Source organism: Tachypleus tridentatus, chromosome 8, assembly GCF_004210375.1.
Source record: "Tachypleus tridentatus isolate NWPU-2018 chromosome 8, ASM421037v1, whole genome shotgun sequence".
Taxonomy (NCBI): domain Eukaryota; kingdom Metazoa; phylum Arthropoda; class Merostomata; order Xiphosura; family Limulidae; genus Tachypleus; species Tachypleus tridentatus.
Genome location: NC_134832.1, coordinates 48588248 through 48660336, shown reverse-complemented (window position 1 = coordinate 48660336; position 72089 = coordinate 48588248). Strand labels below are relative to the sequence as shown.

General features: G+C 32.7%; 2 protein-coding genes across 4 annotated transcripts; one reads left to right on the top strand and one right to left on the bottom strand.

Moving 5' to 3' along the window:
- Positions 1-5103: 5103 nt before the first annotated feature.
- Positions 5104-14884, top strand: LOC143222353 (chitinase-3-like protein 1). 2 transcript variants are annotated; one of them, XM_076448786.1, is made up of 9 exons: positions 5104-5324; positions 5652-5775; positions 6794-7045; positions 7200-7456; positions 9280-9383; positions 12173-12296; positions 12932-13117; positions 13405-13527; positions 13650-13832. In XM_076448786.1, exons 2-9 carry the CDS (start codon positions 5670-5672, stop codon positions 13692-13694), a joined length of 1197 nt encoding a protein of 398 aa, XP_076304901.1. In that variant the 5' UTR covers positions 5104-5324; positions 5652-5669; the 3' UTR covers positions 13695-13832. The 2 variants fall into 2 exon arrangements, with proteins under 2 accessions (XP_076304901.1, XP_076304900.1); XM_076448785.1 differs by lacking the exon at positions 13650-13832 and adding an exon at positions 13839-14884 and having other exon boundaries at positions 5121-5324.
- Positions 14885-19777: 4893 nt separating this feature from the next.
- Positions 19778-71735, bottom strand: LOC143222354 (E3 ubiquitin-protein ligase Nedd-4-like). 2 transcript variants are annotated; one of them, XR_013012197.1, is made up of 23 exons: positions 71603-71735; positions 71056-71133; positions 67727-67806; positions 66715-66823; positions 63613-63651; positions 60382-60435; positions 57547-57653; positions 51535-51631; positions 50689-50882; positions 48580-48712; positions 46691-46741; positions 45349-45486; positions 44728-44826; positions 44179-44233; positions 40975-41033; positions 36150-36215; positions 35289-35518; positions 29721-29842; positions 29189-29259; positions 27189-27358; positions 25576-25829; positions 23871-24040; positions 19778-21587 (listed from the first exon to the last, which is right to left on the bottom strand). XR_013012197.1 is itself a non-coding variant. In XM_076448787.1 (23 exons), exons 2-23 carry the CDS (start codon positions 71122-71124, stop codon positions 21485-21487), a joined length of 2445 nt encoding a protein of 814 aa, XP_076304902.1. In that variant the 5' UTR covers positions 71125-71133; positions 71603-71735; the 3' UTR covers positions 19778-21484. The 2 variants fall into 2 exon arrangements, 1 of the variants encoding a protein (XP_076304902.1); XM_076448787.1 differs by having other exon boundaries at positions 25601-25829.
- Between the last annotated feature and the right edge of the window lie 354 nt (positions 71736-72089).

Here is a 72089-nt window from a genome sequence, read left to right as displayed (position 1 = left end):
ACCAAACATTATTTACCCTGAGGTTGTTATAATATTACAATCAATCTAATTATTCATTAGTAATAGAGTGGTCTAAAAGTTGGCTGGGGGTGGTGATGATTAACTGTCTGTTTTCCCTCTGAAAAACAATTTTTAATGTTTTGTTTATTAATTTCCTATAGACTGTCGCTGTTAAACTAAAAAGGACCCCCTTAATTTAGGAGTGATAATCTAGAAGAAAGGTGGTTAGTCACTACCAACCCGCGACCCACCCTCAATCCTGAAAGTTTGGTAATTGAACCCCGGATTATAGTGTTGTAAGTCCGTAAACTTTTTCCGTTTCTGAGAACTTATTTTTGCTAATAGATATGATATTAAAATTTCCCAAACGTTCTATAGTTTTTAACAATTATTATTTTACTTTTTCATTATAGCTAGTAGCATATTCTTTTTTTTTTATTGAAAAATATATGTCGCAGTATCAGTCGACATTTTGGTAGTATTCGAAAAATAATTTAAGCTTGTAAAAAAAAAATAATATTTTAAATATTAAACTTTTTTTCCCGAAATATAATTGTGCTTGTTCCACCCAGTCATACTTCTTCGAAATAGCTTCATATCTGTTGTCTTTCTATTTACAATGAATAGCCTAATATATGATAAGTTAAATTCCAGCGAAGTCAACAGAAAGAACGATAAAAAATAATAATTGCCTTAAAACCAACGTGAGTGACCTCTGTAGGCGTGGCTAAAAAACAAGAACGTGCACTGAGTTTTAAATAAAATAAAAAAATAAAACAAGTATTCAAAGAGTAATTGTATATTTCACATTTCTTATTTTAATTTTCTAACTGAGACGTGTTCACATATTTAGAAATTTAAATTGCAATCAAGTTTTCTGGCGTTGTAAAATAGTTGTTTTACGAAATTCATTTAAAAATATTCGAAGATTAATCTCATTCTATAATGAAATAATATCCTCCATTAAAGTATAGTTATAATTTTTATGTTTTTAGTTTCTATTTGTTATATACAATAATAATGTTAATTAATGAAAACTAGAGGGCACTCAGTAGAATGTATATTCTCAGCTACTTCGCAGTGATTGTACTCGCCTCTCAAAAAATACAAAAATGGGACCGTTTGTTTGTTGTTATCATCGAACATGGATAATTTGCAGAAGAAAACAACGAATAGTATCTTACATATATTTCTACTAAGTTTCAACAAAATCCGATTATTTTTGACTGAGTTATATGACAAGAAATAGTCACAATAATCCGTCTTCGCGTTAACAGATAAATATTTTTGGTATCTCCATGAAATTCTTGTAGCCTAGGCCTTTGATTTTGACTCTTCATAACATAATCATTTCTAAGTTTGTTCATAAGCCAAATTTATACCAACCTCCATCGAAATTCATTCAACCATTTTTGAGAAATATTTCTGACAAACTCACACACTTCTTAAAGTCTCGTTCACTTTCATTAGACGAAATATTTTCAACAATAGTAGTCAGTATACGGTTTTCTTCAGCAGTGTACAACGTTCTACGGTTACATTAGAATTGTTTTGGTTTTGATGTTTGCGAATATACTGAGTTGCGTACGAACGTTATTATTGCAAGTTTCAAATAAGATCTCACACTGGTGGGTTGAAAAAGTTAAGTTGTGTTGGTTCTAAATGGTTTCTTATGAATACTTGTTTGTTTGTTTGTTTTAAATTTCGCGCAAAGCTACTCGAGGGCTATCTGCGCTAGCCGTCCCTAATTTAGTAGTGTAAGACTAGAGGGAAGGCAGCTAGTCATCACCACCCACCGCCAACTCTTGGGCTACTCTTTTACCAACGAATAGTGGGATTGACCGTCACATTATATCGCCCCCACGGCTGGGAGGGCGAGAATGTTTGGCACGACGCGAACCCGCGACCCTCGGGTTTCGAGTCGCACGCCTTACGCCCTTGGCCATGCCAGGCCCCCTTATGAATACAATAATTAAATGAATTTATGTTAATTTTACCTGTGTTATTTTTTCCTTCAAAATTAGTCAACTTTTAAAGGTTTAACTCAAATCAGAATATTTCAGTATTTTACCAGTGACTAAATGTACCCTCGATAAGCATTTTTATGCAATATCTCAATAATACAAGCTTTCTTAAAAATCCTATTAATAACAGAAATTATTTAAAATAAATTTAGTATTCCGAAAATTGTTTAATTTCGAAGTCTAAATTCAAGGGAGATTAGGTTCAATCTACACTTCGATCAACGTGTGTTATATCAGCGAAGGGGTTTCGTCATAGCAAATGCAAAGCACATTCACACCGACAGTAAGTTCGAGCCGAAATTATTGTTAAATTGTACCCCTTAAAATAACCAATCTTTATCATGTACATATTGCCTCTGTCTACATAATAAGAATGCGTTTAGATATCACTCTAATGTAATGTGGAGGTTACTGATTTTACAGGTGAAACAAATGGCAACTATTAAGTAATTTTATTTGTATATCGTAAAGCATTTCAAAACCCTTAGTGAGGCCCAGCATGGCCAGGTGGTTAAGGCACTCGACTCGTAATCCGAGTGTCGTGGGTTCGAATCCCTGTCATACCAAACATGTTTTTTTGTTCTTCCTTTCAGGCGTGGGGGCGATTATCATGTACGGTCAATCCCCCTATTCGTTGGTAAAAGAGTAACCCAAGAGTTGGCCAGGGTCAATCTGAGTGTCGCGGGTTCGAATCCCTGTCACACCAAACATGTTCGCACTATCAACGGTGGAGGTGTTATCATATGACGATCAATCCCACTATTCGTTGTTAAAAGAGTATCCCAAGAGTTGGTGGTGGGTGGTGATAACTAGCTGCTTCTCTCTAGCCTTACACTGCTAAATTAGGGACGCTAGCGCAGATATCCCTCGTGTAGCTTTGCGCGAATTTCAAAACCAAACCCTTAGTAAGATTCATGCTACTATAAATCAACTTATTTCTAAGCATAAAATTGGAAGATAGTCGAGTTAATTGTTATTCATAAGAATTTTAAAGGCAGATGTGGACAATGACTTCCAAAACAACTTTCTATTTGTTATTTCATGTTAGCAAGAGCCAATGACTTTAAAGAATTTACTTTTAACTTGATAATCTCGTGTTTCGTTCTAAGCCTACGATCCTTATATACCAATTCGAGCGCTTTAACCAGTATGTCATATTTCAACGAGAAAGTTTACGAACCTGTGAAAAGAAAATAACAACAACAAAAAACCAACAAGGCCCCCTCTTAGCACAGCGGTATGTCTGTGAACTCACACCACAAAAACCCGGGTTTCGATACCCGTGGTTGGCAGAGCACAGATATCCCATTGTGTAGCTTTTTGATCAATTCTAAACAATCAAAACAAAACCATAACATTTGTAGCGTCATCTATTATGTGATGCAGAACTAAGTAAAAATTAAATCCAACAAAGTTCAACGATATAGATGATAAAATATCCATCATGATATGAGAGCTGTCTTTGAATGATTTGTTTTGAATTTTGTGTAAAGCTACACGAGGGCTATCTGCGCTAGTCGCCCCTAAATTAAAAGTATAAGACTAGAGGGAAGACAGTTGATCAAACACCACTCATTTGCAACTCTTTGACTACACCTTTACCAAGGAATAGTGGGATTCATCGCACATGATAACGCCTCAACTGAGCATGTTCAGTGTCCTAGTGGAGTGTCCTAACCACTAGAACAACAGGCATCGACAGAGTAGAATAAGTTGCTATGAAAGATGGTAGCATATTGTACAGATGGCACCTGCACGTTTCCAGTTGTATAGATTAGTTTAACCATAGTCACGGTAGTTATTTTGTTAAAGGACATTAACGGCAGTGTTGTATAGATTAGATAATCCATAGTCACGGTAGTTATTTTGTTAAAAATCATCAAAAGTAGTATTGACACATCATATCAGGTTGGACAGCTTCCTCATGATGGTGAACCACTTTTTTTACCTTAACTGTAGCCTGGGGGCCGACACTACATGACGGATGAAGCGAGTTCACAATATTTGCTTTCAAGGATATGTAAGTTGTAGAGACCTTTAGTTTGTTTGTTAAAGGAAGCGAAGTGCGAAGTTGTTAAAATTAAAAGATACTTGTTGACGGTTACTGTTTAAAGGTTTGTTTTGTTTGTGTTTGTTCACGTAAAGCTGCACAAGGAATAACTGTCCTCAATTTAGCAGTGTAAGACTGGAGAGAAGTCATCACCGTCCACTGCCAACACTTGGGCCACTGTTTCACCAACGACAAACGCGGTTGGCAGTAATTTACAATGTCCTCCTCTCTAAACGGGCGAGCATGTTTGGTGCGACGGGAATTCGAACCCGCGACCCTCAGATTACGAGTCGAACGCCTTAACCACCTGGCCATCACGAAAAATGAGAATGCTCATTAAGAAATGATAAAAACAAAGTGTCTGTCTACAAATAGTCTACAAGCTAATGGTGAAATAAAAAACGATTTGTTCTTGAACAATACTGAGTGAACTAGAAATTCATGTTACCTTTATTTTTAGCCCAATCTTGTTTGATGAGCCTCAAGATAAATTGTCTTTCCAACAGGGAATCAAATACATTTGCACACGTGAGAGTGACGGTGTAGTAGGCCAGTATTGTCTGTGTTCGTCAATAGTTTGGTGTAGTAGGCCAGTATTGTCTGTGTTCGTCAATAGTTTGATGTAGTAGGCCAGTATTGTCTGTGTTCGTCAATAGTTTGGTGTAGTAGGCCAGTATTGTCTGTGTTCGTCAATAGTTTGGTGTAGTAGGCCAGTATTGTCTGTGTTCGTCAATAGTTTGATGTAGTAGGCCAGTATTGTCTGTGTTCGTCAATAGTTTCGTTTCTCTTCGTTGTACCTTATTGCGACCCCTGGAGCTTTTGTTTCTACGAAAGAGATGTGTTACCTTTTATTATGTATCGACAAGAATCGAGCATGTGACAAATGACTAATAAAAAACAGGGTATGAACTGTAGGCCTAAAGCAACAGTAAAATGATTGGATTAGCTTACCGATTGGCTTAAAATCCATGAGTACTGAGTACATTCCCCCTTCTTAACCAGATTCTCTAAACTTTATACGTAGACAACTCGTATCAACCTGTAACCATCTAAAAGTTGAACAGACCCGTGCCTATGGATAAAAGGTGTGTCCCGTTCTCACGTCGTTATTGACGGAGGTGACTTGGAGTACAAGTGTGTTGAGTTGAAGGTTGTAGTTCTCTCTCGTGCACTTCAATAAACTCGATCTTTGCTCCTTGTTATAAAACGTTAGATAATCGAGGAAAGAAATATACCTTCCATTAATATTGGTATGTAAAGTTCCAAGTATTTTTAATCCTGAAAAATTTGGTTTTGGATACTAACTATATAGTAGATATGGTGTACTTTAAATTCGAGAGTTTGAAATGTAATTTTATAAAACGTTATGTAAATTGTCCATGTGTAATTACACGAAGTACTATTGTAATCCTTCTTAAGTTTGAATTTCCAGAAACTGATTAGAAATATTAAATCACATTATAAAGAAGTGACTCTCTCCAGATTATGAATTTTCTGGTTATGGAGTATCTGGCTCTCATCTCTCACACTCCTAGATTTAGAACAAAATTTTTGATCGAAACGATTTCTTTTTACAGAAGGTAAACGAAGCTCCAATGTCCACAATGAAGTTGCTTGGAACATTGCTACTTATAGCATGTTGCTTTTCACCAAGAACTGAAGGAACCCCAATCATGACCTATAAGTACAGAGATTCATTTCGTGAGTTGACTGGTTTTACTTTTAAATTGTTTGTAGTTGCACACAAAGCTACAAAATGGGCTAGGCCATCACGAGTGTCGAAACCCAATTTTTCGCATTATATGACTTCGGTTTTACCAATAAATCACTTGGGGACTTCTAAATTGATAATTGATATATCTAATCAAATGTGACGAGTTAAAACTGATGTAATCTCTTGTTTCAACGTTTTCTTATCCGAGTAGACTGTTTCATACCTTCAAATTCAAAAGATGATATCTGTTATGCCCAACAAATTTGTTTCCCTAAGAACTAACAACTTTTAATATATAAAAACTTATTGTTATTATGATTTCTTTATAACATCCAACCTCTATTTATTTATACAGATTAGATGTTCACAGATAGCTAAGCATTATAGCAAGTAATCTAAATTATTTGTTCTGAGTTGTTTGTACCAAAGTAACATGTATTGTCTAAAGAACTCTTTATCTTTGAGATGATGCAAATACTGCAATAAGTAAACCGTCTTATCGTGAAGAATTGGAAGTGAGTTCCAAGTCACAGAACTGTTAACGTATTGCAAGTTTTTATCATAATATTGTTAGCGTGCTTTAAGATTTAATCATATATTTTTAACATGTTAAAGACTACAACTAGTTAGTTGTTAGCATATTAAAAGCTTCATATATTGATGTATTAAAGTGTTACAGATTTCAGTTATGGAGTTTGTGTTATAATTTTCACTTAAAGAGTTCCTTATGTGCTTCAGATACTAAGGTATTAAGATTTGAGCTACAGAGTTGTGTTTTGTAAGAGTTAGAGTTTATGAGGTTATAAAATGTTACAGGCTTCAGTTATAGAGTTGTTAAAAATAACTGAATGAAGATAATATCACTTTATTATTCTCAGTTCAAAGGTCAAAGAGACGTTTCTTTAAGATGAATACACGAATTCTGTAACATAGAATTCACTGGTTTCGTTAATTCACCAAATATTACTATGTAGATATAATTGCACTTTTCGTTTCTGAAAACAGCTCCATTGAATGATGAACACCATGATACGTACCCAGTGATCTCCTATTTCGAAGGTCAAAAACATAATTACAAAGTGGTGTGTTACTTCGGTAGTTGGGCAGTTTATAGACCTGGAGACGGGAAGTTTGAGATTTCATATATTGACCCTTTCATCTGCACGCACTTGATATATGGTTTCACAGGCCTGGGTCCTGATAACAAAATTCGTATACTTGACCCCTTTAACGACGTGGAGGACAACTATGGAAAAGGTGACTAGTTTTTGTTTATTGTCTTTCTTTTAGAAGACTGATCTTTGATTTAGAAATATAAATCAGTCTATTACGATACTAGTATTTGGACACTTCGATTTTCTGTGTTCTTTCAATGCCATTTTCTCACACGACATTGCATTTTTTTCAAAAGGATCTTATTATCATTTCAACGCCCTCAAACAGATCAACACGAACCTGAAAACATTGATAGCAATTGGGGGATGGAATGAAGGGTCTGTGAAGTATTCCAATATGGCCGCCAATCCAGCATCCAGAAAAGTCTTCATTGAAAGTGTGGTGCAGTTCTTAAAGGACTACAACTTCGATGGTTTGGACCTAGACTGGGAGTACCCTGCTGCTCGAGGTGGAAAACCAGAGGACAAACAAAACTTTGTGACTCTGCTTCAGGTAAGGGTACAGGAGTTTGGATGTTGGTTAAAAATATCGGGACCCCCCTGCTGGTACAGCGATACGTCTACGGATTTACCATGCTAAAATTAGGGATTCGATTACCCTTTGTGGGGTCAGCACATAGCCCGATGTGGCTTTGCTGTAAGAAAAACACACAAATACAAGACATCAGGATATTCAGTTGTAATGGCAACAAACGTACAACTTCTGTAGTTCAATGTTTTTATCGATATTTGTTCATTTAGTTTTAATTACTACACAACTGGTTGTCAATCTTCGACCAAGCGTAGTCAGATGGTTAGTGTCGGGTGGTTCCTAGTCTGAGGGTCGCGGGTTCGAATCCCCGTCACACAAACATGCTCGTTCTTTCAACCGGGAGACGTTATAACGTGTCGGGTCAATCACACTATTCGTTGGTAAAAGAGTAGCCCAAGAGTTGGCCAGGTGGTTTAAGGCACTCGATTGGTAATTCGCGGGTTCGAATCCTCGTCACACCAACCATGCTCGCCCTTTAAGCCGTGGGGGCGTTATAATGTGACGGTCAGTCCCCCTATTCGTTGGTAAAAGAGTAGCCCAAGAGTTGATGGTGGGGGGTGATGACTAGCTGCCTTCCTTCTAGTCTTACACTGCTAAATTAGGGACGGCTAGCAAAATTCAAAACGAACCAAAACCCGCCACACTATTTATACCATCAATGCCGTCGTAAGGTAAAAGTGGCCCAAACTTCTAATCTAATACATTGAAATCAAAAAGAAAATATGAAAAATCAGTTTTATAAGGCTCAGTTTGTAACTACAAAACTAAATAAAGGTAATAACCTAAGTCGTATAATATAAAACGTTTTGAAAAAAATGTGAATTATTTTTCGAACTATCCATTACTGCGTTGCACAGAAGACATCTGTGGATTAATAAAATCATTGTAATGATTGTTTTAGAATATTTTGTTAGACTTATAGCCTTATGTTAAAATAAATATATTTAATCCGGTATTTTTTTCAATTGAACCTAACATTAGCGCTTAGGTGACTAGAATAAATTCACAAATCGGTAACGTAATTACATCATTTAGAAAAAAAAACGTACAAATGAAGCATCTGGCTTTAGTTAAAATATGTAAATTACTTATAACTCATATAACAGATCAGTGTGACGTACATTTCTTTGTTTATTGTTAAGTACAAAGCAGGTTACCAGTTAGGTGCCACCAGATGGCGGTACGTACTTCAGGCGAATAACGATTGTGACCGTGTGTGTGTTTTCCATCTGCTGAGTCCACCGAGGAGAATCGAACCCTTGATTTTAGCGTTGTAATGTGACTAACTTTGAACATATTAGTGCATTACAATATCAAAAATGTTGTTGCTTTCAGTTAAACTGTGATATTGAAACAAGTAAGTTTATTGTTGGAAAATAATAGAATAGTGGTTTTCATAGGGTTCGAAAAATTTCACTTTTGTTTGTAATCCAAAAGCACAGACACCCAATAAATATTTCAGAAACATTTTGTTTTAATATATCTGCGTTACTGTGTCTATTCGTTTCGAAAATAAAAAAAGCACTTTTATCTGTCTATTCGCTAGCCTAAACTAGTTTTGAAGACACGTAATTTCATCGCATGCACAAAAGTTAGTCATAGAGGGCGCTGCGATCAAATTCGAACTTGCGGCTTTGAAGTGAAAGATCATTCTTTAGAATAACAGTTCTTTATAATGTTTTTATAAAAGGTTAATAAATACTTCGACTAATGTCTCTACTTTTTCACAAGACTTCCGTCTGTTATTAAAATGTATTAATTTTCTGCATAAACGTTTTAAATAGGAAATCAAGACCGAGTTCACCAAGTACGGGTTTCTGTTAACTGCAGCAGTTTCAGCAGGGAAGCATTTTATCGACCCCGGATATGACGTCCCTCAAATTTCAAAGTAAGTAATCTTTATGGTTATGTCTCAGAACGGCTGGTGTGAATGTTAACACTTTTACTGATAAGGAGAGAACAATGTTTCGATCTTTCATCTTCAGGTTAGCAAAGAGAGAGTTTGAATGTGACCGTTAACGAACACACGTCTTAGGGACGAGGATATAAACGGGTACCGGACTGTAGGGGCGTTTCAGTTAGATATTAAGATATTAATTAGTATAGGTATAAAGGTGTTCCTTTATATTGGTTTAATTTTGGTTTTAGTTGCTGTATAAGTTGCTTCTTTAATTTTCTATTTGTTTCCCTACTTAATATCTGGGTGTTTTCTATGGTTATGTTGTGTTTATTTGATTTGCAGTGTTCTAAAACGTGTGAAGGTGTTTTTGTGTTCTTTGAATCTAGTTTCCATTTTTCTGTGTGTTTCTCCAATATAGAAGTCGTGGCAGTTATCACATTGTATTTTATAAATTATGTTGGTGTGGTGTTTGTCAGTGTAGTCTTTACATAGTATGGACTTTAGTTTTGAACCTGGTTTTTGAATAAATTTGGTGTTTGTCAGTGTAGTCTTTACATAGTATGGACTTTAGTTTTGAACCTGGTTTTTGAATAAATTTGGTGTTTACTGGAATGTTGTGTTTTGTTATAAGTTTTTTCTAAATGGTTATTTGTTTGCTGATCTCAGGAACATATGGTATGCAGCAGTGTAAGGTTCTGTAGTTTGTTGTATCTTGGGATTTATTGTTGTTTGTCTAGGTTTGTGTGTATAATTTTTTCCACGGTTTGTTGAGGAAATTTGTTGATGTTGATGAAGTGTTGCTTTTTTTTTGTTAATTTTATCAGGTGAACAAAATTGTGTGGTTGTATTTATTTGGTTTCTTAATATGTTGAGTTTTTGTTTTGTTTCATGTGCTGGAATGTATAATCCAGTATGGGTGATTTTTCTGTGGATTTCTGTTTTGAATTGTGTATCAGTTCTAGTAATCTTGATGTTAAGAAATGCTATTTGGTTAGTTTTGTCCTGTTTACAGGTGAACTTAATGTTGGGGTGTATCGAGTTAACGTGATTGAAAAACTAAGTTTGTGTTCTGTAGATGTGAATCTAACAATTGTATCATCAACATACCTGTACCAGTATAGTGTTGGGTGTAAGGATGAATTGATCGCTTGTGATTCAGTCTGTGTCATAAAAATGTTGGCTAAAACTGGTGACACGGGATTCCCCATACTTAGGCCATTTATTTGTAGGTGATTTTGGTTATTGAACATAAAATTAGTTTTGGTAGTAGTGAATTCTATAAAGGTTGCTAATTGGTTGCTGGGGATGTGTACCAATGGGTTGGGGTCTTGGATATAAAGTTCTAAAGCTATCTTGCAGACTTCAGTTGTTGGGACTTCTGTGAAGACGGAGATTACATCAAAACTGACCATTAAGGCTTTATGATTTAGTTGATTAAGAATAGATTTAAAGTTAAAAGAGTATTTGAAAAAGGGCTCGGCTGATGTTACATATTTAGAAAATGGCCACGTTATATATTTACCGAGGTTGTAGTTAAATTTAAATATACTGTTAATTCTTTTTTTAATTTCGCGCAAAGCCACACGAGGGCTATCTGCGCTAGCCGTCCCTAATTTAGCAGCGTAAAACCAGAAGGAAGGCAGCTAGTCATCACCACCCACCATCAACTTTTGAGCTACTTTTTATTAACGAATAGTATGACCGTCACATTATAACGCCCTACACGGCTGAAATTGGCGTGCATATTTCGAATGACGGGGACGAGTCCAGCGCCCCCTATCCACCTGGCCATGCCAGACCAACGGTTTATGAAGAATTCCCATGATAATCCGAAACTATTCTTATTTTAAGTTTATTGATGACAACAACCAGTGTTAAAAACGTATATTAATTCGCTCACAAATAATATTTTTGAGTTCATTGGTGGTGACACTCAATGTTGATAAAACCATACATTGAGTCACTCAAAAAATATTATTTTGATTTACTGATGGAAACACTCAGTGTCGAAAAGACATATATTAACCCATTGACTGCTGATCCACCATATATGGTACTGTCCGCCTCCTTCAGATGCACGTGAGTGTGCTGCTGACATTGTATAGTTTACAAAAATTCCGTGCGTGCGTGTTTAAAGCAGCCGCATTGAAAATATTAACTTCTTTAAAATAAAACTTTAGGTTCAGTGATAGCGACAATCAATGATTAAAAAAAATATATATTAATTCACTCAAAATGTGCGTCACCTGGTGATACAAATTCTCGAGCAGGTTTCTTAATAAAAATGCAATAAGGAATGTACCACTTTTTTTTTGTACGTTCACTCGTAAAAAGGCCCCGGCATGGCCAGGTGGGTTACGGCGTTCGACTCGTAATCTGGGGGTCACGGGTTCGAATCCCCGTCGCACCAAACCTGCTCGCCCTTTCAGCCGTGGGAGCGTTATAATGTTATGGTCAATCCCACTATTCGTAGGTAAAGAGTTGGCGGTGGGTGGTGATGACTAGCTGTCTTCTCTCTAGTCTTACACTGCAAAATTAGGGACGGCTAGCGCAGATGGCCCTCATGCAGCTTTGCACGAAATTAAAAACAAAAACAAAGACTCGTAAAAATAATCATACCAAAAAGAACATGGTTTTTGTCTCTCAAAGACTGATTCGTTCCCTTTACAGATCTTTACTGTTTTGGGACAGTCACGACCAACGAAATAAGAATGTGTGAAAGAGAAAACAAAAGATGTTATATTTTTTTCTGTTATTTACATATGTATATCTTACAGCTACCTGGATTTCATCAACGTCATGTGTTATGATTATCACGGAGGTTGGGAGACTTTCACAGGTCACAACGCCCCTCTTTATCCTAGACCTGATGACAATGAACTTAACCAGATTTTGAATGTGGTGAGTATATATATTTATTTATTATATATTTATATATATATATATATATATACATTTCATAAGACGCAAGTTATGGAAATAATTTCTCTTGATACTTAAAATAAATGTTCGTTTTGAAGGAAAGCTACAATGGGTTACCTTCTGTGTCCAAAGTGAGAAATCGAACTCTGAATTTTAGTGTTGTAAGCCAGTAAACTTATCGCTGTCTGTTGATAAAGTGATAAAAATCTTTAGATTAAAATGTAACAACAAAAATAGATCTCAACTTGTTGTGAATATTTAAAGCGTAGAATTAAATAAAAAAAGATTAATTTTCTTCTACTTAAAGCAAAAAGAAAATACAAGTAGCGTTATTTTTGTTTCTGTAAAATTTAACTTGAATTAACAAAAACGCCACTGTTTCAGATTTACTCAAAATCTTCTAGACAAAAATTTATTTCAACTGATTGTAATGAGAATGGACTACTTTTAGCTTACTGTACAGACGCTTGTTTCAACAGGTTGTAATAAGTATGGACCTGTGTGTACTTGTATTAAACAACCAAGTGTCGACGTGTGTTACTACACCTGGATCACTGATAAATTTGTATATTTTAAAAACGGTGTTATAAAGTCAGTATTTTGTATACTTTCAGAACTTCTCGATAAATTACTGGATTTCTAAAGGAGCTCCAAGAAACAAGCTAGTCCTTGGAATGGGTTTATATGGCCGTTCCTTCACCCTCGCCAGCTCTTCTAACACTAGCTTTGGAGCTCCAGCGCCACAGCGCGGTGTGGCTGGTCCCTTCACTAGAGAAAAGGGCTCCCTTGGGTATAATGAAGTGAGTGTTTCGTTTTTTTTTTTAAACACTAAATACAAAGTTTAAAGAATTATTCACTACTGAATAAATTTCAATATTTTTTTTATATAAATCATAGATAGTCTTATCACACTAGATGGCGAGTTCTTCCATTGTAGATTTTAAGTCAATTGCTTTTGCAAATTCCATTGTCTTGTCCAAAATAACACGATGATATTTAGATTTTGATCATTTACATAAGCTGTACACGAATATTAAAACTTCATTTTATTAACTTTTGACTTACCAACGTGAGTGATATGTTTCAGATTTGTGAATTCCAAATGAAGGAGTCCTGGACTATCGTTCAAGACCCCTATTACATGGCACCCTATGCCTATAAGGGCAGACAGTGGGTTGGATACGATGACGTAAACAGTATTAAACGAAAGGTAAGATCAACAGTTAGTAACTGCTTGATTTCTGTATGATGTATCGAGTATAATTAATTATTATCCCTCATGTTACCATAGTATAAACTAAAGTTATCGATTTTTTTCTTACATTTCTCTAGCGAGCCTATCGACTTTCTTCGAAGCCTCGTTTCTATATAAAATAATTGTTTGCACATTTGTCTCTCATTTTTATAGTGTTAACTAATCTATGCTATAAAAATAGTTTAAAATTACATCACATTAACAAATTAAAAAAAAAAAGAAACGCACAAAGAAACGTGTAAAAAAAAATGTTTGCAATTTCACAGGTACGATATGCTAAAGTTATGGGTCTTGGAGGTGGAATGGTTTGGTCTATCGAAACCGATGATTTTACTGGAAAATGCCATAACCGTCAGTACCCCTTACTGCTAGCTATTAATGAAGAATTTGCAGACCCTAGAATGGATCTACCTTTACCTCCTGTAAAGACCCCATCTTCAGGAATAGAGCAAGAAACTGAATCGACTACAACATCAAAGCCGTCTACAGCGTCTTCGTCAACAGCTACTCCGTCTACAACTTCATCAACGACCAGCAGCACGAGTCAGTCGACGTCTACTGTAGGACCTGACAGCCAAACATCGCCAGGGGAGGCTTCAGTCGTGGAAAGTCTCTGTACCAGCGAAGGTACCCATCCACACCATGAGGACTGTGCGAAGTTCATCCAATGTACTATTGATGGCGAAACATTCGTGATTCATGAATTTACCTGTCCATACGGTACTGTTTTCAACCCTAAAACTGGTTTGTGTGAATGGCCAGATAATGTCCAAGAATGTAGTGATTACTACTATCGGAAATACGCCCTCTACATACCATAAGCTTACAAGATATGTACATTTAACTCAAATTAACTTGCTTTTATAATTTGCTTATACGATCACTTTCATTTATATTTTTATTCATAATTTCGAATCTGTTGTCGTATATATAAGACCTGGTTGTCTTGTTATAAGTACTTTCAGCTTAAAAGTAGGCCTAATTTTATGTTGTTTTGCTTTATCAGCGGTTCACGATGGTGTTTTATTAGAAAATATATTTTTATCAGTACATGGTAATACCATCGGAGTTTTTGTTATCGTGTCACTGCTCAACGACCTACTTTTAACTTCAACCCTTTGATGGCTCCAGCTATTTTTAACAAACTATGTCTAACGGTTTTTTGTTTTGTTTTTCCTTTGTTGCCTCAGAAAGTTTGACTTGTTTTGATATTACTGATGCACTGTTATATACTTACACTGAAACTGGTCTTTCATATTTGTGTGAATGTTGTGAAACTGTATGATGAAAAAATAAAATCATTGGAGTTTCAGTTGTTTTACCTTCATATTTCTTATCTAAGAGTAAAAATAGTTACATTTGTTAAATTCTTATTAAAATTATTTGAAATTGAAAACAGTTCTGAAGGTAAAAAACATTTCAGGACAAAATTACCCATCATTCCCCACACTGTTATGAAATATCTGGTTTATCATTTACGTATACTTTCTGAATGTATTCCCCCTTAGGACAGCAAAAGCTGTATGAATAAAAATGTTAGGGTTCACCTACTTTGTTTTGTATTAAAACCCCAGTAATATCGTTAGATGCTAATTGCATAACCCGCTTTACTGAAGGTAATAACTGATTCATTCAGCTGATTAAATTCAAAACCAAAATTCTAAGCTTCCAACTTTGGATGACGTAAGCCAAAAGCCTAAAAGAAAATCTAAATGTGCTCTATTTCATGGTATTTTTATCCCCCTCTCCATCATAAATTCTAAAACAAAACATCCCAAGTATACAGACGAATATTTTACACATAACATACTAAAGATTATCATAATTGAACCAGCCAAAACCAATGAAAGTCATGAAAATCCAAAAATCCCTTTAACATCGGAACTGGATTTTCGCACTAATTTTGCTCTGTAATTCAATTTAAAATATAGGATCTTGATGAAACTTGGATAAACATCAGTGGTTCCAAACCTTTTTTTATGCCCCGCATCTCTCACAGTAATTATTTATTTGAGAATAAAGGTGAAGGTGGCCAAAATAAATGTTATCTCGCTCCTCTGGTTGGGAACCACTGATATACATGTAGAATATTATTTTTCACTGTTCTGCCCAAAATGGTCCGCGTTCGTTAATAAAGAAAAACATACAGACACATTTTCGTATTTTTTTGATGGCTGAATATAACCAACGATGCGTAGCGGATGTATGCGCTCCACTGAATACCCTTCTAGTTGTATTTTAAATATTATATTACTTATTGAGATCCTTAAGGACTTTCCTAGAAGTGTTATTAAACAGTATTTCCTCCAGTGCTCACCAAATCAGCTGTGATACAAAAACATGGTAGTGGCAGGACCGTCGATATGTTGTGGATTTAACCAGTCCAGTTTCATATTTAAAACTGACATAAAAACGTCGATGACAAATCATTAATAAAGACACAAAAATAATATTTATTTATTTGTCCGAGAAAGTTTGGTTCTAATTAAACACAAAACACAATGGACTCTCTGAGCTATGGTCACCAAGGGTATGGAGCTGTGCCACTTGGTGATTTCATGAAAGTGAATGTAACTGGTAATTTACAACTGACTTTGTAACTCGGAAGGGGGCGTTGCACCTAAGGGAATCGGATTACTTACGAAACATTTTTGTTATATTTATTGTATGTTTTAGAGCAAAGCCACATTAAACTATCGACTGTGTCCAAAAGCCTGTCAGGTTAATGTTGTACCAGTTTAACAAGGCTGTCAGGTTAATGTTGTACCAGCTTAACAACTAGCCTATCAGTGATGAAGAGAAAACCAACTTGTAGAGAAAAATATATATGTAAAAACGACTGGTTTGGGTTGAAAATATATATGTAGAGGAGCGAACAACATTTCGACCTTCTTCGGTCATTGTCAGGTTCACCAAGAAAGAGAGGTAACTGACCGATAGCTGACCATATGTTGGAAGGGGGTTGTGTAACTGTGTGTAGGAATGTAGGTTAATCTCACACAGGCTTAACAAACCCATCAAAAGTGATAATACAAAATTAAATTACCTTATTATGAAACAAACAAATATTGTTAAACGTAGTTCAAAAAATGTCTTTATTAATGGTTTTATCCCAACCTAGAAACTAATACTCTTTAATAGTGAACTTTATATCTGAATATCTAAGCTTCATGTTTGACAGAAGTGTTATGTCCCGTTTACAAACAGAAGTAATCTGTACACTATTGTGATCGTCACAAACACCGAAAACAACACAAGACTACAGTCTTATCATAAAAGAAAGCAATCTAAACCATCTGACTGTATAAAACTCCACGTTACAGCAAAGTCAAACAAGAAGGAATTTAACCGGTTTTTCTGAATCATAAATCCACATCACGTGCTACAAGAACTTCAAAGATGTAATGTCAACTAAAAACGTCTATAAATGATCAAACTCTCAAGGCAAGTAGAAATTAAACTATCCTTCTATAGTTTAATTATCAAGACATTTTATTAATAATTAGAGTATGATTGTCACACACCAAGTTCATTCTATTCGTCTTGCAAGTGTTAAACATTATAGTTAAGAAATCACCTTTGTTTTTATGGATTTATACAGTTCAATCATAAAAAACAGTACTGGTACAGGATTAAACATCTTTTATAATGAATTGAAACAATATCTTTAAACGTTCACTCTGCTGATTTGTAACAAAAAACACTGAAACAATATCTTTAAACGTTCACTCTGCTGATTTGTAACAAGGAACACTGAAACAATATCTTTAAACGTTCACTCTGCTGATTTGGAACAAAGAACACTGAAACAATATGTTTCAACGTTCACTCTGCTGATTTGGAACAAAGAACACTGAAACAATATGTTTAAACGTTCACTCTGCTGATTTGTAACAAGGAACACTGAAACAATATGTTTAAACATTCACTCTGCTGATTTGTAACAAGGAACACTGAAACAATATCTTTAAACATTCACTCTGCTGATTTGTAACAAGGAACACTGAAACAATATCTTTAAACATTCACTCTGCTGATTTGTAACAAGGAACACTGAAACAATATCTTTAAACGTTCACTCTGCTGATTTGTAACAAGGAACACTGAAACAATATCTTTAAACGTTCACTCTCCTGATTTGTAACAAGGAACACTGAAACAATATCTTTAAACGTTCACTCTCCTGATTTGTAACAAGGAACACTGAAACAATATCTTTAAACGTTCACTCTGCTGATTTGTAACAAGGAACACTGAAACAATATCTTTAAACATTCACTCTGCTGATTTGTAACAAGAAACACTGAAACAATATCTTTAAACGTTCACTCTGCTGATTTGTAACAAGGAACACTGAAACAATATCTTTAAACGTTCACTCTGCTGATTTGTAACAAGGAACACAGAAACAATATCTTTAAACGTTCACTCTGCTGATTTGTAACAAGGAACACTGAAACAATATCTTTAAACGTTCACTCTGCTGATTTGTAACAAGGAACACTGAAACAATATCTTTAAACGTTCACTCTGCTGATTTGTAACAAGGAACACAGAAACAATATGTTTCAACGTTCACTCTGCTGATTTATAACAAGGAACACAGAAACAATATGTTTAAACGTTCACTCTCCTGATTTGTAACAAGGAACACTGAAACAATATCTTTAAACGTTCACTCTGCTGATTTGTAACAAAGAACACTGAAACAATATGCTTAAACGTTCACTCTGCTGATTTGTAACAAAGAACACTGAAACAATATGCTTAAACGTTCACTCTGCTGATTTGTAACAAGGAACACTGAAACAATATCTTTAAACGTTCACTCTGCTGATTTGTAACAAGGAACACTGAAACAATATCTTTAAACATTTACTATCCAAAGCTACCAAGGAACAATAAAATCAGTCTTTCTGTTAGTGTTAGGGAAACATGAAACTTAATTAAATAAAACTGTCCACCTTTGTTTTACTGCAGTGGTAACACAGAAACACATCTGGTAATCTTAGAGTAATTAAAAGCTGGAAAACTTTAATACAAGATCTTGATGTTTTCCATCATTGATAAGGTCACTAGTCTTCTAATATAATCACGTGTAATTCTAAATAGCTGTAAATAAATTATTTATACCTTAATTAACATACCATAAAAGTTATAACTACAATCAAGTATAAACATGAATATTTAATGATACACTTTATGGCTCTTTGTTTTATAAAACAAAATATTTACAAACAGTAAAGATGAGTTTACTTCTAGAATAGATATAACACTAGACTGACATTAGAAGAGATAATTTCCAATAACTATTGTCTTGCCAAACACAAACATAAGTTTTAATGTAAACGATGCATATTTAACGTGTCAGAAGAATTCTTTGTATAATCTACTATAAATATGTAAACACGTCGCTGAGAAAAACAAACAAAACAGATATAAAACATGAAATAGCCGATGAAGTTATTCATAATTCTTGTAGATTTCCAAACTAACATTTCTGATGTATTAACATAAATTTTGTAAATCTTTAACAAGCCAAACAATAAAATAACCTTCAACAGCAGACTTGAAATGTTTTATTTTAATAGCCTTTGACTCTCCTGAATGGTGTTTTGATATGTAACAGATGAAATTTTGACCATGATAGAAAAAAGTAAAAACTTCGTACAGTTTACCAAAACCTGGATTGTAAAGATGTGTTTGACCATTTGCCAGAACTATGTTGTATAAATTATGTGATAAAGAAACAGTTTATCTGGCTACTTTAGATTCGTATCAACAGTGGTACACATTTCTTCTCATTAATTGTCTACCATTTGTTATTTAATTCTGTCTATCCTTTCAAAACTCAAGTATAATAATCTTGGAACATCAGCCATGAATATCTTAAATGACTGGTCTTGATAAATACCTTAAAAATAAACGTTTTATGTTAAATTCTGTATAATAATATAGCTGCGTAATGATACTAAAAGTCCACACACCACATTCCAATCTCACTTCGGTCAAGATTACATACACAACTCAAACAACTGCCAACAGAAAATTCAAAATATGTTTGCTTTTCCATCTTACAGAAATACAAATCATAAGTTATTCTTTAAATCTTAGCACACAGTTTCTTGGGATAATTATAACTCACTGCTAAATAGCCTTGACAAGCCCTCAAGTTTAAACAATAATTATAAAATCCACTCCTCTATTTAAAAAATAAGTCTCTCAGAAGACTGTTTATTATCAGAAAGATACACACTGTTGTATGTTACTTGACAATAAAAGAACTGGTTTGTTTTTTATTCCTTGTACTATTATGGAGGAATCATCTACATATTTATAAAATGACAACCTTCTGTACAAATTAAATGTTTGCCCAAACCATAAACTAACACTACAACGTAAAGAACAGACCATCACATACGTAGATTGATGGCACACGGCAAAGATAACTTACAGTTTCAGAGCAGAAAATAACAATTCTATCTTAAAATGTTTAAGGTGGAAATGAGCAAACAACCCCTGACCAGAACAGAGGTCAATATTTTCCTTGATTAAACATTACATTAAGGAAACTTTCTACACAAGGCAATCCAAGTAAAATAACTGTTACTCTGACATCCATACAAGAGTCAATCCATGCTGTGCCACAAAACACACAAACTTCTTACATTAGGAAAGTAAAAATCACCAATAAATCCACAAATGTACAAAGAACAAAGCAGAGCTGAATATTCAGCTTTTAGACACAAAATGTACAGACATACTAATAACTAAGAAACTACTAGCATTGGAACATGTTACCTTTAATTTCGGAGTACTTATTTATGCAAAATATACAACAGTAGTTTTAATCTTGTTAGCAGGTATAATCTAGAACTAGTAATTTAGTACTTGCTTGTAGTATCTAATGAGGGATACTCAACGGTCTCAGATGAATATTGTAATTCGTAGCTTGTATGGTACGGTTTCAGCCTAGCTATTTATGTTACCAGAGTTTGAAAAAATATCAAACCTTATCAAAATACTGCCTTGATATGAGAAAAAAAGTTTCTCTATATCTTACTGACTAGCAGATTCTTAAAAAACACAATGACTCAATATAACCAGTAGTCATCTGTGTTAGTGAAAAATATTAATAATAGTAGAGAAGGTTGGGGTTATAAACAATGGTCCTTCACATCCTGTTGTCACAGCAACATCCACTAAATAGATGTGAGAAATATGTAATTCTATCCAGATTTGTAGATGGAAATGCATGTTAAGATTTAGATTTGTCTTACTGTTCAGCACAAAATCAATTACTCCGTAATGTTGCATATTAACTACAGTATTAAAAGCTAAACATCTAAAGCTGCAATGACATGTGACATATTACTACACACTAGAAAAACTGGATTGTTATGAGTTACCAGAATTTTAGCAAAATATATGAATACAATCCATTTAGTCAAATTCAATTTTATGATTTACAAAGACTATTTACAAACAGCGATATCAACTTGATGTAGGTTATATAAGATCTTCTCCAGAATAAACTTGAAGTAAATATTTATGATAATAATAAAATGGATCCATGTACCACAGTCTATTGGTTAGACAAAAAATCAAACCATAAACCTTTACAATTTGTTTTACAAGTGAATTATAACTTTGCAAACAATTCCTGATGTAATTCACAAGGCAGCAAATATCATGTACTAGAATTAACCTTCGAGAGTCATTAAAAATACTGCTTAAAACCGACAAAATTTCACACACACTTCTTTTTGTAATATACAAACTGACGAAATACCAGCCCAAGGAGAACTGGTCAACAATTTTTAAGTAAAAAGAATATATTATTTCCGAGAACAAATTATACACCAAACTTCGACGTTAATTTCAGCCACATTCTGGCACTAGGTCCAACAGTCTAATCTACACCCCCAAATGTGTCTGATCCTTCTATTGCCTGGATCAACTTATCCCGAAGATCTTGGTAGCTCTCGTACGGAGGAAGGTCCAGCCTGTTGAAACTAATCGTTAAAAGGAAACTGTATTATCGTGTAGACACAGTGAAAGCTCAATGTAATATAACAAGACAAATCTAAATAAACTGTAGAACAAAATAAAACTCAAATAAATAAAGCATTTTTATCACTTTCTGATTTAGTGTTTAACTCTTGTGTTCAAACACCACTACTTTAGCAGTTAAACATATTTAAATAGATCTACAAATGTTCAACAGAAGAACAAACATATAGCTAACATGTAATATTAATATCCATATTAATAACACTGAGGCTTCCATTAACACAGCATTTGTTTAGTGAAACTATGTACAGAAAATCAATATTTCTCTATTAATTACAGATTTCACAAGACATTAGTATTAAAATCATAATATTTTTAAACATTACATTTTTATACTTGGTCATACAGGCAACAGTTACAGAGATGCCAACTATTTCAAATGACTGAGAGTAATGATTGCAAGACAGAGCCCTTTATCATTTGTGGCTACTAGGCCTGACCAATGTCTCTAAGCTGTTTATTATTATAACAATTATTAATTATTACTGCTATAGATTGCTCATTTATGACTGTGTTTTGTGTATTTAATAAATAAATTTAAAAAAATTATTTTGAAATTATTTTTCATATTCTGAATTCTTACTCATAAATGTCGTTATCTGCATTGTTTTTGTCTTTGCATCAGCTTTTTGTTGGCGAGATGCTGATTTTGTATGTCTGGAACAATCGTTCATCCCACCATGCGCCACAGAAAAAAATTGATGTGACAAACTGTACAAAACGCATGACTGTCACTGACTTTTGATGCAGTGACCGGATATTTTGCACTATACTCTTTCCTAAATTTTTGATTCACAGTTTTAGTCCTTTTAGATTTGCCAGAAACAAGACAATCTGGTGAACGAAGCCTCTTTTTTTCCCATTTTGTGAACGATCGCATTGGTGTTTCTATGCTGCTTATAAAACGAGAAATACCCATTTATGCGAGTGCTGATTGGCTGACAAGCACTGATGATGTAACTATGGATTCCCCCACGTGCCCAGTATGGAGAAGCACCGCACTCAAACTATTGGTAGACGTCGGAGATACAAACATTTTTTTATTATTTCAAGCACAAACATGATTATCACAAGTAGCCATTTGGAATATGTCTTTTATTTATTATCAAAATTTATTTGTATCTCACTAGAAATTTTCTTTTCACCCCTTTCAAGCCCTGGGGAAACAATTTATCACTTTATTGTATAGACCTATATAATATATAATAATTTGGGAGTTGCAACAAGTAATATTTGTTTGTATGAGTGTATAGTCGTAATGTATACACCAAAATCGTAATGATTACGCTCAAATCCTAATGTTTGGCATCTCTGCTGTTACAATGAATATGTTGTATTTGAAACACTTATTATAAGCTCTTCCAACTTTTGAAAATCCCTAAAGCAGTGGTTCCCAACCAGGGGTATGAGATAACATTTGTTTTGGCCACCTTCACCTTTATTCTTAAATAAATAATTACTGTGAGGGATGCAGGGCATAAAACAGGTTTGGAACCACTGCCCTAAAGGACTAAATACAGAAATTAATGATTAAAAAAAAAAATTTATATTTTTTTCCAAGTACACAATTAGTGGAAACGACTAACCGTGTGTGTGGTACACAATAAGTAGAAACGACTAACCGTGTGTGTGGTACGCAATAAGTAGAAACGACTAACCGTGTGTGTGGTACGCAATAAGTAGAAACGACTAACCACAATAAGTAGAAACGACTAAGTAAGTAAACGACTAACCAATAAGTGTGTGTGGTACACAATAAGTAGAAACGACTAACCGTGTGTGTGGTACACAATAAGTAGAAACGACTAACCGTGTGTGTGATACACAATAAGTAGAAACGACTAACCAGGTGTGTGATACGCAATAAGTAGAAACGACTAACCAGGTGTGTGATACGCAATAAGTAGAAACGACTAACCAGGTGTGTGATACGCAATAAGTAGAAACGACTAACCAGGTGTGTGATACGCAATAAGTAAACGACTAACCAGGTGTGTGATAACGACTAACCAATAAGTAGAAACGACTAACCAGATGTGTGATACGCAATAAGTAGAAACGACTAACCAGGTGTGTGAAGTGTGAAGCGACTAATAAGTAGAAATGCGACTAACCGTGTGTGTGATCACATAATAAGTAGAAACGACTAACCAGGTGTGTGATACACGCAATAAGTAGAAACGACTAACCGTGTGTGTGATACACAATAAGTAGAAACAACTAACCAGGTATGTGATCGAGGCAAATTTTCAACATTTCCCCACTTCTCAATAGTAAAGAGTTGGGGGCCATTACTTCCATACAATTCTTTGAAGCCATTCATAGGGACTCGAGATGTTCCCGTCACAAACTGAAGCAGTCTTGTTCTCATCTCATTGTTAAAAGATAAAACAAGCTAAGGAGAAAAAAATGAAATCATTATAAAGTTATATAAATTAGGAGAGAGTTGTAACAAAACACAGGCATATGAAAACATTAGATACAGTAAAACATTCTGACTGTATGGATACTGTATAACAATATGATTTTGTTTTTAATATTTTCTACTCTTCATGGTTCTTATCCAACGAAAAGTTTAAAGTGTGTGTTAAATAAAAACATCTGAAAAGATGGGTACACACAAACTACAACATAGGTGACAACCTGTTTAACAAACAAGTTACAACATAGGTGACAATCTGTTTAACAAACAAACTACAACATACGTAACAATCTGTTTAACAAACAAGTTACAACATAGGTGACAATCTGTTTAACAAACAAGTTACAACATAGGTGACAATCTGTTTAACAAACAAACTACAACATAGGTGACAATCTGTTTAACAAACAAACTACAACATAGGTGACAATCTGTTTAACAAACAAACTACAACATAGGTGACAATCTGTTTAACAAACAAACTACAACATACGTAACAATCTGTTTAACAAACAAGTTACAACATAGGTGACAATCTGTTTAACAAACAAACTACAACATACGTAACAATCTGTTTAACAAACAAGTTACAACATACGTGACAACCTGTTTAACAAACAAGTTACAACATACGTAACAATCTGTTTCATATGTAGATGAAGGTGTAGATTTGGTATATCTGGATATTCAGAAAGCATATGACAAAGTATCATGAGAAACTCATCTCTTCAGATGTGGGGGACAAGTTAACTAATTGAATAGAAGAGTGGCTTGATGAAAAAGTACAGAGCGTTATTATGAATGGAGTTCAGTCAAACTGTATTAATGACACACGTGGCAGACCTCAAAGCTCAGTCTTAGGAACTTTGCTGTTTTTACTTACATCAATGACAGATGAAGAAATGGTAAATAATTTATTAAGTGTGCTGATGATATGAAGATCTTGGACACTGTTAGCTGTGAAGAGGATGTTATTGATTTATAATAGGATTTAGATCATTTAAAGAGTTCTGCAAATACCTAACCGAGAGGTTTTAATTGTAATAAACGTAAGATACTGCATGTGGGTTATCAATTGTAATTATCAGTATTATTTAGATGGGAATAACCTTAACAGTGTTATGATAATAAATTATCTCACTGTAATGGCTGATCAGTCTCTTAAGTCATGTAACTGGAATGTGAACAGTAGAATACACAAACTATAATGAAGTAAAATTAAAACACAGATTTAAGATATTTACTCATGACGTTCCTTAAAAACAGCAATATTTATGATGATGGTGAAATCTCACTATGTAAGATTTTTTTATCAATAAATACTGTATTGTGCATACAAACATAATTATAGTTTCAAAGTTTGAAGAACCTAGATATAAAGTATATAAATTTCACCTTAAGACCTCTGTACAAAGGTTCTAAAATAAACTAAGTCAATAATAAGAGAACACCACTAAACACGTAAATTTGTTACTGTTCCGTTACTGTATATTTAGTTATTTCTTTACCTTCAACAATCAGTAACACACATACCCGCCAGAACCACTGAATCACAATGTGATTAGGCTGATAACCTCCCTTGTAAACAGTGTTGTTCTTCCAGTCCTTAACGTCAATTTTTCCAATCCCGCACATAAGTAGCTCCAGTTCATGTTCGACAAATAATTTGATAAGCGAGAGTGGAATAATATCGTTAAAACCTTCAAGAAAGGCATTCATCTGAGGCTGGATTCGGGATACAAACCTCCAACGGATGACTAGACTAAATATATCATTATGATCAAATGTTAATAGTGCTTTTATTATACTTCAGATAGCTAAAAGGTAACTTATAAATAGAGAAATAAACAAATGGTAAAATGTTTTACCTTTTGTGAGAAAAAATATCATAAGATATAAACTATCAGAAATTCAGTACAACTTAAAATGTTTCTTCAGAAGCCATTTCTCATGTTCATTTTTGAAAGAAATACTTTCATGTTTTAAAACACTGAATGCAATGTAATTTCAATTTTACACTGCTAGTAACATCACAAAATGTCTGTTGTTTTTTGTTTGTTTATCGATAAACAACATATATTAATACTTACTGTTTTTTATCCTTTGATAGGTTGTTTAGACAGAGAATTCATGATGGAACTTTGTAGAATGGATGGCAACTGCCTGTTGTGGAGACACAAGTGTAGAGGACGGCGTTTCAAAAGTCTTCCATCTTCTTCCGCCTTTAAAATGTCATTCTCTATACTTGTGTCCCCACAACGGACAGTTGCCATCCATTCTACAAAGTTCCATCATGTTGTTTTTTGTAGTATTTTTTAAATTGGTAATCTGGCTTGGTAGTGTAATGTATTTTGGTTTGTCAACAAATACACAGAATTATTATTTCTTGCATATTTCCTTTACCCTGTTTTCTGAAAGATATGAAAACTACATAAACTTTAGCCACATTAATCTTTAATGACTTCATAAATGAGTTGTTTTATTAAGTCATATTAGTTATTGTTAGAAATTACAAACTCTATAAAACAGTCTCTGTGATTGAACTTAATGTCATCGAATTAAATGTTCAACACTCTTATAATCCTGAAAGTATTCTATCCAGTCACAGATAAACAGAAAAGTATGAAATTACTAAGACAATGAACTACAGTCAATTCTTAAGTTGGCTTTGTTCACGCTAGTTGTTTAATATAGCTTTATCAATTGTCACATAGTTTCACAAAATTAAAAATGTTGGATTCATCATGGATAACAGTCTTCATCTAATGACGTTCTGACGTTGAGTAAAACAAATGTTAGACATAACGGAAGTAATCATTTCATATGATCGTTTACCTTAAGAAATATGCTTGATATCTGTTTGTTTTGTTTTGAATTTTGTGCAAAGCTACACGAAGGGAAGGCAGCTAGTCATCACCACCCATCACCAACTCTAGGGATACTCTTTTACCAATGAATAGTGGGACTGACCCTCAAATATATAATGCCCCCATGGCTAAAAGGGCAAGTATGTTTGGTGTGACGGGGATTCGAACCCGCAACCCTCAGATTACGAGTCGAGTACTTTAACCACCTGGCCATGCTGGGCCCATATGCTTGATAAGTCAAGAATTACACTCACTTTATATATTCAAGCCTATTTTCTTTAGTTACATGGATGTTGGCACCACCAGGTTTCAGTTCCCGTTGCTGCATTTTACCAAAGAGTTCTTCATCTACAGAGAAAGTCAACTCCAGCTCAGCTGGGTCATTTTCTAGAATCCACAGTAATGAGTTGTAATATTCAGTATCCTACAGAAATGAAAACTGTTACACAAAGCTTACCGTGTGGTCCACAAATCAGGTTACGTTTCTCACGAACAACAAATTAACCCCATAACCTTTTGTTTCATTTTTAAATTCCTTTCTCTGTATGTTACATTCAGAATTTAACTAAATTGTTTTACTATTAGTATATGTCAAGGAAATTAACATTATAATGTATAACTTGAATTTTATGCTATCTAAGCCTAATTACTTTATTTCAAAGGAAATGTTTCAAATATAACCTAAATTGCACTTTTCATGTAACTGTGTGATATCTTGACTTTAGAACCAGTAAACATTTAGCCACATAAACTGACAACTTAGATCAGTTTCTACATGTTACGTACATGTGTTTGAGACTATTTGACACATAAGATCTAGAGAATGCAGTTGTGTGGGCAGAGACACAAATTTTCCAACCTTTGGTGGGTGCTGCACTCACCTACTGTAAACAATGTGCATGTAGCTAGGATTCCACAAATAGTTAATTTGGAAATTTGGGTGCAGTTTTTGTATTGAAGTAGATGTAACTGCTTTCAGTATTATTCTCTGCTTAAATCGACTACAGCACTTATGATGACTTCTTACCCAAATAAATTATACCTTGTGATGACGAGAAACCTGCTTGAAGTAAAAATGCATCTCAAAATGGCTGGTATGGGTATAAAAACTTTTATTAAAATAAAGTAGAGAACAACACTTCGACCTTATTAGGTCATCTTCAGGTTAACAAAGAGAGGGTTTGCAACTGACTGGTCGCAAACGTGTCTTAGGGACGAGAGTATAAACGGGTACAGGATTGTAGGGGGTGTTGCAGATGTTAGGTTATTAATTAGTATAGGTATAAATGTGTTCCTTTACATTGGTACAATTTTGGTTTTAGTTGTTATATAACATATACATTAATGAAGAAAACGACTGACAACAGAGGGGGTTGTTATATTACAATGACTTTGAACACATAAATCAGAAAGTTACGCGAGAACCACGGCTGATATAAAGTCATAGGTAAGAAGAATATATCACAAATTAAATCATGAACTACTTGGCATTTTGTAGGTAGCATGATATCGCCATAAACTTACTGCTTTTGGGAAAGGTATGCAATAACCCTTTTCAATATGAAATATTAATAAATTGAGAAAATAAAGACATGTTCATATGGGGGATTCAGAATTTACAAACCAGAAATAACTCTTCTACTTAACAGTATTGCAAAAATATGAAAAATATGGATCAACTTGGGGTACCAAGACCACCCAGAAGGAAAGCTATAACAAGTGGTATTTAGTAGCCAAAAGTGCAACATTTTATAACAGGGAGAATCCACGAACAAAAGATCAATGGAGAAAAAAAACTGCCAGTGTGCCCCATACAACATAACAAAGAAAGATCTTCACCTAAAAATCAGTTCGTTGAGTTTATTCAACCATTGAAAACATCAAAAGCAGCTTAAGAATGAATAGATACTTATGCTATTCCATACTAAGCATAGTGATCAAGTTAACAGCACAACATCTAAGGATTTCTACACAACTGGGCTGTTGAAACAGGTGATAGCAAACTGCTATACTTATATGCTAGATGGATTATGAAATGCATGCATGGAGGCATAGCAGGCTTTGGACACAAATGCCTTGTGACATGAGCTGTAACAACATGATGAGAATCAAAATCTTTTTAATATAACACACCTAAACTCTAATTTTTTTCTTCACGCAAAATCATCTAAGTAGTGGTAGAAGACTAGAAGTTCTTCCACAACTCCTCTCAAAGTAAACAAAATGTAAAAAACATCTTCAGATATTTACTTACCACTGACTCCATATCTTTTAATTTAATTTCTTTCCCAAGCATCATCTTGTAAAACGGACGTATGAAGAATGCTAAAGGAGAAATGTAAGGAAGTTTTACAATAATTTAATTAATAAAACATTCAAATATATTATTAGCACAATGTCTTTCTTTTCTTTCTCTAGAGTGTGCCTCTCAATCGCACACATCGTACACTGATGAGAAGTGATACTGTTAATGAATGCTCGTCGGCCATCACTTGATTTCAAACCGAATTCACAAAATAATTTTGCACATCACACATAAATCGTAAATTCGTGAAATAAAGATTATGTTAGGCCTACTGCTTAGCACAAACATTTCACAAACTAACATTGAGTTTATTCATTGAAATGGAAGTATGCTTAAGAACAAATCAATCTAGAAAATCTCACGATGTGTCCAACAATATTCAAACTAAGAACGTTAAACACAAATGTACCATCTAAAGGTTTCAGAACGTTAAACACAAATGTACCATCTAAACGTTTCAGAACGTTAAACACAAATGTACCATCTAAAAGTTTTCCATGATAAACAGCCATTCCAGCTATCCTTCCGATGAACTTGAAGTACAACAGGTGGTCTTCATTACATAAGCCAGAAAAAGGATTGATCTGAAGCGTGTAGTTATCCCTAAAAGATAAATTAAACAGATGTATATCTAGACACACATTCGATGTTAATATGTTTAGTGCATTTAATTGTTTTAACATTTAATAAAGGAGAGTTAGAGGTTAAACAACAACTCACAAAAAAAAGGGACATTAGAAATTAAGAAAATATACATAATAAAATTTGTTTGTTAAATGTTTATTAAATGTAAAGTGACACAATGTAGCTTTGGTCCACCAAGCAAATGAAACCCAAAGTTTTAGCATTGCAAGTCTGGAAATTTATCATTGATCTGCCAGGGACAACGAAATAATAGTTTCAATCCTCTTATTGTATAATCTAGCTGATGTCTCTTTAACAAATTAATTCTGAGCGTAAAGAAAACCCAAAAATTCCACTTCAAGTCTTGTCTAGTTTTGATTGGTTTAAGTTAACCTGCATAAGGCTTGCAACAATTTTGCATTTCTCAATAAACATTAGAGTTAAAATACAGGGGTTTATATAATCATAAAATACATGAGAGATAGTTCTTTTCATTTGCCATTTGACAAGCATTAAATTAAAAATACTGTTCAAATTTCCCACAATTCTGAATAAACAAAACAAGTATTTAACAATTTAACATTAAATTATTAATTATTAACATCAAACATATTGTAATTTGTGCACAATCCCTGAACATATCAGTAAATACGTTGAAAGCTGATTCAGAATCACTTCACCTAGCAGCAATTTTACCTTCAGTGATAAATACAAGGTGTTTGGAAAGTCACTCTGCACTTGTACATTTATTAACATACAAAACTGCACAGTGACTTTCCGAACACCCTGTATTTAGGAAAAGTTACATTCCAAAATATTAAATGTCAAAACTTTGTTTTACAAACAACTCTACTAGCTTATACTTTCCTAACTGATGAAATGTCAAGGCCACTTTAAATACAAACTTACAAATTAACTTGCAAAAGTTAATTTTAAAATTATAAACCAATTTTGTTTCAACAACTTTGGATTCAGAAACATTGAATTTATAGATTAGTAGGATACGATTTTCTAGTATATTTTATAAATGAAATTTCACAAATGTACGAACCTACATCCCTGTTGTGCTTATGTGAAATGTTATTCTTTTAAATTTTTGTTTAAGTATTTTGCCAACTATAAATCTTTTGTTACTATATCCAGTCAAATTTTAGAATTTTCAGTTAATGTACTTATTTTCTTTTATTATGGTTTCTTTGTGTTCAACCATAAAATTACTGGTTGAATCCACACCACAAATACAAGTAATGAAATTTCATACTTTATCTTTTAAAAGACGTATAAATCTAAAACCAATAATTGTCAGAAAATAGTAATGCTGAGCCATAAAGCTTTTTATTCCAGTTAAAGATCCGATAGTGTAATATGTAAATTAGTTACGATTTTGAAAAGAGCAAATTGGAAAACGTAGAAAGAAATGATGCCAGGAAAAAGACGGTTTCATAAACACTAAGAACGTTTTTTAAACAGTTACAACAATGTTCATTTCTTTCTTGACAATAAGAGCAAGTTACATCACATCAGTTTGGAAGCTACAAAAATATTCTTAAACAAGAGATAACTATGATATTTAGCAGGTATTGTAAGAGCATGGTCTGAAATAATAGACTATTCAAACAACACAGATTTGTTTTAAACAATTGTACTGTTTACTCCAATGTGTTCAAAAACACACAAATTCTTAATTATTAAAAACAAACTATAGTTAATGTACTTTAATTAATAAACATCAAATAATGTTGATAAAATATGACACTACAGCTGACAAATACAACTGTGTTGCCATATTGAAAGGTGAGATCACAAGGTCATTGCTTGACAGTAATCTCATACTATTGTTTTAGTAATAGGTTAACTAATAAAATAAACATTCTAAATCAGTGTTTTGAAAGTTCATACTAAGTTTAATTCTATTTTATTAAAATGTTTTCCTTTGAGAATGAAACAAATCAGGAAATATTGATGAGTGGTTACAAGCAAATGTTTTTGTTTGGTTTTTAAGTGAGAAAACTAATACAGTACACTAGAGATTACCTGAAAAATAGCTTTGTAAGTATTGTAAAACAGTAACAAGTCTTGGAGTGTAAACATTACATCTTATCTGAATAAAATCTCCAACATCTGATCTTCTTCCTTTTATGAATAACTATGTGTCAATTCAGTGATGTCGAGAAACCCACTTGTTGAGAAATTTATATGCAAAAACTGCTTGTTTGGGTTGAGAAAATATTTTACATAGAAGAGCAAACAACGTTTCGACCTTCTTTGGTCATCGTCAGGTTCACAAAGAAAGAAGTAACTGACCGGAAGCTGACCACATGTTTGGAAGGGGTTGTGTGACTGAGTGTCGGAATGTAGAGGGCGGTATTAGATGTTTGAATACATAATTTTATTTATTTTATTATATTAATATAGGTATAAAGGCGTTCCTTTATATTGGTTTATTTTGGGTTTAAGTTGTTGTATAAGTAAGGCTTCTCTAATTTTGCATTTGTTTATGTTTGTTTCCTTATTTTTTTCTCAGTTTTTCTCAGTGTATTTGTACTTACCTGTTACCTGTTACCATTATGTCTGAACTAGCATACCGTACACCACTATTAACAGTACACGCTCACATGATCGTTAAGAAACTAAGAAATTTAAACCAACGAATTATTAATAGAAGAAATGACATTTATTTTATTCAACAATGTAGAAAAGAACAACTAACCCCTAATTTTGTAAAGGTAAAACTTTCAAAAATTTTAATACATACACAAACATTATCCAAAATTTACAGAAAAAACTACTTAAAGCCATGTTGAACACAAAATATAAAGAACTACATGACTTACAAAAATAAAAAATTAACCTAGACCATCAAATGGCATGCTGCATTAAACCAGAGATTTACGGACTTATACAACGAAACATAAACCAAATCAATACTAAGAACGACAGAGACAAAAAGATCTGCACAACAAAAAACTAGAAAAACTAAGATGCAAACAACAGAAAAGACATAAACATGACAAACCGTTGACTAACCTCATAATTAACAGATCCAACCGTCAATTAAACACAGACGAGATACATCTACTTAACAAAGGACTCAACTTCGCAATAGCACCAAGGTACATTCCAACCATAGAAATCAAAACATGTTTAGAAGACCTAGCCAAGAGACTTGTGATACTTTCTACAGAGAAGAAAAACAAGGAAACAACCAAAAACCACCAACAGAAAGAAGACAACTTAGATAATTTTATTGACATCCAACAGCCAAACTTCCCAGGTAAAATTACAAATTTATATTTTCCAGAAACACCTAAAAACAACATCTTAAACGATTTTTTCAAAGAATTTTCTCACAAAACCATCAACATAATTTCACAAAACAGAAAACTAAAATACAACCTTACAAAAAGAGACATTAATTCCATTAAAAACCTAAAACAAGACAAAAATATAAAAATTCTAAAAGCAGATAAAGGTAACGCTACAGTCATAATGAACATGAATGAATACATCCAAAAAATGAAAAACATCCTATCAGACACGAACAAATTTAAACCAATACACACAAATCCAACAAAGACACAAGACGAACTGAACAAATTACTACTACAAATGAAAAAGCCAACACAATTTCACAAACACTTTATTCCTACCTACGTAAAACCGACTCACGCACACCGCAAATATACGGCATCCCCAAACCTCATAAACCAGATTGTCCATTACGACCAATAATGTCCACATATGAATCGTTTAATTACAATCTTGGTAAATAACATAGCATGGGCATTCTCCAAATATGTAACATCAGCCAGCTCATTCATCAAAGACTCTTTTAATTTCAAGTCTAATCTAAATCAACTTAATCATAAAGCCTTAATGGCCAGTTTAGATGTTATATCCCTCTTTTCAGAAGTTCCAACCACTGAAGCCTGCAAGATAGCCTTAGAACTCTATATCCGAGACCCTAACCCAACTATAGACATTCCCAGCAACCAATTAGCAACCCTCATAGAATTCACCACGATAAAGACAAACTTCATGTTCAACAACCAAAACTATATACAAACAAATGGCCTAAGCATGGGCAACCCAGTATCACCAGTTCTAGCCAATATTTTTATGACACAAGTTGAAACACAAGCAATTAACACAGCATTACATCCACCACTATACTGGTACATATATGTAGATGACACGATTGCTGGATTTAAATCTACAGAACACATCCTTAATTTTTTCAATCACATTAACTCTATACATCCCAACATTAACTTCACATGTGAACAGGAAGAAAGCAATCAAATATCATTTCTTAATCTCAAAATTACAAGAACTGACACACAATTCAAAACAGAAAGCCACCAAAAAATCACCCATACTGGACTATACATATCTTGGGACTCAGCACATGAAACAAAACAAAAACTCAACATACTAAGAAACCAAATAAACACAGCCATAAAACTATGCTCACCAGATAAAATTAACGATGAATTAGACAAAATAAAACAATACTTCATCAACATCAATAAGTTTCCTCCACAAACCGTAGAAAACATTATACGCACACACCTAGACAGAAAGCAAAATCAACCAACTAAAGTAAATATATCTCACGAATCAAAAAATCACGAAACCATATACTGCTGTATACCATATATTCCTGACATCAGCAGACAAATAACCAACATTTGGCAAAAATTAGTAACAAAATATGACATTCCAGTTAATACCAAATTCATTCAAAAACCAGGCACAAAACTGAGGTCTATACCATGTAAAAACTACACTGACAAACACCACACCAACATTATTTATAAAATACAATGTGATAACTGCCACGACTTCTATATTGGAGAAACAAGTAAAAAAATGGAAACCAGATTCAAAGAACATAAAAAGTCACCTTCACACGTTTTCGAACACTTCAAGTCAAATAAACACAACATAACCATAGAAAACACTCAAATACTAAATAAAGAAACAAACATAAACAAACGCAAAATTAAAGAAGCCTTACTTATACAACAACTTAAACCCAAAATAAACCAATATAAAGGAACGCCTTTATACCTATATTAATATAATAAAATAAATAAAATTATATATTCAAACATCTAATACTGCCCTCTACATTCCGACACTCAGTTACACAACCCCTTTCAAACATGTGGTCAGCTTCCGGTCAGTTACCTCTTTCTTTGTGAACCTGACGATGACCAAAGAAGGTCGAAACGTTGTTCGCTCTTCTATGTAAAATATTTTCTCAAACCAAACGAGCCGTTTTTGCATATAAATATGTGTCAATTTAAACTCAAAATAGTTTTTTTCACACACTTTTTAATAGAAATACAATTAATTTATTTTACTGTATAACTGCAAACTTCACTAACAGTTATTAATTTAAAAATAACGAGATACTGACGCAGCAGAATATTCAAAGAGTCCGTAGTAAGGATTAAACATCTCACGAGACAACAGAAAGAACATTTCACGAGATGCTCCCCCATAGTCCAAGACTTCTTCCCCGTCAAATTCAATCCACAACTTAGTCTTCAGTAAGTCCACTCTAGAGACACTGGACACAATTCGATACATATCTTCGAAGATACTGGCACGGGAAACTTTAATTTCAAACTTATTTGGGACATTGCTCTGAAAAAAACAAACAGAAAATGAAAAATTGGATTCAAATATAAATGAAACAAGCAGTTTAAAAATAATGTTTATGGCTTGAAAAAAAAAAAACCTTCCAAAATGAGAATATGAAAAGAAATTGAGTAGTGTGATCAAATGCAACAGTACAATGATAAACTAAAACTAATGACAAATAAAAGTTTTCTCCAAAATCAAGTAAGCTAAATTTGAAATTACTTGAAAAAAAAAAATTTAATCAGCAATCAGGTTATCTTGCTGTCATGCTAATAAACAATGATCGTTGACATACAAACTGCAACTTTCAGTCCATTTCACGAATTATGTGCTAAATTAAAAATCAGGGTCAATAGTAATTACTCTAAAATTACAATTTCCATCTGAATAAGAAACATGCTCCATTAATTAAATTTATTTCTAAATATAACAAAGTGTGTAACGTAATGTTATCAATCACACAACAGTTATCTGGCTACAACATGCGTCTGTGTGAACAGAAACGCAACTAGTTATTATGATCCTGTTACGAGCTCCACAGTGAGCTCTGTTATGCATTCATTCTGACAAATACAACACACACAATACGTTAAAGCTCATACAAAACTATATACACTATAGAACTCACACTTACGGGCTTAGGAAGTTTCGTCTTTAAGTATTCATATTTTTGTTTGTAATCACGGGAATATGGCACTGCCTGAAAAATAATTATTTCATAATGTTAGAAGTTACTGAAGTTAAAACACACTACATGTTTTTACCACACTTTTATGTATTAACTTACCTGACAAATCTTTGTCACAATCTTCCACTTTGTGAAAAAGGTTAACAGAAATTAGAATATGTTTGGAAACTAAGTGAGCTAAATAACAACAAAATATTATGTGGAAATCTTACGACAAGAGAGAAGACTGATAAATAAGGTATTTTCCCACTACATTTTACATAATTAGGCTATTTACCCTCTTAAATTTACCTTGTGTACGAATTACTAACTCCCTCATTAGGGCTCGGTTGTTTATGTTACCCAGAATGCAATATATGGCTTTATGTGACCATCTACAAAAACCGACACATTATTAGATGCCTAGCAACAGATAACTGTTGCTATACAGTTATTTCATATTCTTAATTATAAACCATAATTAATGCTTTAAAACTATATCTGAGGATTATGTTTGATTAGAGTTTTTTTTTTAAGATTATGAGTTATAACACTGAGGGGTTATGTACATTTACAAAGTTGTGTTTTAAGTTTGTATTTAATCCTTTAATTTAATGGAACAAATAACATAACTGTTACAGAACTTTTAAAACAGGCTACTACACTCAGCAGAATGTTACAGGTAGCCTCCAATTAAGTCTTTGTTGAGTGTCACTTCATAATTATGAAGTGTGTGTGTGTGTGTGTGTGTGTGTGTGTGTGTGTGTGTGTGTGTGTGTGTGTGTGTACAAGTGTAATAACATTGGTGAACAGTTTTGTCTAATAATCATTATCAAGGACTTTGAGAAGTTTATCATTTTAAAGATAATTAATCTAGAACACATTTAATCACTGGACAGAAAGAAAATCAGGCTAAACTTAACTTTAATACAAAGAGGTCTTACAGGTCAGATATTAGGATTTAAGGGGCTGGTAGTGGCTTTTAGGCTGCCCACAGGGAACCACAGTTGTTAACCATATACCCAACAAGAAAATAAACTTTACTACGACAGAGAAAAAGATGAATGACCAAGATAAAGTTCCTGAAGAATGTTATCACCATCTGGATTTTCTTAGTCCATTTCCTGTTGCTGTACGTATATAAAAAATTTAAGCACATACATGCCGTGTACTTCAACAAAACAGGAAACTACACACTAATAACATCTTCAAGCATGTTACTGCAATCACATCTACATCAGATTTTAGAAAAGTTTAGACTTTACTCAAGTATTAATTTAAAGAAAGAAACACGAACCTTGTTTTTTACTTGTTCTGTACATTATCACACAAAAAACAATTTTTTGTGAAGTTCAAAATACTACAAATAAAAATTCCTTTGATATGAAATAACTTTCATACTCAACAGCATCACATTTAACAAAATATTTACAAAATGGTCTGAAAACTTTAAGTTTACGTAACATACATTTTCTGCACTGTGACAAGAATACGTGTTATTAAACAAGAACTATGATGTAGAAATGCCAATGTTAAAAATATACAGAAACAAAGTGAGAACGAACAGACAAATCAGTACGCAAGTAGACAAATCTTACCAGGGATAACTTTCATCAAGTACTAAATGTTGAGTTCCTGTCAGTTGAATGAATTCAGGTCTTATTAAAACCATTTAAACTTAATACTGTTATACAGTCTTACACTGGCTTATAAGCTTAAAAGATTGACTTAGAACATAAGACTGCTTATGTAAGGATTTTCATACAGTTTTGTGCAGTCATCTCTATTTTGTTTCTGTACATCACCATTAAGACTGCTTATGTAAGGACTATCATACAGTTTTGTGCAGTCATCTCTATTTTGTTTCTGCACATCACCATTAAGACTGCTTATGTAAGGACTATCATACAGTTTTGTGCAGTCATCTCTATTTTGTTTCTGTACATCACCATTAAGACTGCTTATGTAAGGACTTTCATACAGTTTTGTGCAGTCATCTCTATTTTGTTTCTGCACATCACCATTAAGACTGCTTATGTAAGGACCATCATACAGTTTTGTGCAGTCATCTCTATTTTGTTTCTGTACATCACCATTAAGACTGCTTATGTAAGGACTTTCATACAGTTTTGTGCAGTCATCTCTATTTTGTTTCTGTACATCACCATTAAGACTGCTTATGTAAGGACTTTCATACAGTTTTGTGCAGTCATCTCTATTTTGTTTCTGTACATCACCATTAAGACTGCTTATGTAAGGACTATCATATAGTTTTGTGCAGTCATCTCTATTTTGTTTCTGTACCTGTTGACATCACCATTAAGACTGCTTTGGTAAGGACTATCATACAGTTTTGTGCAGTCATCTCTATTTTGTTTCTGTACCTGTTGACATCACCATTAAGACTGCTTATGTAAGGACTATCATACAGTTTTGTGCAGTCATCTCTATTTTGTTTCTGTACATCACCATTAAGACTGCTTATGTAAGGACTTTCATACAGTTTTGTGCAGTCATCTCTATTTTGTTTCTGTACATCACCATTAAGACTGCTTATGTAAGGACTTTCATACAGTTTTGTGCAGTCATCTCTATTTTGTTTCTGTACATCACCATTAAGACTGCTTATGTAAGGACTATCATATAGTTTTGTGCAGTCATCTCTATTTTGTTTCTGTACCTGTTGACATCACCATTAAGACTGCTTTGGTAAGGACTATCATACAGTTTTGTGCAGTCATCTCTATTTTGTTTCTGTACCTGTTGACATCACCATTAAGACTGCTTATGTAAGGACTATCATACAGTTTTGTGCAGTCATCTCTATTTTGTTTCTGTACATCACCATTAAGACTGCTTATGTAAGGACTTTCATACAGTTTTGTGCAGTCATCTCTATTTTGTTTCTGTACATCACCATTAAGACTGCTTATGTAAGGACTTTCATACAGTTTTGTGCAGTCATCTCTATTTTGTTTCTGTACATCACCATTAATACTGCTTATGTAAGGACTATCATATAGTTTTGTGCAGTCATCTCTATTTTGTTTCTGTACCTGTTGACATCACCATTAAGACTGCTTTGGTAAGGACTATCATACAGTTTTGTGCAGTCATCTCTATTTTGTTTCTGTACATCACCATTAAGACTGCTTATGTAAGGACTATCATACAGTTTTGTGCAGTCATCTCTATTTTGTTTCTGTACATCACCATTAAGACTGCTTATGTAAGGACTTTCATACAGTTTTGTGCAGTCATCTCTATTTTGTTTCTGTACATCACCATTAAGACTGCTTATGTAAGGACTTTCATACAGTTTTGTGCAGTCATCTCTATTTTGTTTCTGTACATCACCATTAAGACTGCTTATGTAAGGACTATCATATAGTTTTGTGCAGTCATCTCTATTTTGTTTCTGTACATCACCATTAAGACTGCTTATGTAAGAACTATCATATAGTTTTGTGCAGTCATCTCTATTTTGTTTCTGTACCTGTTGACATCACCATCCCTGCATCAGTCACAAATTATTTTTCATTACCTGTTTCCTCTCTTTTTGTTTCAAGCAATTTCATTGAACTAAATTAATAGGCAAACATCTTATTTGTTTTTATAATTCACTAGCAATACATATTGCTAACATCATAATCCGGTTCTCTAATTTTGGATTGTACTGAAGGCTAATGAAGATGGAATTGTTCCTCTAGGATGACACAACTACAGCAGAGTGTTGGATCAACACTCTGGAGATATTCACAGAACCAATGACTTCCAACTTCACCTCAGTTCACTACAAGTTTTTTAAATACAACTCCACATCATGCTAGGGTCACACACATCGCAGCCACAAAATATGATAATACGCATAGAACTGTCAGGCTCAGCTCCACGGAAAATTTAAAGAAAAGCAGACTGTTATAAACATGTTGATTTTATAATTAAGAAACTAGTATTTCTGAAGTCATAAACATTGCATACACATACTTGAACTCCTTGATACCCAGGAACAGTAAATTAGATTATTTTTTTTCCTTTCTTTGTGTACTTATTTTTACTGAAATTGCTGGCAGCTATCATGTTTGTGCAATGAAAAGTCATTGTTACATCAGAATTTGTTCTGCCATCTAGTGACCAGAAATAAAACTTGTTTATGAAACACTGAATTCATTTATGCTTATAAAATTGGACCCACTGCCATGGAGTAATTTTTCTTTTTTCATTACTGCCCCACAAAAGTACACATGGTTGAAAAACAGAATAATATTAATGTTATACAAACTGTGAAACACTCAATAATGCCATCTGGTACTCAAATGAGGTGAACTTTATGAACTTTTTGTAAGAACCACATAGTGATAGGTTAAATACAGCAGTCTTTTTTTCCAGCCCATCCAGACATCCTAAGTGCTACCATGATTGTGTTATCTATTTACACAAGTACACAGTATAAAAATTGAAATCTCAATTGCCGTGCTTACCTTCAAAAGAAACAAATTTATTAAGATATAATTAAAAATGTTATGGCACAGTTTTATGTTAGATCATAAAAATCCTTTATATCTGTTCAAACCGGTCTTAAAAGTGACACTAGGGTATCAATTAATGCTATTTTAATGAAATTAATATTTAATGAGGTAAGAACTACAGTAAAACAGACTAGAAATACTGAAATTAATATTTAATAAGATCACAGAACTGTAAGGAAAGGAGAAAATATTTTAAGATATTTCATTAAATAACTCAAGACATAAGTATTCCTTTTTGATAGAACTTAACACAGAATACATACAGGACCAGCGATGTTTGGGTTGCTTAGCCGGGGATCCTCCCACTGTGTAGTCCTTGTATCTACAACAGAAAATGGTTAAGTACACTATTCCACTTTAATTTTTACTACTTAAAACAATTCTCCAATAGTTTGTTTGTTTTTTACTTTTGTGCAAAACTACATGAGGGTTACATACACTAGCCGTCCCTAATTTAGCAGTGTAAGATTAGAGGGAAGGCAGCCAGTCATCACCACCCATTACCAACTCTTGAGATAATCTTTTATCAATGAATAGTGGGATTGACTGTAAAATTATAATGCCCCCATGGATGAAAGGGTGAACATGTTTGGTGTTATGAAGATTTGAATCCGAGACCCTCAGGTTAGAAGTCAAGCTCCCTAACCACACTATGATTCTCTCCCATAGTACACTTTTCAATAATATGACCTTAGATAACAATAACATTTGTAATAAACAAAGGATAATGCCAGATATTCATTACTTTTAGTCTTATAGTATACACACACAGTTTTATTTGCTTCTCTTTAAATAACTGAAACAAAATCTTTATGGATACTTTAAGCAAAAGAAATTCTACAACAAACATTATGTACTACATGAAATGTTTCATAAAGCCTCAAATCCTATGATCAACAAAAAGTAACAATAAAAAATACACAAACTTAGAAACTAATATTTATATCTCTATTATAAAAATACACAAACTTAGAAACTAATATTTATATCTCTCTATCTACAAACACACGTTTATATTTATTAGATTATAACAATAAACAGCTTCTCTTGGGTACACAAACTTAGAAACTAATATTTATATCTCTATCTACAAACACACGTTTATATTTATTAGATTATAACAATAAACAGCTTCTCTTGGGTACACAAACTTAGAAACTAATATTTATATCTCTATCTACAAACACACATTTATATTTATTAGATTATAACAATAAACAGCTTCTCTTGGGTACACAAACTTAGAAACTAATATTTATATCTCTATCTACAAACACACGTTATTCAGCCAAATACACAATTTTAACACTTTGACTGCAGACTTATCATTATAATTGTTAAATCTGTCAAGTTAACTTTAAGCTCATTTGTTACCCACTGCTTGCTGTTTTTATACCTAATCCAATGCTTACACTACAGTCCAAAACAGAACTGAAGTTTCATGAAATTAACTTCAATCAGTTATGTATTTTATCTCTGAATCATATGATAAGAAATGTTAGTTCATCAAATGGGGAGGGGGGAACTATAAGAGCAACAACAGTGCAGTGGTGAGTAGGGGTAGACTATAAGAACAACAACAGTGCAGTGGTGAGTAGGGGTAGACTATAAGAGCAACAACAGTACGGTGGTGAGTAGGGGTAGACTATAAGAGCAACAACAGTACGGTGGTGAGTAGGGGTAGACTATAAGAGCAACAACAGTATGGTGGTGAGTAGGGGTAGACTATAAGAGCAACAACAGTATGGTGGTGAGTAGGGGTAGACTATAAGAGCAACAACAGTACAGTGGTGAGTAGGGGTAGACTATAAGAGCAACAACAGTACAGTGTTGAGTAGGGGTAGACTATAAGAGCAACAACCATACAGTGGTGAGTAGGGGTAGACTATAAGAGCAACAACAGTACAGTTGTGAGTAGGGGTAGACTATAAGAGCAACAACCATACAGTGGTGAGTAGGGGTAGACTATAAGAGCAACAACCGTGCAGTGGTGAGTAGGGGGAAACTGTAAGAGCAACAACCGTGCAGTGGTGAGTAGGGGGAAACTGTAAGAGCAACAACCGTGCAGTGGTGAGTAGGGGGAAACTGTAAGAGCAACAACCAACCGCAGTGGTGAGTAGGGGAAACTGTAAGAGCAACAACCGTGCAGTGGTGAGTAGGGGGAAACTGTAAGAGCAACAACCGTGCAGTGGTGAGTAGGGGGAAACTGTAAGAGCAACAACCGTGCAGTGGTGAGTAGGGGGAAACTGTAAGAGCAACAACCGTGCAGTGGTGAGTAGGGGGAAACTGTAAGAGCAACAACCGTGCAGTGGTGAGTTGATCCTTGCTTTCCAACACAACCGACTGTTTCCTTTTCACACCACCAAGTCAGCTGTTCTGCTGTAAGTCTAACTTACTGCAACAAAATATGAAACAGCAACATGTGGAAATATAAAAACAGGTACTGTCCTCACTGATACTATCTATACAGATTATTCCTTTATCTTGTAAGGGTCTTAACTCAGTGTAACAGTTCTTGTAAAATTTTTGCTGCCTTTTGGACTAGGTTTGGATTTGTTTTTGTTTTTTTTTTTTTTTTTTTTATAGAGTCCTCTGTAAAGATTTCAACTGGTGTGTGTGTGTGTGTGTGTGTGTGTGTGTGTGTATTAAAAGTCACCTCTGTTGCTGAACTAGTTTTATGCAGTGATGGTTAAGTGTACGGTTTTTGAACTGGCTTTCAGAGCTTTCAGATTTTAGAGAAGTTTGCAAAATTATATGCTTTTGATAGTTACAATGAGTTATGCTAAATCCATGATTTAATACCATCCATCAGGGTGACTACGTTACCAACTTTAAACATCACAACTATCAATAGGATAAACAAGTTTATCAGATTCTATATCTTTTGTATTATTTTGATCACCATATTTTACAGCCTGTGAAATGTTTACAATACCTCTACTAGCATTGGGTTTCTCTATGTTATGTGGATCTGAGATTAAGGGATAGGTAGGTTCACTGATGATATATAGTAAATGCCAGTAGAATTTTTGCTACCAATTCCAAACACAAACCAATGTCAAGAGACTTATATTTACCGACAAGTGAATGACCTGTATCAAGAATCCAAACAGAACAATAAATGTGACCTCCTTCATGATAACCTAATCAATTACCAATTCATCTTTTGATAAAATTCAATTTAAATGATTCCTCTAGTTTAAAAAAAAATTGAATATGTGATTGCCACAGTTCAATGATAAATTGTAAATTACCATGCGATTTTCAAGACAAGACAATACAGGTCACATGTGTGCAGTGGTTTAGATTATAACAATAAACAGCTTCTCTTGGAAAAATAATATAACTCACTTAACTCAATGACAGAACCTATGACCTTACTCCTTCTATGAAAAAACAGAGTAAATATGTCTTCACAGTGACCCCAAACCAAACATTTAAGTCTTTTATTATTTGACTAAACTTACTGTGGTCAATGAAAAAGATTCGACCATCGGTATGGACACGCTCTTCCCACCCTTCCTGTAATCAAACATGAAAGAGAAAAAAATATTTAAAAAACAAATACTAAAGTCGGCTCAAACGTGGATAACACATGCATACTCACATAACACTGCTGTTTTTTGTATTTCCCACACAGAATCTTAGAATGCAAAATATATAAATATAACATTAACAAATATAGGTGAGGATCTTTTAAAACTAGACAAAACTCAGGAGTTCATTTTACCCTAGACTGGTTATTTCACTTCCTAAATAATCCTAAGAATAACCAACAGTTAAAGTAAGCTATATTTCACACTTTGTAACATAACAAACTAAACAGTTTTTGTTTAATTATTATTTACAAATTACATAGAATATCATGTTGATAATACTTCTGAGTTAAAAATAGTTGAAATAATATCAGAATTACTACCGACACTTTTACATTGAAATTACAGAACTAAATCATGCTAACTGGTCTTAATAAAGTTAAAGATTTACAGGTCAAAATTTTACAGTGTTTGACTAACCGGTAACGGGCCAAGATCATCTACACTGTCAAACCTAGGTCTATTTGGAACATTGTTCTGATTTGGCAGTGGGCTGGGTCTTCCAGTCCGAGGGTCAACCTATAAGAATAGAAAAACTTCATAAATAACATCCATATTTTTAAATACTCTGGTCTTAACACCAAAACAACTTCCTTACAATTAAAAACTATATAATTAATAATCTACAGAGCACTAAAAACATAACTGTTATCAATTTATTATTCAAAATTAACATAATAAGTTAATTGTCCTATACCAATTTATGCAATTTTAACAAATGCATGTACACAGACATACAAAAGCTTAAACAGATCATTTACCCAACAGTGTGAATGTAATAATAACAGACCAGATGTGATTACAGTTAAAACAATTCAGTGATATTGGGTTACAACACATATGGATTTGTCACAGCTAAACCAGTTGACTGATGTACAACATTCGTTATTTGTGACCTGCTCTAACTTTAATCACTTGGTATGTTGGAGGAGTGTACTAGTTGTAAGCAGTAATCTATTTCCACACATACAATTCTCTCCAAAGTTCTTGATGTTTTAATGAAAATAATACAAGATCAGTTCCATATGTCAACTTACGTACCCATGTGGTAGACTTTAAATTGTGGTCAATGAAGAACACGCGGCCATTAGGAGCAACCTGCAAGGTCCATCCTGCAGGTAGACCTTCCGAAGAGATCTGAAGGTTTGTCAATTGTGAAATCACATTTGCTGGGATTGGCTGGAGAAGTTGAAAGTAAATTACTTTGGCATAAAAGTCCTCTCTGATCAAGTTTAATGTCATTAAGATATTTGAAACCTGGGAACAAAACTCAAACATCCATGATCTAATGAAAAACAATCACAAACTAAGAAACTAACCCAAGTTTTCTTCAAAATCCTTCTTCAGGTGTTAATAAAAAGTCCATATCAGGTTTCTTATTTAGGGTTTAATTTTTAGTTCAGCATGTGATCTCTGAAATTAATTTTCTACAAGTTAACAAAATTATGCTTATGTTATTAAACTAGCTTATTGTGAAAGTAGAAATACTTATTTGCTCTAAGAAAACAACTACTTCTGCACTATAACCAAATACAAATTGGTCAAAATTTAAAAAAAACTCTTAAAAATCTGTAAAAAGTTCATAATTTGTTTAGTGTGAAAAAATGCCAAAATATGTTTAAGCCTTTAAAACTGTATAAGGTTCCTATAAAACAGAGTTTCTTTGCTAACTTTAAAGCAAAGCCACGCTGCACTATCTGCTATGCCCATCAGGGGAAATTGAACCCTAGAATTTAGCATTATGACATCATAAGCTCACTGCTGACCTATAGGGAGGTTAAAGGAATAATTTGGGAGAGAGAAAATGTGTCTTAATGAGTTAAAAAGTTACAGTCCTTTTATTAAAAGGTCAAGGAAAATGTATAAGTTCAAATGTTACTGTACAAAACGATATAAAGTAACACTATTTCTAAAAAAACAAAATCGTGGACATACAAATATATTTACTGTACAAAGAGAAAAATAACAAATCACTGCAAGTGATAAATGAAACCACTGTTTACAACAAACAGCAGCTACTAACAGAACACCAACAGAACTATTGTTTATAGTAAAATTAATTTAATAGCAGTGTTACTGTTAAAGGTAAAACAGAAGATACAAATGAAACCACCTATTGAGACAGACAAGAGGATTACAACTATATACGTATGAATGTTACATATAATTGTTAGCTGTGTTTTGTTAGAAAGGCCACACACACACACAGTGTGAGTAATGGCTGCTTGTAGATAAAATGTTGACCTACACTCTTCTTACGTAACTAACATGACAGTACCTGCATACAGAAGAAAGTACATTTTTGTGTAGTTAGTGAATTAGAAAACAATAGTTTTATTTCTGATCACGGTTGTACAACGAGTGACCGCATCACCATACTAACCTCAGAATGTCTCCTATTGGTAGGGGTTTCAGCTCTTTGAGATTCCAATATCTATAATAATAATAAGAGATATTCCAAGTTTACAAAGTCAAGTAAATCATCTATACATTTGAGTAGGACCACTTGTTTGTTATGCTTCTGACATTGTCTCAATGGGTAAACAGTGCCACTTACCTGTTGTACTGTAAACATAAGAATAACTACAAAAAATACCAATGCCAGTTATCTGAACCAGCTATGGATAGTAAGACAAATATTATTAGATGAAAACTGTCAAACTTCTCACTAATACTTACTTCCAGAATAATAACAAAAATAATCATTTAAAAGAATTGACTTAAAAAAGATATTCCATGAATTACAAATACTTTTACTACACCAAGTGGAAAATAATTTCCACACTAAAACTTTGAACAATTTTCATCTCAAAAACTTCAAATAATTTGCATAATCTCTAAAAACTCCGAAATAAATTTTAAACTTTTTTTTTTCAGTGAAACTTCATATTTTATCTGTTATTTTTCCTACCCTAAACTTTATACAAGGTCAGTCAAATCGACCAATCTCGTAACCAAAGTAAAACTCTCTAAATCATTTTTCTTTCTAAAATGGCTTCAAATTATAATATGAAACTACATCTGTTTATTCTAAATGGCTTTAAACTCATAACAGTATACATCAATTTATATACTTACATTTTATTACTTTATTACCCTTTGAACCATGTCTAACTATCATTTCTGTCATTAGAAGTTCTAAATGTCTTGCTGAACATACAGCTTACACTAACAAATTACATTACACATGAACTACTTATGAACATATCTCATGCAAAATTGTTATTTATTTTACCTAATCTAACCTTAATTAACCTGAAAAGTTTCCTACTTTTACAGTTTAGTTATTTTAGTTAATAAATTAAAAAGCACAGGAAATAAAAGTACTCACCCGGGTTTTATTTTTTTTATTTTGCTGTTGACAAAACTCTTAACTAACTTTTATTATTTTAACACATAACGATGGTACAACTTTGCTAAATATTTTTATGCGAATAAATAATGCACCAAAGAACACAGAACAACAGCATGCAAAAAGAGTATTTTTCATAGTTTTTCTGGATTGTTAAATAAGGGACCAGACCAATTAACAATTCAGCTAACCTAATCAATAACTTTCCCATGGATATAAAGCTTCAACTGAAAGTGAAACTGACAATTCTCTGTGCAGAAAATAAGGTAATATCATTTGACAAAGTAAAAACTTGGCTTTCTATCCATTATAAATAATATAGTATTCAATGTCAAAAATAACTACTGAAAATCTCTGATAGGTGGATATGGTAAGAGGGATCCGATTTTCTATTTATTAGCTGTGTAATCAAATTTAACACTATAAAAATTATAGTTTGTCTGAGTGATGATAATACATAATTTACTTTACGAACTGTACTTCTTGGAGGGTTGCTAAATAAGCGAGAGAAGGGGAGGGATAACTGAATAGAAAATATTACACTTCTCACACCAGGGGGATTCAGCATTTGTTTAAATACTACCTCGTAAACTTAAGTGCCTAACACTTATAAACTACTAAAATATGGAATGCTGGCATGTTTTTAAACTTTATTTATTGGTATATCTTGATAAACAAATTAGATTAATTAAATCTTGAATATAACTCACTGAAGCCTTGAAACGTATTTACTGATGTTTAGCTAACAATCTCTTAAAACAATTTTAAAAATCTTTAGTTGAGAATAGAAATTTAAGCAATGTTAGGTACAATTAATCTTTCAAATGTACCAATTAGTTTATGGTTAACTAAATACCATAAAAACTATATTCCACTTTTAAGAACTTTTTTAATTAAACACAAGAAGAGCATAAGCTCACTTGACTTAATGCTTCAGAGTTGTCCCTTCTTTCGTTTTCATCAGATCGGTCTACACTAATGTGAACTCTTCTCCTAAATTCTCGAGCAGAAGCCAAGCTGCGTTGCTGGACTTGTTCTTCTATAGGTGTTGCCCTGAGAATGAAAACCAGGTTTATCAAATTAAAACTTGCTTAAAGCAACTGTCCATTTCAATATACAAAAAAGTGACATTTAGTGTACCACTAGCAATTCATTTAACATTTGATGTACCACTAGCAATTCATTTCCCAATCTTCTTTGAGCATTTCAAATACTAACCATTTCTTACTACACCCACTATGAAACTTCACATTTATTTTTGTCTTAAAAATATTTTGGTAGAAGAATAATCGCAAAACACAGCACGTGCTATCCAGTTTGTTTTCACTACTGCCTGTGATGAGATAAAACTTGTGATGTATGGAACACAGTATGGACTTGATATTGCATGCAAATGTATAACTAAAGGTTAAAGTGGCACAGCCAGTAGTGGCATCACAAGATATATAAAACAAGAAAGATAGAATCTGTAACATAAGAATAGGTATGTTGATGATATATAATCTTACTTTATAAGATTTACTTGGCTAGAAAATGCTGTAAAAGTAACACAATAATTTGGCTTGTAACTACATATACATCCAACTAACTTCCAACACATTTCTGATGCTAACACCACCAAATGTTGCAGGCAAGCTCAGAGGTTTTCAGGAAGGGTGTCCCTATTCACACAGAGTATCCCTTCTAACACGAGAAGCTAAAATACTCCCAGATGGTCATCACACAGACATGACAGAATTCAAATAATAGATTTTCAGAATCACTGAACCAAAATCTGGCATTGGACTGTGTGTTCCTGGACCCTTTGGGATGCAGGTAGCCATGTTTGAAACAATGTTTATACTCTCAGTCATAAATTAGAGTTAAACCTAGGCACACACACTCAAGAACCACAACGTGTGTTTTTATGTTATGTTTTTCTCTGATACAGACCCCGTTGGTACAGAAACAGAAATAACTAATTAAAATGCAGTAGCTTGATCTGTACATTGTTAAGGAAGATTGTATTATATATCTTGTTCATATCAAACAACAACGGTAATAGAAAGCACACAACTTCAGTTTACACAGGGTGAAACTTTCATAACTGAAAAAACTTCAACAAGGAAGGAAGCTTCACAAGGCTAACAGAAATCAAACATTTTTTACAACCAACTAACTTATTATAATTTCACAAAAAGCAGTGCAAAACATTTAGATCATAACACTTTAGTTACAAAAAACACAGAATCACTCTATTATGTGAAAAGCACATCAATCTAGGACACTCAGTACTACAGAAATATATTTCACTATTTTTTTTCTTTAAAAATGTTTTCAAAATATTAATCTGTTTCTTTACTGTAACAGTAAAGTTTTAAACACAAAACATTTGATGTGGTCAAAAAACACTTCTTAGATGTAAAAAATCTGAATGGGGTAAACTACAATGAAGATGAAAAGATCCAACAGCCAAACTGAAAAGGCTTAGCACTTCTGTAAGCACTTTTTCTTTATAACTACCACTGTGAAAAAGATTCAAAATATTTATTTTTCCTATAAATTAATTAATTTTAGGTGGTTTAATTACAAACAGTTATTTTAAATGCATATTAATAATAACAAACAAACTGGATAAACAGGTGTTGCATGCCAACCGTTTGAATATTGGATCATGTAACTTATCAAAATATTTTAAAAGGATTATAAAAGGTAAATTTTAAAAGCCTGAATATATTAAATCTAGAATTACTTATAAATTACCACTATCTTGCAATAGTATTCCTGGTGTTTGAATTGCATATTGTTAAAAATAAATCAGAGAGAATTATTTATAAATACAGAAACTTGAATTACACCCCAACTCGCTGGTAACATTTGTACTTAAACTAGTCAGGTGCATCCATTTGCATCAAAATGCAATACAAAATATTTGAATCATAAATACTTAAGTGGCACCTCATCTTAACATCTGATGCTTGAAGCATCTTGAAGATGCTATTTATGAAAACATTAACCACGGTTCTTAAAACACAAACTAATGTCTGTACCCCGTGGGTCTCTCCCATTGTGTCGTCCTAGCCACATGATTCACATAATACGTCCTGCCATTCGCATCCTGACGTTCCTCCCATCCAGTGGGAAGAGAAGGAGGGGCCGTTGTAGATGACGGCATCATTACGGGCTGTGCGGGACCTTCTTCCCGAACACTGCTAGTTTCAGAATCAACTGTATCCCAGCCAGCCTAAAACACACATGTCCAACTCTTAACACACATCCACAAGTTCAAACTTTTCTTTACAATGATCAATAAAATTTATATCCACAGATAATAAAAACTGTTACAAAGTCATTGATGTCATATAGTTAAGCTACATATTTGAAATTTTTACTAGTAAAGAATTTTTAGCCGTAATGTTTTAGTACATACACTACAAAGAGAGGAAAATTCTACTTGGATCAAACTGCAACTGTGCAAAAATCCAGGTGTAGGTTTTACCTACTTGTAACTCTTTACATCTGCAGTTACGTTTTATTTTTCTCAAAAGAAATCAAAAAATTATTCTAAAACATGAAGAATATCTTTAATATACAGAATAGTTACATAATAAATTAGGGTATAAATGGATCATAGTGGAATAAAGATCAGGATTTGGAATACACTGCAATTAACAACGTGCTCTTTCTGTAACTGCAGCTTCAATAGGTACCTGAATGCTCACTATGTTGTTTATTTATAGCAAGATATGCAACACAGTACAACAAAGTGTGATAACTATTGATAGTTGATTAGAAACTACCTCACACAAATAGTTGTAGTTGTGTTCTAAGTGGCAGAATAACATAAACCGTGACTTCAAAAACTAGAAAATACTTAAAAACAATATCTTCCTTACTTCGTTTTCCTGATTTGAAGCTGTGTCATTTTCATTTTCTTCAGAAGGCAAGAAGGCATGATAAACTTCTAGATGACCTTTAACTCTTGACCTAGGACTGTTAAAACAGTAGTGAAATACACATGTATTTGGACATCACATCACCTTTATCTTGTACAGTGCTTTCCCAAAGAACTGGTATATTAGTATCATAATATTCTACTGTGCATAGTTTAATATCAGTAATTTCAGAGCCAGTCAGTTAAGAGTTAAAATTGCCAACAAAATTTCACTTTTGAAAATAAATAATTATCAAATGCACCATTAATGGTATAAGTGTCTGAAACATTTCAGTTTGCCTATTACTAATCAAAGTCACTGTGGGCAATGAACTGAAGAAAATAAATGACAATAGGCAGCATCTAAAGCAAAATATTAGTTATATCACTTAAGTTCATGTAAGCTTTGAAATAACATAAAACTTCACACTTGGTAGGAAATCCATCATTCAAAACTAGAGAAATCTGCCACAGGCCAGCACATTTATAGAGTGAAGAGAAATCTGCCACAGGCCAGCATGTTTATAGAGTGAAGAGAAATCGACCACAGGCCAGCACGTTTATAGAGTGAAGAGAAATCAGCCACAGGCCAGCACGTTTACAGAGTGAAGAGAAATCTGCCACAGGCCAGCACGTTTACAGAATAAAGAGAAAGCTGCCACAGGCCAGCACGTTTATAGAATAAAGAGAAATCGGCCACAGGCCAGCACGTTTATAGAGTAAAGAGAAATTGGCCACAGGCCAGCACGTTTATAGAGTAAAGAGAAATTGGCCACAGGCCAGCATGTTTATAGAGTAAAGAGAAATTGGCCACAGGCCAGCACATTTATAGAGTAAAGAGAAATCTGTCACAGGCCAGCACGTTTATAGAGTAAATAGAAATCGGCCACAGGCCAGCACGTTTATAGAGTAAGAGCCACAGGCCAGCACGTTTATAGAGTAAAGAGAAATCTGTCACAGGCCAGCACATTTATAGAGTAAAGAGAAATCAGCCACAGGCCAGCAAGTTTATAGAGTAAAGAGAAATCGGCCACAGGCCAGCACGTTTATAGAGTAAAGAGAAATCGGCCCCAGGCCAGCACGTTTATAGAGTAAAGAGAAATCTGCCACAGGCCAACACGTTTATCAAGTAAGAAGAAATAGACCGTAGGCCAGCACATTTATATAGTAAAGAGAACTAGGTGTTGCTGGATTTCATGAACAGGTTGTAGCTTATGTGCCATTCATTACATATATGTGTTGGCTTTTTAATAATATTACAAGCATTACTGCTTTCTTCAGATGGATGAGTTTGGGATTTTAGTTGTGGCTTGGAAGTAGCTTTATTATGACAGCTATGAAAACATTGGGAATTATCATGTTCTGGATTTGTTTTAATTGTTTTTGAATTGTTTAACCAATAACAGTTAAGAAAATCATGAAGTACTGTAATGTGGACACTGCTGCACCAACAAAAATTCCATATGAAATTCTAATCTTTTAATTATTATAACATATAATGAGGCACAGCACACCATGTCCAATAGTGGTTAGAGACAATCACCATCTCACCTTGGTCAAGTCCAATTCTGGGATACTAAATCGAGGACAAATCCTAATATTTATTACACATAAGATTTGTTTTGAAAAAGCAATAACAGTCCATTCCATCACATATATGCGAGTTCTAAATCTAAGTAACAAGCTGTGATTGATGTAAAGGAAGGCTCACTTCCTATTAAAATATGACCTTACCAGTACACACACACACACACACACACTCCTGTGTATTTCAACAGGAGCAAGAACTCCATCCTACAAATTAACAAGATGCAACGATTTCTGATAAGTAAAGAGCACAATCAGTAGAAGCAACAACAGCTTCACTAGTCAAGTACAGATGACTCAGTATACATGTTGTGTAACTCCTCTTAAACCACTGGCCACACGACCTTCTAAATGGTGACATACAAATCAGCTTGGCCCAAAGATTTGAGCAATATTAAAACTTTTCACCCAATCCCTTAGGGAACCTGGATATTTTGCAAGAACACTCCAAGATGAATTCTCTGAAAACAGACCTCAAATTTGACATTAATTTACATGTAATTAAGTAGGCCTCCTAATTAGCATTCATAATTCAATTTAAAAAAAATGAAACATTAAAGAAGCAAGTTATTAAACTAAAAAAAACTCAAAAGAGTAGTTCAAGTATATGTACTATAGTAACACTTTAAAGGTGGACCAGAGGTCAAGTATTAGGACCGATAATGGGAAGAACATCCTGCTAAATTGAATCACAATGTGAAATAAAACAGGAAAACAAGAATACCATTGTTAAAATATGTATAGAATTCAATGACAGACATAAGTAACCATTATTAAAGAAAACTGCAAAGTCTAACAGAAAAGGGTGAAAGTAGATATGTCATCTTATATATGTGTATATGTATTGTGAACTTTGATTTATGTTCAAGCATGCTTCTGTCTCCTGTTCACGGGAGCGACTTCCTGTACTGTGCGTGAAAATCTGCACATGTAGACAAAGCTGAACATTCAGTTTTGAATTGATTGGAAAACGCATATAAATATTAATAAATGTTATTATATAGATACCAAATTTTATTTTCCAAGCACAATATTTTACACCAAATTAATTATCATTCACATTTCAAATTGTGACACAAAAACTTGATTTATCACTGTATGTTACTGTTAAATGGCTCTTAGCATGGCTGCAATGTTTAACAATTACTTTTCAGGATGGGTATTATAAGTAACTCAGAGCTCCAAGTGAAACCAAAGAGTGCAACACAATTTCCGTTTTAAAGTCCGAGTAATTTAAATCAACAGATTATTGTAAGCTTTTCCTGTTGCTGGAGACAAGTACTTCAACTTCAATTCACTGAAGTTAAGATCCTAAGAAGCTATGTTCCTTATGAATCAGCTCTAAAGGTGTCTTTAACCTACCCATACAAAAATAGATGTAGCAGACTAGTTTACCAAGAAACCTTTATGTAACTTGAAACCAGACACTGAAATCTCTTTCCTGCACCCACATTCCTAGAGGAATCAGAGATGACTCTCATTTATAAATGATACAAGATTCATGCTGAACACTTATTATGTCTGGCTACTTCACGGGAACAAGACAGTGTTATTCTGAAGATTACTGTCCTTCCAGTGTTCTAAACTGTTCTTAGAGTGTTACCACTTCTGTCCAAACCTTATACACATAGTTTGTTCCTTAGAATACACTGATTAGAGAATTTTGAAAACTGATTGACTTATTAAAAAGATATAAATGACAAGTTTTTTTTTTTTTTATGAACAAACCCTACTGTACTAAATGTACAGTAATGAAAATATGAATATGTTTTATATTCCTTCTGAATTACACTAAATGATAGAAAATGACAAAATATCAAGCCTGAAACATTTCTGTTAACATTGTTCAAATGATAGTTAAAATTAATAAATAAATAGACTTTAAAATCTGCATTTTAAAAATATTTTATGTAGTGTTGAAAAGTATGAAAAGACAAATGAAACCTTATCCTTAGAATTACTTGATAAATTATGTACTTTGTATATGAAAATGTATCAAATGTACATTAAATGCAACCATCTCATTTGATGTTTAGGGACAATGAAAGATTTATTCACTTTTCACACACCTATTGCAACAACCTGTATAAACGTTTCCAGAGATTTGTTGTTCCAGACAATTCAGTATTGTTTTAAATGCAAGTTTATGACAATGTTGAGACCTTAAGTATTGTATTAATAACTCAAGTGCTTTGTAACCAACCAAAGGAAAGCAATAATCATTACTAATTATATTTATCAGGTAAATGTGTATTTAATAAAAGTAAAAAACTAGTGTTTTGGGTATTATTCAAATGGCCTAAATTCAAACTACATACAGCCAAAACATTTGAATAAAACCAATTTACTTTTTAAAATACAATTGTTGACAGTTACTAAACTGTCTTGCTGAGTTTTAAAACCATTATGGAATGAATAACAATAAGGTTATAAAGACTATACAAATAATAGTATTACTGTGGTAACATATAACAACGACATTTAAAACCTTCATGTTAGCATTGTTTCATTTTTACAACAATGCTTTGATACCAGTTAACTTTTAAAAGTGAGCTATGTAACAATATAACCAAATATTTAGTATTTTTATCTGAAAGAGAAGATTACCACTGTATTAACAGTAAATCAAAAACAGCAATACAATAACATCAATTCAACTTCTGTAATGTTAGCCAAATACAGGTTAAAGGTCATGTTTTCATGTTATAATCTGTAGTCGTTCTAGAATGACAGAAAGCATAATTTATATTTATTTCCTTGTTAGTTTTATGATGGTTACGAGGTTGGTCAAATTTACAGACCCCACATAGTTAGGACAGAGAGAATAAGAGAAAATATAAAATCTTTCTGAAAAAAATTATTCAAAATGTATTTAGGAGATTTTAGAGATTACACAAATAATATCCAAGATTTTGGGAAGAATTATTTTTCAATCATAATATGAAAATCACTGAGTAAAAATACTTAATCACAAAATTTGATTTTTTGTGTAATAAAGACTTGCAGCCTTCACTAAAAGTATATCAAATTTTGTGAATGTAGACAAACTGTTTCAAAACTTATAAAATAATTACTTGTGTATATTTTAATGAATACAATCATAAAAAGGTTAAACGATGTTCATATTGCTCTATTAGCTTCAAAATAATCAGTTAATGGCTGAGACTTTGATGTAATTGCTGTGCATTTCAGCTACACTGATTTTAGAAAAGTCAGTATTCTTTAAGGTAACTAACAGCTCAATCTCACACTTCGAAAAAAATAATAATAAATGTATTTAACGTTTAAGTAACTAATGATGTTGTACACGATGCAAGCAGTTCAAAAATAATGATAGCAGCAAATAGCCTCATTAGCTTTCCAATAATAAAATATATGGTAAAAAATTCTGATGGTGATGGCAATCCAACCAGAGATAATCGAATCACCAGGCCATGCTGGCCCAAAGTGGAACAAACTTGAAGTTAAAGTAAAACAAACAAATGGATGCCTTTTAGTGCTATAATTGAGTTCCCATATAATACCAATGTGTACTTTACACATTGCCTAATATGTACACTTGCACTTTAAAACAAACAAACATAATGACAATATTTCAATTACTTAGATAACTGGAATAATCAGATACAGTAATAACTGGAAAAAGTAATTTTGATTAATTTCAAAACAATAAATTTAAATAACACTCGTGATAAACCTGTTGTTCGAATAATTAAAAACAGTAAAAATTAGGAACACTGATTTATGTCAGTTGATTATTTTTTAGATATTAAACGACTCGCTTAACGACACTGACACATGTAAATCCATGCTCATAGATAATTATATTAGCCACCTAAACAAATTTTTATCAGAAATAACTTCACAAACATTTTGAAATTTTAACGATTATGGTTTCTTTTCATTTCTCATTTCTAGTATACAGTATTTGGAACATTAAATGTAAAGGACCAATAAGAAACAAGTCATTATTCATTCTAGAAGGATGCATCCCTATTCACAACATTTACTAAAACCTATTTTATTTTTTGGTACTAAACAACATTTTGGAATTAATATACAACCTTTTGTTTGTCAATCTGAACTATTTACATGTTTATAAAACTATACATATATATTCCATTATTTTGTACTTTATCTTGTCTATATCTACAACATTGTTCACTTATATTACATTAGTTTCTTTTCCATATTTCTTTCCTCAGTGAACTGCATACAGTGGTACATTTTCACAAGCACAATTGTTATTTGTTTTAGTGTTAAAACTAACATACACGGATTGCTCAAAATACTGCTACACAAAAAAAACACCTTTCCACTTCCACACTGTGTTTCACAGTGATCTTATTGTTATAACACCATTTAACACTTGAAAGTAAACACAAACCTGCGAGGTCGGAGAATGTAGTACTTGAAAGGAATGTTACGTCCAGGTTTCTCTGAAGGAATATTCAGAAGAGGTAGTTCGACCATACCTAAAAAGTCATCTCTTGTCTGAAAGTGTAATTATAGATATATAACATAAGATAGTAGACAATATTTACTATTCTTTATAATAACTTAGAATCAACATGGTTGTATTCTGACAATAAAGAAATTTTATGTTCTTCGGATCAAGTCTGCATGGATTTCTAATCAGAATATAACCATAAATCTGTTAAATAATTCATTCTGACTGATAAGACATCACCTAACACTGCATCATTTAGAGTAACTTTAATGAATATAGTTCTATTTAGCTCTGTATGTTTTGAAAAATCTCAGCTATCAGAAACTCTAACACAAATGTATTCAAATGACTGTGCAAAGGCCACAAACAAAAACGTTTCTATGGAAACCTATATAATTGTTACACATCCACTTTTAATTAAAAACAACATTTCATACACACAAAATGGTGATTTACAAGCATACTTACATTTTATACTTTTTTAGCAAATTAAAATTAAAAAATATATTTTAAAATCTACATCAATGACTTCTTCTCTTGAAAAATTAAAAAACAGTGAATTGCAAGTTTATATTCTAAATATAGCATACAATTACTTAAGTAAGTTTCTACCCACTATACACCTTTACTATAAATTTATTTTACTAATTTTTTGAGAACAACATGTTTGTCTGAAAAGCCACAATTCCACAGTTCATTATTAGATGTTTTAAGACTAAAATTTTTCGAACATGTTTCACAAACATAATAACAAGTCAAAGTAACAAATAACCTTTAAAATATTGTTAACAGATCTACTCCATACTGCAAAATTAACAATTTTAATTCAAAAAACTGGAAATTAATATAGAACTCTAAGTTCCTTCTTTCTGTAGTCCACATTATTCATATGCAACACTGTTATTTGTTGATGTCAAAGCTCAAAAGATTAATTCAACAGTTCACTGGTGTTTTTATGATTAACCAATATTTTATCTACCTGATCAGGTTATCATGGAACTGTTGCAAAATGCCAGACTTCTTTCTCTACCTCACATAACTCAAACAGAAAAATATTAGTTTCCCAAACCAAAGATCCAAATTTTCTGTATGACCACAATTACTCAACAGTTTTTAGAAAACTTGTTCTTTTGGTTATAAATATATAACAACAAACACTTCTTGCACATAATAACAAAGGTGAAACAGCAGCATGGGCAAGTCAAAACAAATTCAACTGGCTGTCATACAAGAAAAACAATATACACAAGGAATGTTCTGTAGGTGTGACTACTGGACACTACAAGCAGGCATGCCAAATACAATGGTGTTAATGAACACTATTTTCAAGGATTTCATTTCACACCCATTTTCTTAACAATATATTTTATAAACAACTGTTTAATTTTTCTACGGTAATGTGACCTTTTGTTCTATTTCGTTAACTAGTTTGCACTTGTTGTGCAAGTTCAAAAAACAAAGTAATTTTCTTCTTTAAGATATCTAACTCACCTTGCTTATTTTCTACAACAACATGCAAGAATAATCAAAACAAAAGGTGAACAACTCATTCTTTTTAAAATTAAAATAGATCCTGTAGCAGCAGAGTCCAGCTAAACTGTTACAACTGTGCTACAACAGTTACCCATTTCCTTGAATACCCAAACAAGAAATTAAAAATACATTAATCCTGTACCAACAGAGTCCAGCTAAACTGTTACATTACATGAACCATCAACTGTTTGGGACTCTGTAAAACACACACACATATATATCCAATGAATAACAAAGAAGGAACTGTCACTTCACATTTTACAAAATCATGCCAGTAATAAAAGCATGGAGAGAGAACTGTAAAGAAATATTGAATGTAACTCTTTGCAAATCAGTTTTTAAGAAGACACTTTGGCAATCTTATACAGAAGCCTACTTTTTATGTGATAAGCCTGAAAGTATTACTACAGAAACTAATACTATAATGTTTGTATTCATAGACCAGATCAGCATGGATACCCTTACAATATTTACAGATGTAACAGGTGTAGGCTTGAAGATTTTGCTCATTAGGAAACAAGCATATCATTACCTTTAGAGCACCGACAGATTTATACGTTATGCTAGATTACCTAGAATATATATTAAAAAAGGCTATCTAAAAATCAATCATGTGTGTGTATCATCCAGTATGTTGAATACAGTTTTGATTCAAATTAGATGTTTCAAACATCCAAACACAAAGTCCACAGTTTCTTATATTTTAAAGAATACACTTCTGCAGAGTATTTGTTTTTATTATACTAATATTTTGGAAACTTTAACTACACACTTGAGAGACTTTAGCAACTATGAAACATGTGCACAATATCTCATTCTTGCCGAGATTTCACATGGCAGGTTATTGTGTACAACATCATAAATCATCATGTCATGAGAAATTCACACACATCTTGAGCTAACTCATTCTCTGGCTCCTGTAATGTGCGAATTACATTCCAAAAGAGAAAATGTCACATCAAGTGACATCAAACAATAGCATAAAACAGATTCGTAGTCATCAAGGAATCTGTTTGTTGGGATATTAAATATAAAGATGTAGTGAAGAAAACTTAACTTTGCTACTGTGCTGCAATCTGCTGCATGTAATGTTTCCAAGTGTGTGGTGCAATAAAAGTGAAGTTTTACAATGTTCACAAACCACATGGTATAAAAACTCACTCTACAATACACAAAGAATCACTACATTGTTGGAATAATGCACCAGGTTATTACTACTACTACTAATATTGCACGTACCAGTCTGTTCTCATCAAACACTTCTAACACCAGCTTGTGCTGAGTACGTTTAACCTGAAAGATAATTTCCATTTAAGGTAATATAAACTGAATCTAACAAAATTAATACAAAAAGTGAAAATAATTTTAAAAGTTAATTACTATACAGAAAAAGTAATAAATACAAATATAAAAATTAACTTTTATTTCTTATTAATCAACACATGCCATCAACACTTTCAAAACTTAAAGCTCAGTGGGTTAATTACTTACCGGAGACTACCGAGAATTAAATCAGTTTTAAAGAAACTAGATGAAGCTATTAAGACTGCTTGATAATATTAAAGAAGAACATGCAAATTACTAGGTTTCTTTAGACCATGATGTTGTTTGTTAATAGTATAGAGAATTTGTCCAACTTGGATGTGATTTTCTTCTTCATTAAGATAAATTATTAGAATTTTGTTTGTTGAAATAATTCTCATTTGAGTTGATTTGTACATGTTTTCTAGAAAAACCACAAACGGTAGCATTATTAAAAAAAAAGATATACTCCAATTTTCTATATGCTGCCCAAACTTTTATAAAAGTCAGAGCAAAATGTTCTGTGGCACCCGAATTCAATCCCTGGACTGTATCATCGATTAGTTTCACTTGCCACCCAAAGAATCATGTGTAACCATGTATAATGATGCATGTTGCATAAACAAGAAACATTCATATGTTTTGTACACATTTCTAGATTGATCAATCCATTTTAAATATTAAGTACGGAAGAGCAATAACATAATAAAAAACTATTTCACCATTGCAAAAAATAAAAGATAATTGTTCAATGCCTGTTAACGTGTATTAAAATTATCTTTTATTAAGCTAAGCCTACTTCAAGACTAAATCAGTTCATTCATTTACTCAGAAAATGTATACATACAGATCCTTAAACTTAATAACAAAGTAACCATGATTTTATTAGACTCTTACTAAGGGTCTTCCTTTGGTCAGGGGTCAAAGATCATGTTATTATATTTATAGACATACATGAAAAGTTTTATTGAAATATTACTTTACAAATGTACGTCAATAAGTTTAGCATCATATTCTATACTGTTTAATTTCTTAATTTAAATATATATATTAAAAAAGGCAATCTAAATGTCAATCGTGTGCGTGTATCACCCAGTATGTTGAATACAGTTTTGATTCAAGTTAAATGTTTCAAACATCCAAACACAAAGTCCACAGTTTCTTATAAATTCAAATTATCAACACTGACAAGACAGAATATAAAATAAAAACCTCCTTTCTTTTCTATTTCCTGATATCACTGTGTTTATCGAACAAAGTGCTCCCACCCACTTCTCCCATTTTTGGAAACACTTCCTTGTTCTCCTGCTTCATTCTCTCATGGTTTTATAACCAACTAAAAGTTCAAATTTCCCTGTGTGGTTTTCTCAAAATCTTGGAGTTTGGAAGATGTCAAAACTATTTTTTTGTGCTTTAACTGAGAAGGTAGAGGAAAGTGACAATGTTGTTGAATTTTTTAAGACCCCATACAGCTTAGTTACTAAGCCTGATAAATAACAGTGGAATTCTGTGATATTAATAAAACGATTTATGATTTTTTTGTTATTTCAAAACACATGTATGAAACCTAAAATACATTTTGTTCTACCAGCAAAATTTGATAAAGCTTAACAAATTATGGCAAGCTATAAACAAGTGAATACAAAGTTAGTGAGTAGAACAGGTCACTGTTTTCTTTATTTACTGTTCTATGTTTAATAATGATAAAACAAGAGAGAAATTAAGAATTTATTTGTAAATAGTAATAACACACACACACACACACACACACTGTAACTTGTTATGACTGAAATTTGATCATATTTTATGAAATACTGGTTGACAAGAAAAACCCAAGACAGGTCATTTCCTGAAAGCCAGCTTTATACTACTGGATACAGTAATATGAGTGTATGTGTATCACATTACTGCAACTTGTGCAAGCTTACACACATCTGAAAGGTTAATAAAATAAAAATATTAAATTACATTGACGAATAACTTTACGAGATTCAAGCTATTTACACTAAACTTTTGTGGGTTCTTGTTATAATATGTAGTCATTCTAGAACGAAAAAAGTGCAACTTATTTCCTAATTCTTTATGGTGCCAAATAGATCAAACCGACACAGGGATATAATAATAAAAATATAGTTTTTCTAAACAAAATTGGTTGATAATTATCTGAAGGTTATTATAATCTTTGCACATAAAATTTGGGAATTTTCCGAGACATAAAATTACTCTACATGTTGGACAGTCAACATTTGAAAAAAACAAAAAAAACACACAAGTAAATATTTAAAAAAACAACAACTTCAAACTTGATTTAAAAAAACCTGATATATTATATATGAAAGTCTTGGAGCATTTACTGATAACATGCACAATTTTGTGAAGGTATACTAACTGCATTACAAATTACAGTAAGAAAACCATACAAAGCTTGTTGATGGAGAGCTAACAACAATTAAAATAAAATAATAAAACTTAGTATAGACTTACAAAACTTTATCTTGTCTGGATATAGTTTCCTTAGGGCTTTTTAAATTTGAAAGTGACTGAACAAATCTCACAAGAGATTACAAAAAGCAAAAAATATATACAACATTTAACATGTACAAGGACTTTAAAGATAAATATTAGAAAATTAAATTCAAAAAAGCTGATTTAGCAAAGAAAAATTTATATATATGTATAATTGCTTCACTTATTAGCAAACAAAAATAAAACCAGTTCAAATATATAGAAAAACCTCATACAGTTGAGAAAATAAACTAAAAAAGCCATTAATACTCTTACAAAATATGACTGACAACCTAAATTATATAATTTTCCAAACATCTTATTAATGTATACTGACCATAATAAAGTTGTTCACAATTTTTTAGACATGTGAAACTAAAGTACATTGCACATTACTGTTTTAATTAATATATTGTATCTGAAACCCATGAGGATGTACTAAAGTTGGAAACTAATACAAAAATCTCTTTCTTCTATTGACGGGGCTTCCTTACAATTACACTAGATTTTTTTTTTTTTTTTCGGCTGCTGCTGTTTATGTTCTGTGTTTAGTCTACTTTCAAGTTTTCAGTTCTGTTGAAAATTGTGGGAGTGGCTTTTAAGTAAATACACATTCATATACTTACGAATTACTTTATAGAAGTAGAGACTTGTAAAACATACCCTAAAGATAAATTCTTCATCCCATCTTGGATTCAAAGTCTGTAAAATAAAAAAGTTACATCATAATTAGTTTAAATAATTCCACATACTTTATAAAGAACAAGGTTCTCTAGCTTTCATGTTGCACATGTCTTTACAATTTAATTTTCAGTAACTTTCACCATAATTTTAGTGAAACAAGTCTGTTTCACCTTTCTGATTATTCACAACATTTCAGTGAATGCTTGAAATTTAAAATCAGACTTTGTTTTTTATTTACATATTACTTTATGCTTAATGTTTAAAGTCCACTTCTTTAATGTTTCGTTTGCTTTTTTTTTAATTTCCTGCAAAGCTACATGAGGGCTATCTGCGCCAGCCATCCCTAATTTAGCAGTATACGACTAGAGGGAAGGCACCTAGTCATCACCACCCACCAGCAACTCTTGGGCTACTCTTTTACAACAAATAGGGAGATTGACCATCACATTATAATGCCCCCACAGCTGAAAGGGCGAGCATGTTAGGTGCGACGGGGAATTCGAACCTGCGACCCTTAGATTACGAGTCGAGTGTCTTAACCATCTGGCCATGCCAGGGCCCTTCTTTAATGCATATAGGTGTATTTTGAATCAATTTTCTGTCCACTTACAATTTTAATTGCAAGTTCATTTCACAATGTTTCAGATTTACTTCAAAAGCTTTTACTGAAAGCTTGCATCATTTTGGTTTTAAAAAGTTTAATGATGTATACACATACATATAATTATATACAAAAACACTTGTTATTAAAACTAACAAACACAATAATAAATACAAAAAAATTGTAGCTAGTTATTTACTACATTATTATAGCATAGTTCACATTTGTGTAAAAAATATATTGATTTTTATCTATTAGCCCTTATTGTTGAGCACTTATCAATGAAATAAATCAGCAAACCATAAAATAGTATTCATTGTAAAAATATAAGGTTTAATATTCTTAAATATACCCTTTGTTTCATACAAATTTAAAGTAGTAATGAGAGAAACTGAAACCAGATATTTTAAATGATATAGCTTTCAAGAAACTTTCAGGAAATTTTAAAATATTATTGTACCAATATACACGTAACACAATTAGTTAGAAAAGTAACAAGTATATTTTATATATTCTAAAATCTGACATTTCTATTCTTTGAATTATTATGATTGTGTTAATTATTTTATTCGGTAACGAGAAGTTAATTTTACTTAAGTTGTAATCTATGGCTTGCAATTAACCTTTAAGTAATACCAAAGAAATATTTTAACTAACTTGTTTTAAACATAATTAATTTGTAAAAAGAGCTCATGGAATTCATTGCTACATTACATTATTGACATACATACTGTTAAAACTTTAGTTCTATCAAAACACATATCGACATTTAACACGTGCTGAATCTTGGAAAGTCAGACACAGACTGGATTCACTGTATTTATCATATTGAAAGTTTGAAGCAGTGAAGCTGAAGATAATTCCCCATGTCTCAAGTTCTTAACTTCAGTAATTAGTAGAAAATAAAATTATCTTAAAAAAAGTTAATTTCCTCAATATGAGTTATTACAACATTTACCAAACAATGGTCCATTATAAACACCTTGCTGTTCTGTTAGATTTCAAAAAAATAAAGTGAAAGAATATTCATATCCAAATCGTAACAATTTTCCTTTAACTTGCTTTTCAGTAGTGCACAAAAACTTAGGGAAGCTGCAAGCTGGTCTCTGGTATCAAAAAGTTCAACTTGCATAGATCTACAAAATCTTAATAAAAGTATGATACCCAGAGGGATCATTCCATGAGAACTTTTCCTCATAAAGAGAACTTTAATGACATCTTTCTCAAACATTTGAGACATTTAGTAATTACAAAATAGACTAAAAGGATAAAAATATACAAGAAATGTTAATTATTTAGAATGCACACAAAACAGCATTAAATAATCAGTGGTGCAGCTAGGGGGACATCTGTCCCCTGGTGCAGCATCAGGGGTAGGGGTACCAAATTGATGTTACATAATCAGAAAAATTGTGTAACGAGGGGGTGCGAAAACTGACTTTGTCCCCAGGTGCTGAAGCTACACTGCTATAAATAATATTCTGTTTATGTCAAAACCAGAAGTGACAGACACCAGATTAAAATATGTTGTCAACAGTCTACATTAGTATGCATTTCCTGGTTACTTATGCAATTCCTTACTCAGAAAATAGAATGTGACTTTCCTTTTTGTGAAATACATGTACATGACAGTGACCAGGAAAAAAATTTCATAGCAACCAAACAAAAATTATTTTTCTATGAGAAAAGAATGAGTCAAGCAGACAAAAAGGAAATGTGAAATAATACAGAAAACATGTTATAGCATTGTGTTATTCACAAGTTTTCAAGACGGTTTTTCTGATGTTTTATAACCATTCCTAAATAGCGATTTTCTAATGTTGATATTCATGAATTTCCTTTACTTACATCGATCATATTAGGCATTATTTTCTATAAAAACAATAATTAAATCAACTGATATATTATATACAATCCAAATAACACTAAACACCTTTTTCTTTTGGTGTGTGGGAGGTAGAGGTCTTAACATTTTATTAGTAAATACAAGAAATCCTGTTGAATCCACACTAAAGTAAAGTAAACACTTCAAACTGTTCTTCGAACATTCTAAAAAGCAAATATGCTCTAATGTGACGATTTAGATAATGTTACAAATAAAACCTTTAGAATTACTCATTTCCTGTTTTTGTGTCCACGATGTATGCTACTGAAAGGTTTTTTTCTAATAACAAACACAGAAAAGAAATCAGAAAGTACGATGACCTTTTACATAACAAGTGTTACGTTCACAAAGGAGAATATGAAATTGTTCTGACATTAAGTGCTAAAATAAATGTTCACAAATCTAATTCTGGAGTTATCATTGATTCTTAACAATTGTGACAAGTATTATCATAGCAAGTCATGTTTTAAAAGTTTAACAAAAACACAAGACAAGTTCCATTCTTGTATGCAAGATGACCCATCACCCCACTGTTTACATCTTCAGCAAGCACTGTTATTGTATGGAAACTCTAATGAAGAAATATTTAACTTGCCTTTTTTTTTGTTTTAGTGTAGACCGAGTCAACCACACTTCCATCATCTCTGTCAGTGTCTTGAGTCTCTGTTTCATTTCTCAATAAATCAATTCGTACATATGGATCACTGAAACATTTTTATTAAGAATAAATCCGTATCTAAAAACACTTCTACGATGTCTGCCACTTAATTTCCTGTTTAAACTATAACCAAAAAAGTCTCATTTTAAACTGAACAAAGTTATTTTTCACTTTTTATGTGTGTTACTTTCTTTAAACAACCAGATGTATGTACAGGTACACAAAATCAAACTACTCTAAGTGTAGGAAAAATATATTTTTCACTTTGTCTTTAATATTGCTTGTTGGGTCATTCCTTATGTTCTCTTTGTTTTGTTCATTTCTACACACTTGTCTTCACAACTACCTTAACCAGTTCTTTCTTATTTTTTTCTATAAGAAGTGAGAATGAAGTTATTCCAAATGTATGTGATAACATTAAACAAGTCTGGCAAAAATGTCGAAAACTGACACTTACTTAAAATTATTTTATCTGTAATTGTGTTAACATTTGTTATCTTCAAATCCAATTACTTTCATACAACTCTTACCCCAAACTCAACAAATCTGTGATTAGTTCTTAAAACTGTTCAATATTCTATTTAAAATATGGTTTTTAAAAACTTCCAACACCTTGAAACAGGTAAATGTTACATAGTGCAGGGTAATAAAAGTAACACAAGGAAGAGCTTGTGAACTGGTTGGAAGAACTACCTTGTTCTAATTGGAGAAATGTGTGTCATTAGGCAACAGAAACATTGCAAGTGCATGTTTAGTTCAAGATAAAAAAAACTACTGGATGTGATAAATATGGAAAGAATTACATACTTGTATACAATAGTAATGATAAATGTGTGTCAATTTCATTTAGATGTATTTTAAAGACTCATCCATTAATATTTTATTATTTCCTTGTATGACAAAAAATGAAATTGTACTACACTTTGAAAAGATCTTAATTTTTTTTCACCTTGCCCCAAATATATCTTTCTTAGCCAAATCATGGCCAGCTATAACCCGAAGACGAAGCAGTCTCGGTGGCTCAGTATCCTAAAGAAAAAAATAAATAATAAAGTAAATTTTCATCATAAAATACACAGAAAAAGTAAGATCATACATTCTGAAAGCAGTACTCAAACCATGTAACCTACATTAACTTCAGAGCATTACTGGTTTACAGAGTCAAGCTCTGTTAGTAAGCATGCTCAAAAAATTTTTATGAGATGTTTCAATATGGCAATTCTTTTACCATAAACAGAAGAAGGAAATGCATAACCAGGTTAAGTGTTTTGTTTTATTAGTATTAGTGACTAGATTTTACCATATGAATGATGACTATTATCACTGTGTATACACACTGATAGTTTTACACTCTTTGTGGATACAACTACTACTACAGGCATTAACTTTTATCTTTCACCACTTCCCGAGTAAAACTCGATGTGATTCCTATGTTACACAGATAAACAAATCATAAAACTTGTATCTGCAAATACACGCACACACCTACAATCATGAGTAATATCTGCTTATATATTATTAACATTTATACATTTGCATCCTATAAACTATTATAGCAGGTTAATACAAAGAGGTAAACAGTAAAATTCAAAAGTATTATCTTGGAATAAGTTTGCATAACTGTACACAAATTTAAGTCTTAACTTGTTTTCTGAAATAACAACGATAAAACTCAAAATATCAGTCATAAATAAATAGACATATAACAACGATTTTCTGGCAATGGGAGGAAAACATACTAATTCCACTGACACTAGAAAACATTTAAAAAACATGTTATTGATATTCAACCTCAAACCACATACACAAGTTACATCAGGCATTTCTAATATATTAGCATCATTTCTAACAAAACGAACATGCTAGAAAACACTTGTAAATTTAAAAATTATATATACATATATCCATTAGTTGAGTCTGAATGTATTTTTTTATAATACGAGCTACGGAAATTTTTCTTCCACATTTTCAAAGAAGTTTAACAATCGAATACTATTACAAATCTGCTTTTATCTTCAACACTAATTAAAAGCTAAGCCACAATAGCTGTTAACTTAGTCATTCAAAAGGCATGACATAACAGAAGTTTATTTAATACTAATAACTTAGGGTTTTGATAACAGTTATGCAGTATTTGTTTTGTTTATTTCATTCAAACTATTTTCAGATAATTTTGTCTAAATACTGGACAACATTGTTTAAGGAAATAACTAACTAATAAATACCACTTGTCTGTTGGATGAAACTTTCACTTTTTGCCCATCTCGGGCACGATGACTTTATCATAGTTCGAGATGCAGGAACATAGCTAGTTGATTGTTCAGCTTAGCTTGTAGATTATAATTTACGAGTGCTAACTTTCTTCTGATTATTCATTCACCTTTTGCCGAGTTTATTATTCTAAAGTGTCCACTGTTTGATTTTTCACTACTGTCTTTGTTTAGGTGGTTCCAAGTTCCAGAGTCATTGAAGGAACTTTTAGGAACATGGTTCTTGTAGCTAAAACTCAAGCTGTTAACCTGATGTGGACTTTCCTGCAGCAAGGACACAAATATTTGTATTCTACCAGCAATTTTTTAGATATTTTGCTTTAAACAGGAAAAACTGCACATCCATTTGAAGATTACTCTTAGACTGACATGAAGTTGATTATATATTGCTTTTGAGTTTACTCTCTATTTTGATGCTGTGGGAACCAGTGAAAGGTAACACCAAAGTGACAGGACATTTACAAAATGCCATCTGAGCCTAACAATTAAAAACCAAGATCTATATACACCTTCAACGTTTGGGTACATTTTCATCTCGTGTCTACAAGAACATGTGGTATACTTTTTCACGATGTCAAAAATTTATGTGCATATTAATAACAGTGGCATAGGAAATAAATAATATTCTACTTATGGACGTGTCTCAGCAAGGGAAGAATGGTTCTCTAACAAAGAGAATCGTCATACGTAAAGTTTAACAACAATAACAGACTGCACGTCACGTATTACTGCACAGCTAATAACATTGTCCAATGGTATATTCAAGACTATACTTGCATATCCACTCTTAAATAAATATTTAAAACCAGCCTTTATTTTTCAGGAAATCATCAAGTCCCTATTTAAATTCCTCTAAGGTTTTCAAGATATAGCACAGTTAAATCAGATATTGTTCTGTCAACCATCTAGAAATTCTAGTAAACTTTAAAAAGATAACCTTTTAACCTTCCTTCGTCAGCCCATAAAAAACAAGAGATTTTAACCTACCTCTAAAATAACATTTCCATTGGAACAAATCATTCTAGCAGCCACCTAGTGGCCTATTTACGAGTAAGGAAGCCAAAACTGTACACAATGTTTCAAGAGAAGCCAAACTAGTTAGTGAGTTGTACAGATACCTCTAATCAATGTCTTTTGAATTGTAATCAATATGTTTAGAAATGCACCCTAAAATTACAATAGATTTATTTACAAAAAACAAACAGTCAATAATGTGAATTCTTACCTTAAAACCTGGAGTTGTAAATAAAAATTAATTAGAATTAGAATTCATTGGCTTAACCTGATTCTCACTGTATCAATTTTTGTTTGTGAAAATTAAAATTTATATATCCTATACAACTACTTTGTCACCATATCCCTGTCTAATGAGCCCTAGTACTAGGAGAAAAGTTTCATTAAAACTGGATATAGCAACTGTATTGTAGTTGATATAATACAACATATCTTGCTATGCTTTCCCTCATGGATTTGTAGTCACAGAAAAGTGCTTCCATAACTTGTGTAACTTTTTTCAATGCCCAGAACTATTTCTTCAGTGGATTCTCCTCTACATTGAATTAAATTATAACCAAAATTCATTACTTTGCACTTGCTATAATAAAAGATAATTTATGAAATATCTGTTTAACTTTCACAGGTATTTCTTAACACCTCAACACAGCTAAAGATACCAAAAGTTTACTGTAACCAACAGGTCTTACAAATTTACAAAACAGATCCCTACCAATCCCATTAACAATAATAAGGTAAAGGCCCAAGCACTGATCCCTGAAGAACACCACTGGTACAATGGTCCAGTTGGACTCTAAAAAAATAGAGACTTCTAAAACTCTCACTGCATTTTGAACATCTTACTTAGAAATATTAATTAATCAACTTGCTTTGGTGATGACCATGAGCAGTCGTGGTACTAACATACTGTTAAAGTATTATACTGAACAGCCACCCACCAACTTTTTCAATCAACTCAATGGATTGTGATAGCAATAATTTAAAATTATCTCACCTGAGCATTGGAACTTTCTGACTCGGTAGATGACGACTCATGCCACCCATGAATTCGAGTTGTCGCCATAACCTAGGACTAGTTGCAATATAAAATATAAACACCGTGTTCGACCACGCCTTACGATAGTTCTTTGCTTAGTTATAATATATATGAACTGAAGTAACTAGATTAGGCCTAACAGTGATGAAAAGATGTTACACCAAAGCCCTACGAGTCGCTAGTACTGTTTAGTTGTACTAGCAGTTGTATTTAGTATATATATATATAATTATTGTGATCTACATGTTGAAAACAAAAATTAACTACTACTACTACTAGTTTTTAGTTCTACTATAGTATAAACACTTCTATCAGTAACACGAAAATACTACCCAACGTTTCCAGTACTATATTTACTTTCTGATTATGAAATGATTATTAAATTTATTATTTCATCAAGTCATTGGGTAAATTGGTGTCAAAAGAGATAGAACTCATTGCGGTATTCGTTATAAAAAACAAAATAAACTTTCGTTATAATTCAGCCAGCGTTTACAATACTAACTTAACACTCCTGTTCTCAAAAGTTATCCGTAAACAACACCAATGCTCCTCGACTGTTTTTACTCCAACCTCCCCTCCCCACCATAATATTATTACACCTTTGACGTCATCGTTGTTTAACTGTGACGTTGAGATTGCCGTAAATGTTTGAAATGACTTCACAGCATAAAACCGTACTATTGTAAAAATTTTAATCCCCTTATGGTAATTAAAATAACATCATTCTGGAATCATCTCCCATGTAACTGACCTTCCGAGGTCAACAAAGATCTAAAGTCCGATATCGACAAGTCGGTGTATTAATATAATTTTAAAAATAAAAATACCTACACTGGACTTTAAAATTGTCACTAAAATTGAGTTATCACTTGTACATTTATAAGGGTATCATGCCAAATACGCATTGGTATCTATACCACGTGAAACAAGTGAAGTTGTGCTAGTAAACTCTTTGCTAACATATACAACGAAACAAGGATGGATTTAAG

Coding starts and splice junctions, on each gene's coding strand:
- LOC143222353 (XM_076448785.1), top strand. CDS start 5,670: ATGTCCACAATGAAGTTGCTTGGAACATTGCTACTTATAGCATGTTGC. Junction 5,776..6,793: donor TAAGTACAGAGATTCATTTC/GTGAGTTGACTG, acceptor TTCTGAAAACAG/CTCCATTGAATGATGAACAC. Junction 7,046..7,199: donor GGAGGACAACTATGGAAAAG/GTGACTAGTTTT, acceptor TTTTTTCAAAAG/GATCTTATTATCATTTCAAC.
- LOC143222354 (XM_076448787.1), bottom strand. CDS start 71,124: ATGGCGACAACTCGAATTCATGGGTGGCATGAGTCGTCATCTACCGAG. Junction 25,830..27,188: donor AATAGGCTTGAATATATAAA/GTGAGTGTAATT, acceptor TGATATATTTAG/TCTAGTCATCCGTTGGAGGT. Junction 21,588..23,870: donor TTGCCTCGATCACATACCTG/GTTAGTTGTTTC, acceptor TTTAACGATTAG/TTTCAACAGGCTGGACCTTC.